This window comes from Podarcis muralis, chromosome 9, assembly GCF_964188315.1.
Source record: "Podarcis muralis chromosome 9, rPodMur119.hap1.1, whole genome shotgun sequence".
NCBI classification, from domain to species: domain Eukaryota; kingdom Metazoa; phylum Chordata; class Lepidosauria; order Squamata; family Lacertidae; genus Podarcis; species Podarcis muralis.
The window spans coordinates 53,441,957-53,503,708 of record NC_135663.1 but is presented as its reverse complement, the minus strand read 5'-3'; the positions used below and the strand labels follow the sequence as shown (position 1 = coordinate 53,503,708).

The 61,752-nt window shown below is 42.6% G+C and overlaps 2 protein-coding genes across 6 annotated transcripts; both read right to left on the bottom strand.

Annotated features, from left to right (window-relative positions):
• Positions 1-2,330: 2,330 nt before the first annotated feature.
• SPATA18 (spermatogenesis associated 18) lies at positions 2,331-28,018 on the bottom strand. Of its 5 annotated transcripts, none has more exons than XM_028744261.2 (13): positions 27,873-28,018; positions 27,243-27,335; positions 24,486-24,591; positions 24,258-24,358; positions 23,346-23,464; positions 21,094-21,189; positions 18,408-18,542; positions 16,953-17,190; positions 15,325-15,483; positions 14,349-14,524; positions 12,243-12,366; positions 10,454-10,552; positions 2,331-7,402 (listed from the first exon to the last, which is right to left on the bottom strand). In XM_028744261.2, the coding sequence occupies exons 2-13, from the start codon at positions 27,327-27,329 to the stop codon at positions 7,316-7,318; spliced, it is 1,527 nt and encodes a 508-aa protein (XP_028600094.2). In that variant the 5' UTR covers positions 27,330-27,335; positions 27,873-28,018; the 3' UTR covers positions 2,331-7,315. The 5 variants fall into 5 exon arrangements, with proteins under 5 accessions (XP_028600094.2, XP_028600095.2, XP_028600098.2 ...); XM_028744262.2 differs by lacking the exon at positions 27,873-28,018 and having other exon boundaries at positions 2,331-6,401; positions 7,357-7,402; positions 27,243-27,767; XM_028744265.2 differs by lacking the exons at positions 10,454-10,552; positions 27,873-28,018 and having other exon boundaries at positions 2,331-6,401; positions 7,357-7,402; positions 27,243-27,760.
• A 3,863-nt stretch (positions 28,019-31,881) lies between these two features.
• On the bottom strand, positions 31,882-40,416 carry FRG1 (FSHD region gene 1). Its single transcript, XM_028744684.2, has 9 exons — positions 40,292-40,416; positions 39,321-39,388; positions 37,558-37,680; positions 36,880-36,934; positions 35,776-35,890; positions 35,224-35,328; positions 34,408-34,499; positions 33,176-33,286; positions 31,882-32,024 (listed from the first exon to the last, which is right to left on the bottom strand). The coding sequence occupies exons 1-9, from the start codon at positions 40,351-40,353 to the stop codon at positions 31,988-31,990; spliced, it is 768 nt and encodes a 255-aa protein (XP_028600517.1). The 5' UTR covers positions 40,354-40,416; the 3' UTR covers positions 31,882-31,987.
• Between the last annotated feature and the right edge of the window lie 21,336 nt (positions 40,417-61,752).

Here is a 61,752-nt window from a genome sequence, read left to right as displayed (position 1 = left end):
TACGCTCTACTGACTGAACCATCCCTTGATGAGCACCATCAGGCCATAGTGCATATTTCCAAAAGAGTGGGGTGGGACAGGGGGCTTACCTCTAAGAATACAGCCTAGGACCCCGTAACTACAGGACTGCCTCTTCCGGTATGCTCCGCAGAGGACCTTAAGGTCCATAACTAGCAAGGTCCCGAGCCCTAAGGAAGTCAGATTAGCCTCAACCAGAGCCTTTTCAACACTGGTGGAACGCTCTGTATCATGACACCAGGGCCCTGCAGGATCTGATTTCTTTTCGCAGGGCCTGTAAGACAGAGTTGTTCTGCCTGGCCTTTGGCTTGGAGCCAATTTGATTCCCTCCCCCTCTTTCTTTTTTCTTTCTCCTTCTGTGATGGAACTCCTATTTGGGGACTTCCTTGGCTTTTTTTCTGGCCCATGTAGGACCAGTCTGGATAGTTGGCCTTGGTGAAGGTTTGACGTTTTCATCCCCAAAAAGTTTTTGATTTGAGTTTCTACTGAAATGAGGCTGCATTTTAATGTTGTATTTTAATCTTGTTTTTAAGTTGTGTTTTAATCAATTGTTTTTATACCTGGTGTTAGCCGCCCTGAGCCTGGTCTTGGCTGGGGAGGGCGGGGTATAAATAAAATTTATTATTATTATTTATTATATTTCAACAGGAGATACAAGCAGTTGGATCCTGCTGCATAAGCAGAAGGTGCTTCTTCGCATGCAGGAAGGAGGGGAAAGCATTATTATTATTATTATTATTATTATTATTATTATTATTCCCTACCTTTTCCCCCTGACAGAACTCAAGGCTGCTTCCAGGTAAAAATAAGATTTGCTACTGAATCTTATAGTATACCTGCTCACCGTAGATAATAATATGACTCAAAGCAGATCTGAAGATAATAGATTTGGCACCCTGGCACAAAAATTAATGGGACACTTGATTGCGACTTATTATCTGTAATTGTGACAATTCTTAGCAATGAAAAACAGCAACATTTTCCATAACCTTGCATTTTTTGCAATTTACGAAGTGACCTGCCTTTTAAAGGGTGGAGAGAGCATTCAACGTGACGGTTCCAAAGCTTTGCCACTTTTTCAAATGTTCCACTTGTGAGATAACCAGTCTCATGTAACCTACGTGCTGAAGTCTAATTAACGCATGAAGGGGTTAAGACCATAGAGTAAGCAGTCCTGCAAGCCTTAATTAGGTCACTCCTGCTCACCTTGGGAGAAAGGCAATGAAGCCTATTGTTCACCTTCAGTGTACCTGAGAAGCTCAGCATGTAAAGAGGTCTGAGCTGGTTGCTCAAAGCTCAGACCCCATGGCTCTAACAAGCCTTTCTTGTACTCCTGAACCAATAATTCCTAAACTTCCACCACTGAAACAAAGCCAAGTTTTACTGTTATGTTTTCTGACTGATGTATGGAAAAGCACATAAATCTGAGATTTGGAGAGTTTGTAAATCCATTTTTAACTTACCAAACGTGGTCTTTTCCTACGCTGGGAGAAGAAGGGAGTTTTGGAACTCACAAGGTCATATTTTTAAATCTCTGCTGGGATTCTCACCAAAGAGCACTTGTTCCAAACCTGGACCTTGGCATCCAGGAATTCTCCTTTTATACCTATTTTTTTCTTACCACCAACACTACTTCCATTTGAAAACACTGCAAAGCCTTACCCATTAGTGGCCAATCCTGAGCTAATTTTCCTTTATTTCACTGCGGTTAGAACAGTATCTGTGTGTGGCATGGGACTGCAGCCACTTAAACCTCTGACATTTATGACTTTTATCTAAAAACGTTTTACTAGCCTCTGACATTTTGGGAGCTGAACATGGATATATATTGGTTGGAAAGTTCATTTTATTGATGTGTTAAACAAGAGTGCCATCTAGTGGGAAATGTTATTTCTCCCCACCCCTTTCCTCCCAATTAATTTTTATTAGCTTTCCTAATTTTAAACAAATTAACAACAAATTAATACAGATGTAACGCAAATTTAAAAATTGACTTTCTGCCCCTCTTCAAAATGCTTCTATTCCCTCCCTCCTTCACTGCTTACAGTAAAATAACTTTTCTTAATTTCTAATACTTTCCCATCAATTCTTATTTCCATCAGCTGTGCATGTTCAATTCCTGTTTAAACATCCACTTGACTATTTTCCCAATTAATCAAGCAGAATTTTCCTTTATCAATCCGTATAACTCACAATTCTAAATTATATTTCATCCAATACAACTTAATCTTCAACAAATGATGCATTCTCAAAAGTCAAGTACATGTCCATTCATCCCTAACTGTTCATAATTTATTTCAGTATTGTCCCACTACATATTTGAAAATTTTTATTGCATATCGTTTGATTATAAAACATTGTACAGGCACCTTATCCACAAGATAGTTCATGAAACATGGTACAATGTAAACATACAGCATCAGCACTGTATTCAAATGATGTATGGTAAGATATTTGCTACGAAATATTGGTTTTCCAGTGGACTTCATATATGAACACAAATTAAGAAAAAAATTCTGCAATTAAACAGCAGTTCAAAATATATGACATATAAAAAGATCACCAAAAAATGTAAATAGACAAACAAGATTATTTCTGACTTTACAGCAATGTGGTTCTGAAAGATATTGCAAAGTCTTCTAAAATATTACTGATGTGATGGCATCTTCAGATCAGTAGATCCAAAATAATGGATGTCTATTATTAAGTGTATGTATAATTTCCCTAACAGTTGGGAAACTGCCAGACTGAGAGTTGGTGACTTGCCCATGGGTCACCCAAAGATCTTCATGGCTGAAGTGCTCTCTTGCAGTTCCAGGTTTTTAAAAATACAGGCATGATCTCTGGGTTGACACTTAGCCATTTTACTACAGTGGTACCTTGGTTCTCAAATGCCTTGGTTCTCAAACGCTTTGGTTCTCAAACTCTGAAAACCCAGAAGTGTTCCAGTTTTTGAATGTTTTCTGGAAGCTGAACATCTGATGCGGCTGTCGGCTATTGTTTCCAGGGCACCTGCACCAATTAGAAGCTGTGCCTTGGTTTTTGAACATTTCAGAAGTCAAATGGACTTCCGGAACTGATTAAGTTTGGCGCTTTTGTTTTCGCTATTTATTTTGTGTTTTTGTTTTTGAGGCTTTTTCAATTAATGTGTGTTTGTGGAATCCAGTTCAGCTAGAATACTGTCTTATTTATTTTATAGTACAGTACATTGATTATTGCTTTCATTTTATGGATCAATGGTCTCGTTAGATAGTAAAATTGATGTTAAATTGCTGTTTTAGGGGATGCTTTTAAAAGTCTGGAACGGATTAATTCGTTTTGCATTACTTTCTATGGGAAAGTGTGCCTTGGTTTTGGAACACTTTGGTTTTGGAACGGACTTCCAGAACGGATTAAGTTTGAGAACCAAGGTACCACTGTACATGGTTATACACGACCCATTATTCATTTCAAACCTAGATCTCTGACAAGGCCACTCCATACATTAGTACCACAGAGATCTGGGAGCCACTTTCCTATGGCTTCTTTCCATGCTTCTTTGGTAACATCCTAATAAGGAGCTGTGCTCAGGGAGAGCAATATTCACATGCAAATGTTGCCTGTTCCAAACTGCTTGGTGAAGTTTGCATGGGAAGGAAGCACATTCACCACAGGTTGCCTACCAAAAAGCACAATGGAGTGAATAAGGGGACCTAACGTCATACACCTTATTGTGGGAATGGCCACAAAACAGAGCATATTCAGATCAGCGCTGAACATTGATTTTATGCATTTGTATGGAGAATCTCTACATAATTGGTGGGGTAACGGCCACCTGGAAGGAACCAGGAATGTAAAATCTGAATGTGCCCTCATTTAATCCAGGAGAAGTGAAAAATTGCTTCAGATACACACCCACACTAGTTTTGAAAGCTCTAATGTACTGCGTCTATTTAATCTTTCATTTTTTATATACCTTTCCACGACATATCACACGCAAAATCATTGGTATGCATGAGGAGCAAATTTACGTCACTTGCATTCTCCATAAGTTTGGGCAGAGCATACATCTGCTCTGAGTGTAGGTCTATGTAACAGCATTATCACCGATCACAAATAACACTGTATTGGAAAATCACACAGCATTAGCAATGCTAATCATATTCATTTCCACTGCCTAATGATTATTTTAGTAAACATTATGAACCTGTGTCAGGTACAATGCCTTACTAACACCTGGAACAGAATTTTGATTGGATGTCTTGGTATAATGTTTGGAATACCATCCTTCATGTATATGCTATTGAATTGTTTGTTAGAGTTCCTTTAATCTAATCACTTGGATATGTGATGAAAGATAGTATATTCTCTTTACAGAGCTCAGATAGAAACATAATAAAAATTCACAAGGCTATGCATTGGCCTTGGTATGTAGATGAGCTTCACTTCATACCAAGGTCAAGTCCCAAGAATGGGAAACAGTGTTTTTTGCTACATGAAAAAACTGACAAATCTTGGGTCTGCATGCTTCCCCCCTGCTCCCCCTTTTATATGCTACAGGAGAAGGCAGGAAGTTTCCGCTTCCAGTGTTAAACAAACCACAGTTCCCTGACACATTCAAATTCGGAAACTGTGGCTTGCTTAGCCATGATTAGTGAGAACAGGACACTATGAAATCACCATTTGAGATCCTGGCTTGTTCTTACACCATACACTTCCCATTATCCCTGACCACTGCTCCTGTTAGCTAGGGATGATGGGAGTTGTAGTCCCAAAACAGCTGGAGGGCCGAGTTTGGGGATGCCTGCTTTAACTAAACCACGGTTCTCCACATTCAGGTGTAGAACAATGGTGAGCTTACAGCTAGGAGTGGGAGAATTTGATTGCCTCCGTATGGTAATGAAACAGGTCTGAACCAATCCAGTATCCTTTATAAAGTGGGTTTTTTGGAGGGGGTTAGCTCCCCCAGGTTTTCTAATTTAAGTGTCAAAAATATGTGAATAAGCAAACAAGTGCTTTGAAACACATATCAGGCATAGGCAAACTTAGCCCTCCAGAGGTTTTGGGACTACAACTCCCATCATCCCTGGCTAACAGGACCAGTGGTCAGGGATGATGGGAACTGTAGTCTCAAAACAGCTGGAGGGCCATGTTTGCCTATGCCTGACATATATCATACAACATGATTGCAACTCTCTATTAAATTTATCTTGGTGTAAAAATTTCAATGTTTACATTGCCATAATCAAAGGCGAGTGCTTCTTATACTTAGACTGGTTGCCAGTTCATTTCTTCAATGAGCTTTATTGGATGGAGAGCTTCAAAGGTCTGCCCAGGTCATGTAAAGCAGTGGTGGAATTTCAGTTGGTCTACATGACCATCACTTATTTGAAGCAGGCAATGGGGGATTTGCAACATTGCTGTAAACTTTGCACTACTCAGCAAAATTACAAAGTACATTAAACTGGGAAGGCCTACACTCCCTATGGAAACCAGAGGACTAAATAATTTTATTTCCAGAGGGCAAAATAATTTCAGTGAAGAAAACCATGCAAAACTCATTTTGTTTTCTAGTAACAAAAGGAAATTCCACAATTTTGCTCAAGCACCATGTCCGGGATCAGAAATAAGAGACTGGTCTCATTAGAATAATGTTCTGACCCATGCAGACCTTAGCTACATGTAAAAGGACAAGGACTCAAACAGTTATTGTGTTCCACTTGGGGTATAGAAGAGAAAAACACTCAATCTCTTGGAAGAAAAACACTGTTATCAGCACCAAATGTTACAACTGGACAACAGAGCAGCCGGAATATAATCTTCAAAATACAAATGTTATTTTTTCTGTAATTTCAAAATCAAACACTTTAACCAGATTTTATGCTTTTATGACTGTGCTTTGCCCCAACAGCTTTTATTGGCATGACCCAGCATGTCTACATCCCATTGATTTTTCTGGGACTTTAATGACCTTAACTTCACATCAGCTGAGCCCTAAATAAGCACCAGGTACTGTATCTCAAGTGTATCTCAATGTATCATAGTACTGAATACTTAACAGTCTTGTGACAGTAACTATTTTCCTGAAAGCGTTGCTAGAAGAATGGTGTAAACAAGTTTTAAAAATCAAACAATTTTTTTAAAACGCCTATGCAAGTTTTAATCAGATTTGTTGCATTCATTCCCTTCAAAAAAGGGTTACAAAAAAACCAACACAAAAAACAAAACCACCCATACTAATAATCACCAGTCCCCATTCACTCCCCTTTTGGAGTGATTCAAAGCTGCTGTTCACATTATTTTAAGTGAGGTTTGAGGTACTCTCGGAACTGGAAGCGGCACCACAGAAGCAGATTGATCCAGATGTACAGAATCAAAAAATCATATCCAGTTAACCTAAATTCCTATTGGAGAAAAATACATATTTCAGTACGTAACTTTTTTGGGGGGTAAACTTCTGCAATCGAAGGACTTCAAGATAGGACTGTATCGGCAATCCAGACATTCTTTGTGTAAGTTGATCCAATAACACCCTCTCTTTGAGGGTAGCTGCTCGGCCAACAGGGCAAGCATGTCCACCCCAGAAATCCAGATGCGCACACAAAAAGCCCTGCAGGCCTAGAGCAATTAGCAGCAAACAGATTGTGTTGGGACAGCCTTGTATCTGCTGGATTAAAAGCTCCCTTGCTTCCCCAACACAGCTATGGAATGTGATTGGACCCCAAGCATACATATTTCCCTCTCCCTCCACCCCATTGGTGTCAATCTGGCAGACAACAGTAAAGGAAAACTGTTCCGGGGTGGAGAAATTTACCCAACCCTAGCAGGCCTATGAATGTGGATTGGCTCCTCTCTACATCTATGTACACATGGTGTGTGCATGAACACAAGCACTTTGGGTTAATCTGCGGTCAATCAAAGGGCTAGCAGCAGTAGTAATGGCAATGGAACTGGCTTTTATCCTAGAGGTTTAGCCAATTATATTAAGTATGATATTAAGTGTTGTTTAGTTCTGTGTTTAGATCTGTGCTGGATTGCGGCTTTGAGAGACTAGTCTCCAGAAAGGCAGCTCTAAAAGACACCACCAGAGATTTTGTATAATTACAACAAATACGAAGAAGGCGTCATGGTTTGGGACAATTTGGATGAAATGTGAATTATATAAACAAAGACCAGAAGTCTGTCTACAACATCAACAAAAAAATGAAAATCCCATAAATGAAGACCAATGTGTTCTGTTTTTTTTTATATATGTATATATGTAAAAGAACACCCTGCAGATTGTTACATTATCTCTTTACTTGATTGCTCAAGCATTTCAAAGCCATGATCGTCTAAGTTCTGCACAGGCCCACTTACTTGGGCTTCCGCTCCTTAACGGGGAAGAGCTGCGGCTTCGGGATCGCTAAAAGACACACAAAACAGGAAAAATTAACATAGTCGGATTCCTCCCAACTCATTCTAAAAAGGCATTATGTTGTAGAAGCTAAATAAGCTAATACCACTGGGGAATTTAGACTCTTCTTATACTGCAGTGTGGCTCCTTCCCACGTTTGAAGGGTAATCTGGGACCTGTTTGGTCACACTGAAGGAGGAGAAAATCTCTATACATACTGCAGTTCTTTCCCAGATCAACATTACTCGGGTAAAAGAAGAGTGTGCTTTGAAAAATCTGGACCGGATGAGGGATTATGAGCAGCAGCTTCAAAGATGGCATGGAGGCCATTTTTGAATTGGGCAAGACTCAAAAATGGCCTCCACTTACTTAAAATTTTGTGCAATTCTCCTTCACTTTATGATACGTGTAACAACCAATATTCCCCTTATATGGTCCCTTATTTTGGCTTGCAGGCCAAAAACTAGAATGGTGCTCCTGCACATGAAGCAGCCTTCAGGCATGGGTCTCACAAGGGAAACCTGAACTGTAAGTAAACATGCTAGTTTTTCCTGCTGTCCTTGCCTCCCCACAAAAGGAAACAAGAGGGGTGGGGAAGAGAGGCTTAGCTGTGCTCACTTTCCTGCCAAGCCTGCCATGGAAAAAGTGAAGGGAGGAACACGGATTAAATAAATGACAACTCATATATAGTAAGAGAAATGACCAGATTAACATTACTTAAAATGAGAGCTAATCCAATTTACAAATTAAGGAGAACAACAAATCGGCTTGAATCCTGCTGAACTGGTTTGTTTTTGGGTTCTGTGCTAATGTGGCTTTATTACTTAAGGAGATGGGATATCTACAAGGTCCACAAACCTGTATATAACTCATTTGCTCCTCCCTTTACTGAAGCAGGAAAACAATCCAGGAAGATAAGCAAAACTTCCTGTTATGTATAGATTAGGAACTATGGATAATGGCTTCCAAACAAACCAGAATATGAAGCCATGAGTTAAAGAAGATGGCATGTGAATCCTGGATTGTTTGGAAGTCAATACCCATAGATCCCAGTTCACACATAAGAAAAAATGATGGCTAATTGCAGCTTCCCAGTTAATTCCCCCACTTGTGGGAACAAAGGGGTAAAGAGGTTGTGGGCGGGTGCACAGAGATTGTACATATTATGGTTTATTAAACCAGGATATGACTGGTTAAACCAGGCCATAGATTAACGTTGCTGAAGAATATCCATTTTTTATTCCCTCACATTGTGCCTTCATTGCCACAGACAAGTACATTCAGCTTGTTAATAGCGGTGATTGAGTCACAAGGATTTAGCAGTGCGCTATTTATACATACTGTATACTGTTAAAATTTAATTCAGAGAGTACTGAGAAGCTTCTGAAGGAATAGAGGGCTCCCTATTTCATATGTGCATATAGTATGCACATCATCAATGGTAAATTACAGAATGGCAAATCCATTAACCTAAACAGCCATGAGGTCGAAACACATGCTGTGAACACACCCAGTGTTTTTATTCATGGATTAATTCACGAATGCTGATCTTTTACTTATTTATTTTCTTACTTTTCTTACCCGCCCTTCACTAGATGGTGCCAGAACAAGTTACAAGAATATTACAACACAATATTAAAATCAGTTAAAACAATTTGCAACTAGAAGAATAGGGTGGGTCCTAAAAATCTCTCTCTCACGGGCCAAAAACCACAGCAAAAATATGCATCTTCAGCATATGACAAAAGCTATACAATGATGATTTGAGATGATCTTCTGTGGGGAGAGAATTCCACAGCATGGGGGCTGCCACAGAGAATGCCCTCACCCACATGAACCTTTGAGGGCAGAACTACCAAAAGGACCCCCTCTTCCAAACTAACACCTGAGAGGATCTGTAGGAAAGGGGGTGGCCTTTCAGATATTTTAGTCTTAAATCACTAATGAGAGCAGCTTGAATTGGGCCTGGAAACAAACAGGTAACTATTGCAGCTCTGTTAAAACATCTAGTCTGGAGGTCACCAGAGCATGGAGTACAGTGACCAATTAATCTGTATCCAAAAGCTAGTGAACCAGCCATAACTGGAAATAAGCACTCCTAACCACTGAGGACACCTGTGCAATGTTGAATCCAGTAGCAATCCCAAGCTATGTTATCTGCTTCTTCCAGAAGAGTGAAACCCTGCCTGGAACAAGAAATCTCCCCATCCCTTGGACCTAAGAACTCAGAACTTTCTTATCAGGATTCAGTTTCATTTCATTGGCTCACATCCAGCCCATGCAAGCATCCCAGGACCAGTCCAGCAACTGAACCACATTTCCTGATTACAGGTGGAATGGAGAGACAGAGCTGGGCATCATTCACATATTGAGGAAACCTCACTCACGATGTCAACCCCCATCTGTTTCAAACAGATGTTAAATGATGTGGGGAGCAAGATGGAACCCCACAGGGATACTCCCATGGCACCAAAAAATGGGCCTCCATAATTATTTTATGGAAACAGCCCCAAAAAGAAGGAGTGGGACCACTGTAATACAGTACCTCCCACAAACCACACCTCCCAGAGGTGCTGCAAAAGGATACTGGTCCAATGATATCAAAAGCCATAGAAAGATAAAGGAGAACATAAAGGCCTGTACTTCCCTCTCTCTTTCCAGACACATGTCATCAGCCAGAATAAACAAGGCAGATTTGGTATTATGACCATGCTTGAAATTGGACTGAAATTGGTCTACTTTCCTCCAAATATACCCGAAACTGAGTCACCACCTAGTCCAAAAAGATATTCTCAGGCATTCACAGACAGATGTTAAGGGATAGGCTTGTGCCCATCCTGTATAGATTGGTAAACACATCTGTCTATACTCCCCTCCTTCACAAGTAAATCTCCAAGCTTTTACCATGCTAAACCTGCCCTCATCATTCAATGCTCAAATTACAAAGGGGCATAAGCGCCCCCCCCCCCCAGCCCCCTTTCCTTTTTGCAATACCTCTCATTTACCACTGGCTTTGTTTTTATCTTGGATTATTACGTTGATCAGGCTATTCTACTTTACCAAATGTCGGGAGTGGCCTGCACTAGGAGAGAGGGGCCTCAAGCTACAGCTGCGGCTGCGGCTTCGGCTGCGGCTTCTGCTTCTACCCCTTTGAGACCACTGAAACAAAATATAGAATATGAGAAAAGGTATATTAAGCAAGCAGCAGTCACTGTGGTTACATTATGTGAGAGGAAGGCTGCTCTCCGAAAGAATAGGCTGGATTCGCATGACTCTAACGTGCTTCCCAGTTAAAGCCTCATGTGCGGGCAGAGGGCCTTCTCAGTAGTGGCACCCGCCCTGTGGAATGTCCTCCCATCAGATGTCAAGGAAATAAACAACTATTTGACTTTTAGGAGACATATGAAGGAAGCCCTGTTTAGGGAAGTTTTTAATGTTTGGTGCTTTATTGTATTTTTAATATTTTGTTGGGAGCCGCCCAGAGAGGCTGGGGAAACCCAGCCAGATGGGTGTGGTATAAATAAATTATATTCTTGGGAGTTGTCCCATACACAAGCCCCTTTGAAATCTCAGCTCCTCCTGGAAACGCCACTGGAACTACAGGTTGTGCAAAGCAGTATAACAGCCTACATTGGTGGAAGGGACTACTTCTTGATAACTGCTCCAAGCATATTCTCAGCTCAGTCATGAAAGGGACTGACTAATAAGAAACCTATCAATGTCAGTGTCATAATCTAAACCACTGTTGGTGTAATTCACAACATGCTGGGTTGATGGGTGCTGGGAGTTCAATTAACAGCTGGAGGGCCATAGGTTGCCCATATGTTAATGGGTAAGGTTCACGGTTCTTGTATTAACTTACAAGTTGCAGGATATCTTAGAGACTACCTTATACCCCAGCCCAATCACTCAGATCTTTGAGGGAGGCTCTGCTGATGGTCCTCCACAGCTTAGATGCACGGCTTGTAACTACTAGAAACAATGTGTTTGGTGTAGAGGCTCCAAGCCTGTGGAACTCTATTCCAACTGACATTAATCAGGCCCCCTCCTTGCTTTCTGTGGATGTTTTTTATGTACACAACTAGAAATGCAAATATAGCATCCCGAACGCCTTGGTACTCGGACGTTTTGGCTCCCAAATGCCACAAACCCGGAAGTGGGTGTTCTGGTTTGTGAACTTTCTTTGGAACCTGAACATCCAACGGGGCTTCTGATAGGCTGCAGGAGCTTCCTGCAGCCAATCAGAAGCCGTGCTTTGGTTTCCAAATGATTTGAAAGTCGAATGGACTTCCGGAATGGATTCTGTTCGACTTCCAAGGTACAACTGTAACTAGGTGGTATATAAATGCCTCAAATGCCTTAAATAAATAAAGACGTCTCCAACATAAATCAGCCAAACTTGGTGGGACAGATTAGCAAACAGAAACAGATCTCTGCTCATGGATTCACCCTTCTGTCCACCACACAGAAGGGTGTCGCATAGGGGCAAGAATACTACTCATGGGAAGGAGCTGGTGCTCCAGAATACCAGCCAGTTTGTGAATTGCTTCATTCACACATTTCTGGGATGGAATCTATGACCTGGACCCAAACTTTGCTTCTGTAAATAAAGCAAAGCTATGTTCACAGAGCAGGGCTTTTTCAGCCTCCTTCTCCCCTCTGCAGAGCCCTGTGCCCTGCCCCAAATCTACTCCTGGAGGTCAGAAGCCTTTGGGAATGGCTTGGGATATGTCGCAGGGCCTGTAGATGAAAGAGGAGTTGGCAGTAATCACCAACTCGTTACTGGGAAGCAACTTAGGATCCAAGTCTTTGAGTTTAAATCTTTACCAGAGTAATGAAGAATACTTACCACAGCACCTCTTCTTGTGACTGCCTCTCCTTTCACCAGGACAGTATCTTCTTCCATAAGAGCAGGCCATACATGATAGGCCACCAAGGGAGCTGTAAATTCAGAGTCGTAGCTGCGACGATATCTGGTGAGGTGCAAAGAGGTTTAGCTTACAACAGTTAGCAGTCCACATGCTCCTCTTGCAGTTACTTTATTCCATCTTCTTTCAAGTAATTCAGAACAAGGGCACATGGAGCTATACCAATTAACTTTTTTAAAAAATCAGGTGAATACACAATAAAACAAAAATAATAACACTCCCTCCTACAAACAGAGAGCCATTGCAGAAAACACCTGTCCCATTCTCATGTTGCTACCCTCCAGACCTCTTGCAGAGGAGACCCATGAAGAAGGGCCTCAGGTGATGATCTCAGGGTCTGGGTCAGTTTGTATGGCGAGAGGCGGTCCTTGAGACACTGTGGTCCTGAGCGGCAATGTACGTACACAATGTGGCTCAGGCCACCTCTGATCATATGCGTACAAAGTGGCTAACAATAGAATGCACCTTGCCAAGTTTCTAATTACTTATTATAACTACCTTGTTATTATTATTACCTTGGAAGTCAAACAGAATCCATTCCTGAAGTCCGTTCAACTTCCAAAACGTTCGTAAACCAAAGCATGGATTCTGATTGGCTGCAGGAAACTCCTGCAGCCAATCGGAAGCCCTGCTGGACATTCGACTTCCAAAAATAGTTTGAAAACTGAAACACTCACTTCCAGGTTTGCAACGTTCAGGAGCCAAAATGTTCAGGAACTAAGCTGTTTGACTTCCAAGGTATGACTGTATTAAATAACATCCACAATAACCAGGCAAATGGCCTTCTTGGTAGTGGTGCCCTCCCTGTGGATCGCCTTCCCTTCAGATGTCAAGGAGATAAAGAGCTGCACAAATTTTAGAAGACCCCTGAATGCAGCCCTGATGCAGGAAGTTTTTAATGTCTGATGTTTTACTATGTTTTTATATATGCTGTAAGCTGCCCAAAGTGGCTAGGGCAGGGGTCTGCAACCTTTAAGACAAAAAGAGCCACTTGGACCCATTTCCGAAAAAAAAGAAAAAACTGGGAGCCACAAAACCATTGAGACATTTAAAACAAATATAACACTGCATATATTGTTTCTTACCTTAATGTCCAATCTGACAGCGGGCGGGAAGGTGACGTCGGGACGGTGCGTGACTAACGCACGCACCGCCCCCATGTGACGTCACAGCCAGTATAGTGCCCGCCACAGTGGGGAGTGTCGGGGCACACAATGCGCCTCCTCCCCTCGCTAGTATCTGCCCCGGAGCCACGGCAAAGGTGTAAAAGAGCCACATGCGGCTCCGGAGCCTCGGGTTGCAGACCCCTGGGCTAGGGAAACCCAACCAGATGGGTGGGATGTAAATAATAAAGTTATTTTATTAATTATTAATTATTTTTATTGAAATTAGCTCTAATTCAGCATGTGCAAACAGAATTGACATATGATTGGAGGCAGTAAGCTTTGAATATGCTTTTGGAAACCACAAGAGGGGAGAGGTTGTTCCTGTGCTCAAATCCTGTTTGGGGGTTTCCTTTCTTTGTTTGTTTGTTTGTTTCGTAAGAGCTTTTCTTTTATATATGTGTATACACACACACACACACACACACACACATATATAATTTTAAAACATATTAATTGTCCTACATTCCACAAAATTTCACATCTTATACAATCTTTTGGACTTCCATCAGCACCTCTGATGATCTCCCATTTTTATGATTTCTTCTGCATTTCTTACATTCATATTGCCTTTAATTATCTTAACTAACATCTTGCTTTTCATCCAATAGTGCAATAATTCAAATTATTCCCCTTACAAAACTTCCTGCAACCCTACAAATCTGATAATCACAATTACTTTTCAAAATGTTTGGGGGTTTCCCATAGGCATTGTGGCTGGCCACTGTGAGAACAGGATATGCAAGTCGATGGGCCACTGGGCTGATCCAGAAGGCTCTTCTTCTATCCTTATGCACTGCCATGACTTTGGCACACTATTTTCCCCACTGGAAACACAAGACCGCATACTTTCATTGCACTCACTTGTACTCGCTGAAAAGTTCTCCATCCGTACCAAAAGAAATGTCAAGCGGAGGATCCAAAGTCTGCATTGAAAAGGCGACGCGACACAACTCACGTATTAAGCCGCTGATCATGATAAAATCAGTTTCCGGTGGGAAGGAAATTTTAGGGTTGATATTCATTGCACGAATGACCTCCTGAAAGGAAAGGGACAGAAACGGTTCATTTTCTAGAAAATACACAAAACTGAACTGACGGAAATTTTTGTAAGCGAGAGAGAATACAATTACGGTAATGTATCCAAAGTGTCAATTGCCCTACTCATGCAAGTTGTCATATGTACATGGTGTTCAGTGGTGGTTTCTTGGGAGCAGGGGGGCAGGAAGGTATCATCTACACATTTTTCAAGTTTCATTAACCTAAGCAGAGCATTGGTAGGATAGAATGTTTTGAATGAATGAATCTTTATTTGCATCAGCCATTGGCCATAGCAATAAAACAACAAAACGATATACAAAGAATAGAAATAAAAAGTCACGTTATATAAAATACATTTTAGGGTTTTGAATCAATAGTCAAACAGTGGATCTTATACTGATTGCCCCAGCTAAAAACCTTGCAACCTTTGCTGTCATCTGCTCATCTTGATCTGCTAAGAGAAAGGACACTGTGGCAGTGGCTGGGCGACCCAGAATGGACAATAAAAGAGGTGATAACCTCATTCCTCAAGTCTCTATAAAGAGTGCAAGCCAGAAGGTCATGTGCCACCGATTCGGTACTGCCATCTCCACAGGGACATAAGCGTTTTTCGTGTGGAATCTGTTGTAATAGTCCCTCAAGTACAGCCAGGGCCAATACATTCAATCTTGAGAGAGTAAAAGCGTGTCTATATTTTAGAATTGCTAGGTTATGCAGATAGGGTGCCAGAGAGTTGAAATGGGAAGGTGGAAAATAGTCATACCATGGGCAAAGGGATAGAATGTTCTCACAGACTTACGCAGACGCTGGCTTGAACATCATACAGATCCTCCTGGCGAACAATGTAGTCCATGACCATGTCTTCAAGCGATTCAGGCCCTGAGTAACTTAGGGACAGGGTCTTCCGAACACGCATTTTGAACTGCCTGAAGGCCATCTTTGCGGCACGGAAAGACTCCTGCAAATGATAAAACAGTTACATCTAAAAGCCCAAGAAAACAGAGGGCATTTGCCGTATTGGCCCGAATATAAGCTGCACCCGCAAATAAGCCGCGCCTTTAAAACTGAAGGGGGTTCAAAAAGGGAAAAAAAGACAATACCTGGGCTGCTTCCTGGGGGCGGGTGGAGCAGCGCTGCTTTGCTGGTGGCGTAAGGTTGCAAATATAAGCCACATTTTAACTTTTCACGGTTGGAATTTGGGGGTGAAAAGTGAGGTTTATATTTGGGCCAATACGGTAAATTTTCTGAATCCTAACTTCACAGGTAGAGTAAGTGCTCCTCAATGCGATAATTCATCTTATATAGTAACCCTGCTCCAGCTCCGAAGCTTGCATCTGGACATCCAATAATAGTGTTTGAGTCCTTGCAACACAAAAAGTTATGCCACCATATCTTTCTGTGATGGCGACACAAATTTATAGCAAAACTAGCGAAGTATTCTACCACTTCAAAGAAGGAAGGAAGGAAGGAAGGAAGGAAGGAAGGAAGGAAGGAAGGAAACTGAACATGGTCAGGTAAGGAGATGAAGAAAAGCTGAAAGAAACTTGTACAAAAGAGGCAATTCAGCAATATTCCAAGACAAGGCATAAGCAGCAGATCAAAAACACCTATAATCAAAAACAGCACCAGACAAAATCATATTTGGATGGAATTTACCATCTGTGTGACTGTTGGGTTTTTAAATAACAAAAAATAACCAGACAGTCACAAAGTGAGTTGGGTCTGCCTCCCCTCTGAGAACCCAGAGTTGGTTGGTCAATCTCTATGATATGGCTATGAAGAAAGCTTTTTAAAACCAGTTTGTAAGAGTATATGTGGAAGCATTCTACCAGCCTTGAGCCACAATTCCACTCTGTTTTATCTTCAAATGTGATCCCATTCAGTTCTAAGCTCCTCTACATCAGTACAGTGGTACCTCGGGTTACATACGCTTCAAGTTACAGACTCCGCTAACCCAGAAATAGTGCTTCAGGTTAAGAACTTTGCTTCAGGATGAGAACAGAAGTTGTGCTCTGGCAGCGCGACAGCAGCAGGAGGCCCCATTAGCTAAAGTGGTGCTTCAGGTTAAGAACAGTTTCAGGTTAAGTACGGAATTCCGGAACGAATTAAGTACTTAACCCGAGGTGCCACTGTACAAGTTTTTAAAATGAGACTGCTTGCCATATTAGAGGTTTACAATAACTTTCCATTTCAGCAGTGAGACCAGGCGCCAGAAACTCCAGCAATGAAAGAGAAGCTAATGAACTGACAGTGCAACCCTGTATATGTCTGCTCAGACCACAGCGAGTTAAACAGAGCTCCCTCCCAGGTGTGTTTAGGATTGCCAACTGATTGTTGTCGACTCCAGTTGATGTAAGAATAAGGTTTGTCTACCGCTAGGTTATGTGAGTGAGTGATTCTGAAAAGAAATATTGTTAAACTTCCTACCACAACTGCAGTATAGATTATTCTCTGAACCATCTCCAGATCGTCGACATAACTTCTCAAGAGGCTTTGAGCATCCAAGCGTTCCTGAGCATAAATGTCACTGAAGCGTTCCACAAGGCGAGCATGTCGGGAGGCGTTTGTAAGTCTCGCTCGTCCGGGTGAGGAACTTCTCTTGGGAAGCGGACTAGGTGATCTGCTTCGGATAGATCTCGGGGAAGGAGATCGGCTTAGTGCAAGTCTGTAACAAAATTGAAAAATCACATTAATGGAAGATCTTTATCCTTACAAATGTATGTTCTAGACCAGCGGTTCTCAACCTGTGGGTCCCCAGATGTTGTTGGACTACAACTCACATCATTCCTGAGCTCTGGCCTTGCTAGCTAGGGGTGATGGGAGTTGTAGTTCAACAACATCTGGGGACCCACAGGTTGAGAAAGGCTGTTCTAGACCAAGGGTAAGGAACCTGTGGGCCTCTCCCATCAGCCCCAGAAAGCATGGCCTATGGTCAGGGATAATGGAAGTTGTAAAGGTAAAGGGTAAAGGGACCCCTGACCATTAGGTCCAGTCGTGACCGACTCTGGGGTTGCAGTGCTCATCTCACTTTATTGGCTAAGGGAGCCTGCATACAGCTTACAGGTCATGTGGCCAGCATGACTAAGCCGCTTCTGGCAAACCAGAGCAGCGCACGGAAACACCGTTTACCTTCCCGCCGGAGTGGTACCTATTTATCTACTTGCACTTTGATGTGCTTTCAAACTGCTAGGTTGGCAGGAGCTGGGACTGAGCAACGGGAGCTCACCACATTGTAGGGATTCGAACCGCCGACCTTCTGATTGGCAAGTCCTAGGCTCTGTGGTTTAACCCACAGCGCCACCCGCGTCCCTAATGGAAGTTGTAGCCCAGCAATAACTAGAGGGCCATAGGTTCTCCATCTCTGGTTTAGACTATTATCTCAAGAAGCAGAATTTAAAGAAAGAGAACTTTCAAAACCAGTTTATTCATTAAAGATGATTGTTGTTATGCCTGGAGAGAGACCTGTATTTTTCTTTGCTTACATTACTCTATAAAGCATTCTGCAAACTGATGCTATCATCATGAAATAATGAGCTACAATGTGTGAGCTACAACTTTTTTCAGTCTCAACAATAGAGTTGAGATATCTAAAGTCCCCCTTAGATAACTTGAAGCGTAGCATCTCTGGAGCCAAACCATAACAGGACAACAGACAACAAAGCAGTTCACATAATGCAACTTATCCCCTTCCTTCTTTCCCCAAGGGGCCCATGTCTTACCCAAATCTGCTCTGGAGGGCTGGGGGAAACCCCAAAAACAGATTTAGAAGGCGCACAGAAGGTGCATGAGGAGAGGGAGGGAAGTTCATCTTCTGGTGCAAATGGTACTACTCTGTTGGTTTTAGTGTTTTAGTGGCTACTTAAATCAGATGAAAACCCTTACCTGTTTTGGAGAAGAGATTTTTGAGCACCAAGGATGGCAATCTCATCCTTCAGTGTTTGAAGCTGCTGCTCATAATCACTCATCCGGTCCAGATTTTTCAAAGCACACTCTTCTTTTACCCGAGAAGCCTTTAGCCTTTAGCACACACACACAAAATAATTCTGATCAAAAGAGGTGTTTCTACAGCAATCAATATCCAGCTTTTAAACTATGATAGTTTATCTATTTGAAAGAGCTTCTAAAACCAGGAAGAATTTCAGAGTGATCACTATGCAGCAAGGGGAATGCAAAATGAAGTCTGTCGTATGTACATTTTAGATATAAACCAACCATTTTTGCCCACCAAAAGCAACGCGAAATTTCTCAAATCTCTTTTCAAGTTGTAATGCCACAAAAATAGGTTTAGGTATGTAATTATGCAGTAGATTTGCTTAGCCAAGAACCTCCTCATCCTGCCTCCTTCTGCTTCTCAATCTCTCTTTGGGGTTTGATACCAGAGACCATGGCATCCTTCTGGACCAGTTCTGGGTGATGGGTATTTAGGGCACTGTTTTACAATGGTTCCATTCCTACCTAGAAGGTCATACTCAGATAGTAGCACTGGGAAGACTATGTTTCAGCTCCATGATCTTTGTGCTGTGGTATCTCACAAGGAACAACCTTGCCCCCAGTGCTGTTTAACACCTGTGTGAAGCCACTGTATGCACTAATTCTAAGTCAAAGTGTCATCAACATGCCGATGACACACAGCTCTACTTCTCCATAACATCTGAGTCAGGGGAGGCTGTGCACAAGTGGGACTGTTGTCTGGGTGCAGAGGGGGGACTGGGTGATCACCAATAATCTGAGCTTGTGCAATCTTATTTTATGATATTGTATTTTTAACCTTTTATGACAATATATTTATGAAGGGAAGGCTTAAAAAAATTAAGTAAATAAATAACCCTTTAGCAAGAGACAGCTTTCAAACACACACACACACACACACACACACACACACACTAAAATATCAAAACACAAAGTTATACATTTTGTGTAGTCAGTGTATGGCAAAAACATGTGCTGCATATGTACAAATGCAATACATTTATATCACATGATCTTTCATCATTCAGTTATTCTACACTTGATGTCTCCCCTGTAAAGGGGGAAGCCAACTCTGAAGACTGATATTAGAGAACAGGCAGCATTTTCAACAAGTTATAGTTATAGAAAAACAGGCTCACCTGAATCACAAGAACAGTGTCGTGTGTTTGACATAGCTTAGATAAGCTAATTTTAGATCATCAATGAAAGTAACTTGAACAGACTTTCATTTGGATTTGAGGAGTAACAAGACCCAAACCATTCACAGTACACAAGGCATGGCTAACTGATTTTCTATGCACATTGGCACCACAACCAAAGAGTCATGCATCTGACCTCAAACTGCCTCCGATTTGTTAGATGGGCACACTCATGCTTCAAGAAGAACAGAAACAAAATTCATCATAGACTTGAGTTTTCTCTACACAGATTACTGCAGATATAAAAAATGTGCCTAAGCTGCAATTTGCCAGGCAAAGACATGCTGAAAACCAGAGGAAACTATATATAAATGCTTGATGTGCTTAAAGACCATGGGGGCACATCTGCACCACCCATGAAATAGTTTAAGAAGAATTCAGAGAAATGCAGATTTGCACTGAGAAGTTATGGCCGATATTCAATGGGGGAAAACTATGGCAGCTCAACAAATTGAAAGTTGCAGCGTCAACATATATTGTTAACCACACGTGGCTAACTTGTGGCCTTCCAAATGTTGTACTATAAGTCCCATAATCCCTGACAACTGGCCAAGGAGGCCAGGGCTGATGGAAGTTGGGGTTCAATGATTTCCAGAGGGCAACAAGTTAGCCCCCTTACCGTAAACCAACTAAACATGGCCAGCCACAAATGATTATATTTTGCTCACATTATAACCAAAGCTCTTCTTTTCAGAGATTGGTACTGGGAGGAAGATTCATCAGCATTTGCCTAGAGCAAACTCGGGTCTTCAGCTGTTTTTGGACTACAATTCCCACCACCCCTTACCACTGGTCCTGCTAGCTAGGGATGATGTCCAAAAGCAGCTGGAGACCAAAGTTTGGGAAACCCTGGCCTAGAGCAACAGAAAATGAGGCAGAGGGAATCAACATTACACAATGGCTGTGTTTGTACATCCCACTAAACCATGGTTTAGCACAACATGCAGAAGTTGCAACACGCCTTAGCAACCATGGTTTAGCACAACATGCACAAGTCGCAACACGCCTTAGCAACCATGATTTAGCACAACATGCACAAGTCGCAACACGCCTTAGCAAGCCCTGGGCTCCCATGGTGTTTCTCCTGCACAGCCAGAAGGAAGAATTTAGAAGCCTTTCCCCCCCCCACTCTTTCAGTTTCCATTGAATTTGGCTTATTATTTCATCCAAACGCAGTGTTGCTGTTTATTGCTAACTACAGTAAATTTCAAAACAAGCCAGCTTCAAATCTTGGGTTATGAAGCCGGCTTGTTTAAATAAACTGTGTCTTATTCCTTGTTCAGATGCAACAACAAGCCACATTCATTTCACAGCACTGTGATGTTACAAATGTAACCAATATGACCAACCACACAAAGTTAATCCAAAACCAACTTTGCCAACCACCGTGTTTTCCTTACTCTGCTTTTAGCTGAACAATTTCATCCTCTGCTGCCAAAAGAGTGGTGGCGGATTTGGCCTTTGTGTCTTCAAGAGCCACCTGGGCTTCTGCTAAACTGCAAGAGAAATCAACACCCAGAGATACGCCTTTAATACAAATGGCACAAATTCTGCTAACACATTCAACAAAACAGGAAATAAAATCCTAGAAGGGTATTTGCATTGGAAAAACAAGTACACTGCAGAGCCAGTCCGTCAACACATAAGCACATCAGCTATAACAACTGCAGCAGTAAACATCAACACCAATTCCAAACTCAGGGCAATTTTTTATGCCTAGTACCCTATTTCAAAGTTCGAATGGCATAGACAGATTAGGACAGCCAAACATAAACTGTGAAAGCCAAATCCTTTATAGGCCTACTTACATGGATTTTGCTTACAAAAGCCAGTATTTGTACACCTGCTGCAAGCATGTATTTCAGGTCACTTCTCTCATAAACCAGCATTTGAACCTGTCTTACGCCATTGGCCCATTGACTCCAGGAGCAATCTTACCCAGGTTTGATCCCTGAGATCCTTTAACTGGACATGGCTGGAAAGTGAACATTTGACCATCTATACAGTACAAAGCATAGGCTCTGGATTCATCCTAGGATATGAATTGATCGTTAAATCTGTGTCCATTCTTCTCACAGATTGGCAAACACCATCTAACAACACTGCTTATTCATTCCGCTGCCCACACACACACACACACAAAAGCAATCATATACACACTCCCTCCTCAAATCCCAATTCAATACATTAACTCTGTATCAATTCCTCATGTCTTCTTTCATATACAGGCTGTACAGAGAAAGGGAACCAATTCTTTCATACTGCCATGATAAACCATTGATGTTTTTTTGTGAGTGATCAGTGCTTTTTTCCCAGGGGGACGCATACCCCTAAACATTTTGTGAATCTAAGTTTGACCTCATGGTGGGGCAGTATTTCAAAATGAGTAGGAAAACGAGAGTACCCCTAAACATTTTTTTTAGAAAAAAAACACTGTGCATGATTATTAGAACAAAGGTGAAAGGACAGAGATACAACAAAGGTTGTTGAAGTAATTGATCTGAACGCGTCACACTATCAAGAAACAGATTACACATCTAAAAGCAACTGCAATTTCACTCCCTACATTGAAGTTCATTCTGAACGTGTGTCAATAGATTAAACCGAAAAGCTGTCTATATAGATGAACTTTCAGAAACTGACTGGTTGCAAAAGTGAAAATAAGCTTTAGGGGACTCATTTCCAGCGTTGTGAAAGAAGCCAATTCCATTCAGCTTTTAAAAAAGAATGCTATAGATAACGTATAACAGATATATTGCTTTATTCACCTGAGATTAGCTAAAATGTCACTGAAGAGCACATTACTGGTATATTCTGAAATAAAAGACTTGGTCGTATGTCTTTTGATCTAAGGCATGCTCACACAATACTATTCAAGCTCTTGAGTCAACATTATAGCTTGTTACCAGAAGTACAATAAATAAAGAAGTACCCTTTCGTCTGGGAAACTTCTGCACCAAAAACAGGAACCTGTCCATGTAGCACCAACCTGTATCCTGTACCCAGAAACAACCTTCTGAGCTGCATTGACAGAAGGGGACTGGACCGGTTGAATTATCCTATAAATATGAACTGTTGGGGGGTCCAGTATGCTTTATAAGTTCATGTGGTCCACCTACATAAGCAGTTTACAGGCATGCTCCTATTCTACATCTGTGGGATCATCACAGCCATTACAGTGGTACCTCGGAAGTCGAACAGAATCTGTTCTGGATGTCCGTTCAACTTCCAAAATGTTTGGAAACCAAGGTGCGGCTTCTGATTGGCTACAGGAAGCTCCTGCAGCCAATCGGAAGCCGCAGAAGCTCCGTTGGATGTTTGGGTTTCAAAGAACGTTCGCAAACCGGAACGCTCACTTCTGGGTTTGCGGTATTCGGGAGCCAAAACATTCAAGTCGCAAGGCGTTCGTGAACCAAGGTACTACTGTACTTAGATAAAGATGCAATTAACAAAGTCCAGTTAGGAAAAGGTGGGTTGGAAATGTCATTGTGGATATTATTATTATTATTATTATTAGCAGCAGCTTTTCACCACCATGTGGTGGCTTAAAAGGCTTTCACTACAGCCACGAAACTGCAATTCTACTTATCCTTATAGTTCGACACCTTAGTGCACGAAAAATGTATGAAAGGAAAATAGTTAATTGTCCTACTCTTGTTGTACAAAACTGAGCTGTAAACGAGTGCTGCTCAGCTCTTTCTCCAGCTGATGTATTTCCTGGTCCCGGGTGCAGGCCAATTCCTTCATCCATCTGTCTCTTTCACGTGATTCCTACAGTGAAGTAGAAATACAGTGTGTAAAAGCTAGAAATGAATGTATGTCGGGGGGGGGGGCAGGGAGTTCTGTTGTTCTGTTAATGTTTCAGAAATATTGTGATATATCTTCCATATATCTTAAACTGATTTTAAATAAAGTGCTTGCATTTTATTCAGTAAAAGGAAACACAAGCCTCCGGAGAAATTAGCTTCTATCAACAATGTTTGTTACACAGCAAAGTCTACTTGAATGTGGAGACAAGCCCCTCACCAATAAGAAATTTCACCTCTGAAGCATGCTTGATCTCCACCCCCATCGTTCAGCTCGGACACTGAGGTCCAGCACCGAGGGCCTTCTGGCGATTCCCTCATTGAGAGAAGTGAGGTTACAGGGAACCAGGCAGAGGGCCTTCTCGGTAGTGGCACCCACTCTGTGGAACGCCTTCCATCAGATGTCACGGAAATCAGCAACTATCTGATTTTTAGAAGACATCTGAAGGCAGCCCTGTTTAGGGAAGTTTTTAATGTTTCATGTTTTATCACTTTTTTATTCGGTTGGGAGCCACCCAGAGTGGCTGGGGAAACCCAGCCAGATGAGTGGGGTATAAATATTATTAGGCTAATATTTCCATTATACAAAAATATAAAACAGCCACAGTTCTCAACTATGGAAGACTTCCACAAAGCAGCTATAGATTAGAAAAGTAACAATAAGACATTACAGGAAAGTCACCTTCCACCTTCCTATGGGTGCATCTCTGCATCCAACCTATTCTAGAAAAAAGGGGGAAATTACAAGTTTATTGTACCTGCAAGTGAGAAGAGCTTCCACAAGTGTGGCTAGAAAAACAAGTGCCCAGCCATGGCAACAGACGAGACTTTATTGTATCCACACCGGCATAATGTCCACCTAGGTCAATGAGCGAAAGAGAAAGGAAGGGCAATAAATGTTGATAAATATCTGGGCACAAGCTTACCATCACCTGTAATAAATACATGCACATAAACCATACATGCAGAGCTTGGAACAACCTCACCTTCTTGGCTTGTTTTATTCAAGATTGTGAAGAGCTGCCCCTGAATCATGGAGTTCAGTTCCATGATTTCACAGCATCGGGTCAGATTCTGATCACATGAGTTAATCTGAAAATTAGAATTACTTTGGTTACTCCAATTCTGCCAATATATTGCACCTTCATTATTCCTTCCACCAATGGAACTCAGTTCAATAAAAGCTATAATGCATCACATTCCCTGTGACCAACAAGATAATAATATTGCATACTGACCAATGGATCAGAGGTCAAAATGTCATGGAATATTAAATCCCACAGCAGAAAGTAAAGAACTTAGGTATGCATATTAATCAGAACAAAGAAGTTACCTCCAGAATGTATCATATCTGTGGCCACAGTCTATCACTGGAATCCTCAGAGTAATTCCCAGCAAGCTATAATATTCTTTAGGCTATTGCTTTACAAAGGAAATTATATGGTGCATATCTACAATACCAGCTGAACAGCATTACCCTGGGAATTGTAGTTCCATGATCTAGAGATCTCTAACCACAGAATCAAGAAAAACTAATGACACACAGCTTGTACTTATAAAATGGAATTTGAAGTCTTCTTTGACTCTGCACACAGATGGGTTGTCACTCCCCACCATAGCTGTTAACTTTCCCCTTTTCTTGCGAGGAATCCTATTCAGAATAAGGGAATTTCCCTTAAAAAAGGGAAAAGTTGACAGCTATGCTCCCCACCACACCCCCAGTATTTCTACATACTATTCCTGTTTGATTGTCAATCACAGTGAAGATCACATTCGGTTTAGATCTGGATGTGGCACTTAGGATATCACAGAAACCTTTTTCTGTAACAGAATTCTTAGCACCTTTGCTATGTGCCTACAGATCTGTACTAACATGCTTTACCCCTGCAAATGTCCATGCCTAACGTGGACATTCATGCTCACTTTACTTTTAGTGTGACTTCTCTCAAGAATAAAAATCAAGTTCAGAGCTGTCTTGTTGCAGCCAATATTTTTCTTTTTGAAAGAAACTCTAAACACACTTCTGTCCAGACAAATCATGGGATGGATTTTGACTCCTTTACTGAACTACCACGTCTTGCATGAGAACTCAAGGAATAATAGCATTAGCCACCACAGCTCAGGGGTTACGGTTTGAAGTGACCACAGTGGAAGGGGGAAAAGCTGGTCTGAATGTACACTTAATATGCCACACAGATCCTTAGCAGAGGAAGCTGTTCATAGTTTAAACCTTATTTTATATGCTTACATTTAATTTTTCTAATTCCTGCGTAGTACAATATAAAAAGTCCTACTGCCAGGCATGTTTGTGTTTTGGTTGAAGATCTTACCAGGTGCCGCATTTTGCATTGATAGATAGCTTTTGGAAAGCATGTGATCTATACAATCTGATGCCAGCCTTTATTCACACACACATGCTAGTTCCTTCATGGCTTATGGCATCAGGTGATAATCTGCATATGTAAACAGACCGCCATGGGTACACCACCAGAAACAGAACTGAAATATCACATCATATAGCACAATGCTTTTTTCCCTTGAACCAGTTCACATATTCTGCTGTCTGCCATCCATGGTAATCAGGTGGCATACATTCACAGGCAAACCATCCCCAAAACTCCTGTTAGATCCAGCTCATATAAAGTCAAACACTGTGCTGGACACATCATGCATCCAAAAGCCACTACTCTGGAACACAAAATGTGGACACAGAAGTTGGAGGAGAGAGAGCCAGTAGAGGAATGTAGGCTGGAAGGTGCTGGTAATAATCATTGGTTTCTACTGGTGAGAAAGCAGGGAAATGCACCATGGTGATGTCAGGTTAAAGTTGAAGTTACAGGGAGAACCAGTACTGGGCTGCTGTTTTTGGCAACGGCCGCATGTGTACCATTATCATTTAGTTCCAGCCTTTGCCTGGAAAGATCAGGGTTCAAATCTCAGCCATTAAATCCACTGGGTGACCGTGGGAAGCTGCTGTTCCTCAGTTTGACCTATCTCACAGGGTTGCTGTGAGGATAAAATGGGAGTCGCCATTTACGCTGGCCTGAGCTGCTTGGAGGTAATAGGAGGATTAAAAATTAAATGTAGAGAAGTACCGTAGTTCCAATCTTAAAACAAACAGTTAAGGGTGTTAAATGTATAAAGGAAAAATAACGTGTTCGGGCGAGGGGGAGCTGTGATTAAGTGTAACCGAATCAAAAGACTCAATCACAGCTCAGCAGAGGAGGAGGAGGGAGACTTGAGCAATCCCTCGCTGCAAATCATTGCTGTTCTTACTACGTTTCCCGGGTAGAGTATCGTGGCGTTCTATAACCATGGCAACCACAACAGTGTCTGCTTGGCGCTGAAAACCGGCGTCCTTAGTTACTACTTTCCCGGGAAATGGCTGGAGGTTTCCAACACACCACGAGCTCTGCCCTAATCTCCCGCCATAAAGCGACCTCTCCGCGCAACAAGCTCAAACTCACAAAGCTGCGTTTGGTTGCAATGCTAATCGTCTCCATCTTTCCTAAAGATGTTCAGATCATTGTAGTTAAGGTTAGTTTCTGAAACGACCTCGCCGTTTCCTGCAGTTTCCACCTCGCCAGCTCCGTTTTTAGCAAGGGCCGGGCGGGTGGGAAGATGAGTTAATATTTTGCCTGGTACAGATTCAAAGGGGACAACATCGCAAATGCATCTAGCTGCCTCCCCTTCGTTATTAGTCAGAGCGCCGATTTCCAAAACACGCGTTCGCGCACACTCACGTGATAATCTTTATACCAGTTCTCCAACTTCTCCTGTAAAATCCTGCAGGTCTCGTTGTTGATCAGTCTTCTCAGGCTATCAGCCATGGCTCCCTTTCAAAGGTGAGAGAGATCAGGGGTGAATGGAGGATGGATCTAGAAGCTTTGGGGGAAAGAGGCTTCCCTTCCTACAAAACAGCTAGCATCGATGTGCCTGCTTCCCGGGTATTTTCTTTTTAGCTGCCCTAGAGTATCAAAGGTGGGAAGATCGGCGAAGGGAGATCCGCTGCTGCTTGTTGGCTTTGCGCTGACCTCAGCCTTATTTCCCCCCTCCGCGAGTCTCCTCTATGATTGGAGCATTTTATACTCGGCGATTGTTAAACAAACTGACGTTTGCTTTGCTCGGCTGCCAGGGACGCGGCGGCTGCGCGAAGGGAGCCTTTTGGTTGTAGCAACGCCGAGAACCCCACCTCCCTCCTCGGCCCTGCCCTCCCGGTCCTCCGGGTCTGAACTCGAGGAGCCGAGGGAAATGATCCCGCTGGGTCTCTGCTGGAAGCCAAGAGGGGAAATCCTAGGAAAAGGAGCGCGCGTGTTTGTGTGGGTCTCCCTCCGCTAAATCAAATGGCCCGAGTTCGAGGGGGGTTTCCTTACGCATCAGGAGACCCCCCACATGGTCTTCGTCTCTGCGGCCGCCTCTTCTCTTCCTGGCTTGCCGGCCCACCTCTCGCCAAGCTTGCAACTCGCGTGTGAGGCACAGCGAGGCCACAAAACGGCCTTTATTACGCTCACCGGAGATGCAATTTCAAATAATAATAATGGGGGAAGAAATCAACCCCGCGAGGGCTTTGCGCATAGCTGTCAACTCTTCCCTTTTCTTGCGAGGAATCCAGTTCGGAATAAGGGAATTTCCCTTTAAAAAAAAGGGAAACGTTGACAGCTATGGCTTTGCGTAATGGGCACTTTTGAATTATGGTGCTGGATGAGACTCTTGAGAGTCCCATGAACTGCAAGAAGATCAAACCTATCCATTATTAAGGAAATCAACCCTGAGTGCTCACTGGAAGGACAGATCTTGAAGCTGAGGCTCCAATACTTTGGCCACCTCATGAGAAGAGAAGACTCCCTGGAAAAGATCCTGATGTTGGGAAAGATGGAGGGCACAAGGAGAAGGGGACGACAGAGGATGAGATGGTTGGATAGTGTTCTCGAAGCTACCAGCATGAGTTTGACTAAACTGTGGTAGGCAGTGGAAGCCAGAAGTGTCTGGCGTGCTCTGGTCCAAGAATCGGACACGACTAAACGACTAAACAACAACAACAACAATGGGCATTTAAAAGACCAATATAAGCCCACGACCCCTCCCTCCAGGGACTGTCCCCTCTCTTGGGAATCTCCATCATGCAAGGAAGCAGGTCGTCAGTGCAGAGCTGATAGCCGATTTGCCGTCCCTCTCTCGATGGGTCGCACATGGAGTAGTTCAAAAATAATGCTAGATCACATTTAGGCACTAAATGAACCAAACCTAGTTGCTCATGCGCTTCTTCATCTTCTCCACTCTCGATTTCACCTCCCACATCAGATTTAGCAGCAAAATATAGGTTGCGGTTACATTCAGATGAGGCAAAGCGTAGTTTTGCTGCTGAACCTCAACTGAGACGGGAAAGTAGAGCACAGTTCGTGTGGTATACTCATGAAAAAATCCAGTGTCAACTGTATCAATATGCTAACTTTTAAAAACAAAAGCCAGTCACTTCACTAGCAAAATGCAACTCTGGGTAGGTCTACACTCACGCCCCAATTTTGGGGGTGGGGTGGGTTTAAGCCTTTTCCCAATCCAAATCCATACCCCCTTGCTTCCCGTGAAATGGAATAATAAGGCTTTCCATGTGGCTGACTTGGAAGATTGGATATCCTTGATGCCACAAATACTTTGCCATGTGCCACAATGTGCTACTGTTCAAGAAACACATCTTGGTTTTAAATCTTCGTTTGAAACTGGTTTGGAAGAATAAAGAGACTTTTGCACAACTTGTGGAGGGGTGGTGGAGCTTTGTGTTTGTGTAGCCAGTTACACAACACTGCTAAGCTTCATTCTCGAAGGGGACTTCTATCTAAAGATAGAACTTTTAAGTGGCAGGCACGACTGCCCCACTTTAGATTTTGTGCTTGTGCCATGTGCTTGAATGCTGGTTTTTACCCTCGCCACAAACAGAAAGCTTTCACCAACAGGCAGAAGTTTCTTAGCTCTGCTATGCTGGTTTTCCATTTTCAGGGAGTTTCAAAGACATGGAGTTTTTTTAAAAAATGATGCAACTTTCAGCAGCCACTTTCAGCAGTGTATTATATACCAGCTCCCCCCCCCCCCCGCCCCCTAGGTTGCCTGACCAGGACTGACTTAGTCTAAAGAGAATGGGGCCCTCTGGTGGCACAATGCAGTATGTGCCCACTTGATCTTCAGATAAATACTGTATTTATTTTATTTTTAGTTTAAATATATTGAGCCAACAGGTGCATTAGGCATAAGGCAATATAAGATATATTGATTTCTGAGTAAAACCTGGTATAGACAAGTATTTATACATATATAGATGCATATATACATATATATTTAATATATATAGACATATATATTTACATATATATTTAAGGAAATATACATTTATTTCCTTAAAGGGTTTTAGAACATTTTTTTTGGGGGGGGGGGAGTGTGAATACCAGGCTCCCACTCTCAGCTTTGGCCACTAAAATTTGTAAGAAGGAATTTCATATTGAGGGGAAAATATGTCTTTTACTTGTTTACTTCACATGTTCCACCCAATGTAATTTTTTGTTGATTGTAGGTTACTTGCACGGGTCTGAAATGTATGACCTCACTCCCAACTTCTGAGTAAAGATTTACTACTACTACTACTACTAAATTATTTATACCCCGCCCATCTGGCTGAATTTCCCCAGCCACTCTGGGCGGCTCCCAATCGAGTGTTAAAAACAATACAGCATTAAATATTAAAAACTTCCCTAAACAGGGATGCCTTCAGATGTCATTTAAAAATAGGATAGCTGCTTATTTCCTTGACATCTGATGGGAGGGCGTTCCACAGGGTGGGTGCCACTACCGAGAAGGCCCTCTGTCTGGTTCCCTGTAACCTCACTTCTCGCAATGAGGGAACCGCCAGAAGGCCCTCGGTGCCGGATCTCAGTGTCCGGGCTGAACGATGGGGGTGGAGTCGCTCCTTCAGGTATACAGGACCGAGGCTGTTTAGGGCTTTAAAGGTCAGCGCCAACACTTTGAATTGTGCTCGGAAATGTACTGGGAGCCCATGCAGATCTCTCAGGACTGGTGTTATGTGGTCCCAGCGGCCACTCCCAGTCACCAGTCTAGCTGCCGCATTCTGGATTAATTGCAGTTTCCGGGTCACCTTCAAAGGTAGCCCCACATAGAGCGCATTGCAGTAGTCCAAGCAGGAGATAACCAGAGCATGCACCACTCTGGCGAGAAAGTCCACTCTGCATTCCAGCGGGCCACCAGATGAAAGGCCATCAGCATGGGATAAAACATCCCCTACCACTCTCTGGAAGCCAACTGGATCCATTAAGTGGTGGGGGCAGACCATCAGAATCGGTCCCACCTCCCTGCAGAGGGGAAGGGTCGCAGAGAAGTCCAGTTGCACCAGGAAGTGATCTGATAATGGCACTTCTTTAGTTTCGCTTTTACTTCGTGTCAGATCACCAACTTCTGTAGAGGTAAACACCAGGTCTAAGGCATGTCCGTGGCTATGAGTTGGGCCAAACCTATTCAGGGACAGCCCCATGGAAGCCATGCTTTCCACGAAGTCCTGAGTGGTCCCTTGTAAGTTCGTGTCAGCATGGATGTTAAAATCCTCCAGGGCAACCAACCTAGGTGTCTCCAGGAGCACATTCGCCACAACCTGAAGCAGCTCGGGCAGGGAATTCTTGGTGCAGCGGGGAGGTTGGTATACCAAAAGGAATCCTGCACTGCCCCTATTGCCCAATTTCCAGAACATGCACTCAGAAAACTGGGTCTTCCCAACAGGACAACTGGTGCAAACTAATCACTTCCTAAAAATCACTGCAATCCCTCCTCCCCGACCACAAGAGAAACCTGGTGGACAAGCAGTGGCAAGGACAGGCCCATCTGCTTCATCCAAGCAAGTCCCTGTCACACATGCCAGGTCAAATCCTCCATCCACAATCAGATCATGGATGGCAGTGGTTTTATTCACCACTGATCTGGCATTGCACAGCAACACTTTCAGGTCATGTGGGTTTCTCCTGCTGATTCCAGCATCCTTCCGGTCAGGATCAGACCTGGAGGCAGGGATAGTCCTCAAACAATGACTAAGCCTGCCTCCTCGGTAATGATATGGTCTGGTCTTAGTGTGACTCCTCCTCCTGCCCGTGATCATGTGAATGATGGCACCAGCAGATTTTATGTCTATGTTGTAGAAATAAGGTGAACTGAGAAAGATGTTTTCCATCACAGATTAAAATTGAGGGAATTTGTCCAAATTTATGCATGATTATAGTTCACAGTAAATATCCAGGAGTGATGACAACATGGCACCAATTAAAATCATGAGCTATACTCCATTTTAACATGAACACTTTACTTCCAAAAGAAGAGACGAAGTCAGTGTAATTAAAATCTACTTTAACAACAACAGCAAAAGTTTTATTAAAAAGAAAAGAATTAACACACCGAATAAAGGAAGTGAAAATATATGGAAGGCCAGCTTCTGTTTTGACTATTTGCAGTATCTGTCAGCTTTCAATTTTGATCTCCTGCAAGACAAAGTGGGGTAGGGAAAAGGCAAGGTAAAATGATTGGTACATCTAAGTAATACAACTGTCAATAAAGTGGAATTAGTACTGGCACACTTTTAAAAGCCAGAGGTGCTTCATTATTAATTTCTACTTAGGGCAGGAGTGGCAAATTTATTTTGGCTCAAGCGCCATATTCCCCTTTGGCCAACTCTCCAGGGGCTGCATGCCATCGGTACGTGATGCCAGAAGTGGATGTGGCCAACTCACACCTTCGCATACAAACTTATACAAAGCTACAGTCCAGTTAGCTTACCATCTCTTTGCCATGTAAACTGATGGAAAGCATGATCAAAGTTAATCAAAGACTGAAGCACATTCTTTCTACAGTGCTAAATAGCTCTGTTAACAGTCACCTTAAGTCCGATAACGCCATTATCGAGATTGCACCGGATATGGACAAAGAATAAAAACAGCGATGTGTATGTATGTTTCAGTATTGAAGTTCATCATACACAGGCACTACTCATTATAAGAGTTTACTTTTAAGAAGGCAATCAGCCACCATGGGTTGTAATGCTCAATGGCACCCAACAAAATGTTTTTTAAAATCCTTCTTGGAAGAGCTTTGAATAAGTGACAATTGCAGTAGCAGCTGCATGTAAGTATTAGCTGCATGAAATCTGCCAGTATACATTAGTACCTTTTGTAGAATACGTCAGACTAAGGACAAGTTCATATCCACATGCCCACCACCTGACAACTGCAACGTCAAGGGATGGATGTGCACACGTGAAGCAGCCAGAGCTCAAAACAATCCAGAGCTTTTCCATCACTGGAGGCCACCATCCAATATCAATGCTTTACATTCAGCTGAGCCCTTGTCTACACAACATCCAGTTAAATGGTTGAACTGTTGCATTGCTTCACAGTGGAAGTAGCAGCAGCTGCAGACATGAACACTCCCCTATAGGAAATTAGGAACACCTCATGTAGAAAAGTCGCACAGCACAGAGAGAGCAAGCCATACTTCCTGATAAGCTCATTTTTGGCGTACAGGGCATTTTTGTAAAACAGCTCTTATAATACTGTGTTTGCATATTTGTGGGGTTTGCTAGCACAGCTGCTCAGCTCGTCTGACAACTGCCATCCCATTGCAACAGAAAGAGTACCTGTCCAACAGTGCCTCGTGAAAGGTGCCTTCTTTCCTAGCTTTTTTCAGAGCTTTGCTATCTTCTTGGCTTACTTTTAGTTTACGGTCTTGAAAACTCTGAAACTTCTTCCTGGAAAGAAAAATGCAGAAGGTAAATATCTTTAGCCTGTACGAAATACAGTGGCTGAGTGTCGATAGGACTGCAGTCAAAACAAGCCCACTGAGAAATAAAAAAATGCAGGGTATCAGTGAACTCCAAGGGATCTAAGAAGTATACAAAGTAAAGGAGAGAGCCTTGGGGACTGAGCATGCTCAGTTGTCTCCAAGAACCATATAATGTGGAATGCCAGCTGGAAAACTGTTGGGTGTGGTGGGGTAGGGCAGTGAATTGGTGAATTTGAGTTCCTTCCAGTTATCTTGGAGGAGGACACATTCCTGTTAGGGGTGAGGATAACCTTCAGCAAGCTGTTGCAAATCACACTTGCAAACATTAATAAGCCTATAGTAAGGTAAAGGGACACCTGACCATTAGGTCCAGTCTTGGCTGACTCTGGGGTTGCAGTGCTCATCTTGCTTTATTGGCCGAGGGAGCCGGCGTACAGCTTCCGGGTCATGTGGCCAGCATGACTAAGCCGCTTCTGGCGAACCAGAGCAGCACACGGAAATTCCGTTTACCTTCTCGCCGGAGTGGTACCCATTTATCTACTTGCACTTTGACGTGCTTTCAAACTGCTAGGTTGGCAGGAGCTGGGACTGAACAACAGGAGCTCACTCCGTCGTGGGGATTCGAACTGCCGACCTGATCGGCAAGTCCTAGGCTCTGTGGTTTAACCCACAGAGCCACCAGCATCCCAATAAGCCTATACCATGCATTTAAAAGCCCCACTAAGCAATTAAAGAGGTATTGTGGGTGGGGGAAGAAAGGGTGTTGCATTTGTTATAAAACAAATATCCAAAAAATTCATAAAAGTAATAAAGTTCCATTTATGGATTATACTAGGGATAAACAGAAAGACAAGTGGTGGCATGTATCAGGCTTGCATCTGAAAACAAAAGCACATCTCCTTGTCCTGTGAAATAAAGTTGGTCCTTTGAACAAAACCCACCAGATCCTCATGATAATAAACATTCTTCAGCTTTTAACATGTTTACACAAGGATCGGGACCCGAAGGTTTTCGATCAAGGAAACTAGGGGTTATTTGCACTCCAATACAACTTGCTTTTGTTTTATTTTTAGCCTTGTTACGTACACGTAATTGATTTCACATTGCTTAACATTTCCTTGGTCTTCTTCCGGAATGTCATCTTTTTGCTTGGCTTCTCTTTCAGCACACGTCCTGATCTAAAAAGAAGCATGGGGAAAGACAGTGCTGTTTTACAGTTGGTTTAACTGAAAAAGTTCAAAGGCCAAAATATTCTGTCCTCTCTCTTGATGTTATTCTCCCCTGATTTGCTTTTCAGTTTCACTGGACACTGAATGCAACGGTCACACATCAGTATGCAAAGGAGCTGCTCTGACAAAATCTTCTTGTAATGCCTCTGCAAATGCATTTACACATATATACAAACTTAAGAAATATCATATTGTTATATCACATTAGAAACAGTGGTCAATATGGGGAGACAGGACGTGCATACTGTAAGGACTACTGGGGAAGCAGGAAGAAATGGAGTATACTGTGTAAGAAGGTTAGAGCACATGTCTAGTTTCCCCTGGGCAGGGTAGAGCACTCTGCTATGCAAATTGAAGCCCCATCTACCTTCTGAAGCAATGTAGTCTAAAACCCAGTTTGACTCCCCACCAGCTCTTTCAGCTAAAATCAGTGAGACTCCTCCCTTCCAGTAAAAAAAAGAGAGAAAAAGTTCAGAACAGAGATGCATTCCAGTTAAAATGGATGCTCCAAGTCATCTGACCAGGCAACATACGCTTGGGTTAAACAATTATTTTGCCTGTGACAGCCAATGAAGAAGTTCCACATTGAAATGTTTCGCCTGTTTCTGCATTTTTCCTTTAAACAGTCACACAGACAAATATAAGAACTGCACATACAGGCCATTTGAATTACCTTAATCATTTCCTCGTTATCTGCAGTTTTACTTTTGGCTACAATATCACCTTCTTCATTACAGCTGATAAAGCAGCTGTTTGCTGCTAACAGTGCCATTTTCCCCTGAAGGGAAAAAATAAAATCAAGACAAATTAGGAAGACTATTATTATGTTCCTACAAGAACGTCTCACAATTTTATCCGATATTACTTCAATAGCGCTGAAACAATCCACTTAAACTCATTCTGCATGTTGATTTTAAAACTCATAATTAGCCCTCTTGTCATTTTATAACAATTACAACATTGGCATTTGAGAATGCAATTCAGAATTCAAACTTGGTATTTGTGGATCAGTTTCAATGCCGCATTTGCCAAGCTAAACATTATTTTCAAGGATATAAAACTATTTCAGGATGATAGAACGAAACAGCCACTTCTGAAATTTTGATATGGCCTCTTAGTTAATGTTGCATCACTGCCATCTGATATCAATAAAAGCAGCTATAATCTAAAACCATTGCATTATGTATTAAGACATTATGTATTAAGAATGACTGCTGACACTTGCCTCTTGAAACACTGGCTCCCACTGCTCCCTTGAACCTATTGCATCAGAACGTCCAATAACCAGCCCATCTGAGTTAATGCCAAGGTATTTACCATAGCCAGATTTCAATGCAATTCTTAGAAAAAAGAAACAAATAAGCAAGTTATGACATTGGAAATTGATTAGTTCATTATCAAGAGCTATGGTTTTCAAATTATGTTCCAGGATCTTTTGAAAGTTTGTTTGTTTTAATAACTTTTATTTTCCAAATTTCAGTTTTATAACAATCATGCAAATTACACAAACTTTCCAATAAATACACCATTTGACTCTCTCCCTTCTGTGGTTTCTTCTGTTATATTTTCTTGCTGCATCTTCAAATTAAGTCCAATTATTATTTGATCCCTAATATTTCTTTGACAAATATGCTTAACTGCTTGTTGAGTTAATCCTGCTAATGAATTCAATTGTTTACAATAGTTTTTCAGAAAGTCCACGTATTTTGCCCATTTTTTATTAAAATTTTCTTCTTCTTGGTTTCTTATTCTTCCATTAAGTTTTGCCATTTCAGCATAGTCCATTAATTTTGTTTGATACTCCTCCTTGGATGGTGAAAGCTTGTAATCATAAGAGCAGCGCTTACTGAAATCTCAGAAGCCAGGAGTATTGAATAAGATTTCAGGTAGCTGTATAGGTATATTGTCCCCACCCTCAACTCTACCAGAAACAGAACAAATTACCCAAAATAAGAACAAACAACACAAATAAGCTTACTTTAGGCAAGTTACAGAACCTTGGAACAACTTTATTTTCCTCTGTAGAGAACAATTCTGCCTAATAATCTAAAGATCACAAATGCATGCTTTAGCAACTGCAGGAGTGTCACGACCCAACTCTGAGTCAGAAATTTTTAATCCATGTGTCCATGGACATGCACAAGATGTACTCTACCACATTCCTTTATTTAGGTCTCACATCTAGTTTATCAAAGGGGCAAAACACTGTTTCTAAGCTAGGATTAGAAAGTAAATCTAAGGAAAGGCAGTTTCACACACTCTTGTGTCCAGTAACCTAAGAAAGCCTGGTTAATTTAATGGTTAATATAAAGCCAAGGTGAGTAACTACCTTGAATCTGAAAGCTTGACAGCAGTAAATTGTTCAGGAGGGTATGGCCCTTCATCTGGAAGTATTAAAAAGAAATTAGACACACACAGGCCAGAGAATCCTGTTATGAACTGCTGATGCAAGAGAAGATACCAAAGGCTCAGGGGACGTTGAGTTGTATCCAATTTTAGCCATACTCAGAACAGACCCATTTAAATGAATGCATGTGACTAATTTAAGGGCAAAAATATTAATGGTTCTACTGCAAGTTGTTTTGTTTTCCTATTCTCAATGCACACACTTCTCTGTTTTCCATACTGAAATAAATAACAATCCACTTATATAGCAGTAGGTTGGTTTTCTGATAAACATTTTGCACTCAGCTACTAGAGCACAAGAGGCAAATTTGTACAGGATAAAGGCTACACTGGTCTATTTTCAAAAACTGACAGCTAAATAATATGGTCAGCATAGTTTACAAAAAATTCATCACTACAAATAAATAACATAGATATGTGTGGGAAGGTTAAATATGTGCACAGTCTGGAAACTCTTTTGGAATTATTTGGAAAGCTGGGTCATAGTACAGTTGGTGCCACAGGGCAATACAGAATCATCAAAATAAGTGAGCCTTACCTACCCATGCCAAAAATGAGACAGGGAGGGAGAAAATTCCCCTCCACTTTTGCCCATACCAACCTTTATGTGGTGCTCCAAGGGTAAAAAGGCCATTGTCAAGAGCACTGATATAGGTTCCAAGACCCATTTCTATCGCTACGGTTCCTGTGATTTCACCAAAATTTGATACAGTCCACCACCCTTCTAATAAGAGAGGAAACAAAAAAGAAACAAGAACACATTTGTTGTTTTCTTCACAATTGCTTGCTGGAAATGTCTTGAAGAGACCAAGCAACAAAGCAGCTCTTCCATCTTAACCAAGCATAATGCATAATGACAATTCACTTAATAAACTTAAAAACTGTTAGTGACAAGAAACAAATAGCTCAAAAGATCTTTTTATAATCTTTGGTTTGGGAAGAAACAAGTTCTGCAGTCTTGAAAGCTACTAAGAACGAATGCTTCCGGCCAGGTATACAAGAAAGCTGCAGGACTCCTTATTTGATCATAATGCAAGCACTCATAGTTTGGACACCAAAATCACAATAGGAATGTTGAATACACTACAGATATGGCAATTCAAATAAGTACAAATAAGACATTCTGGATGCTTCCATCTACTTCCTTCATGCTCCTCTGAAGATCAGAGGCTGCTTAGAGGACATCTTGTAATGAATAGTCCATGTCTTTCGACATGCTGACTGAGCATGAGAGTCAGCATGAAAGCATGATGCAGTGGCTAGAGGCTTTGACCAGGATTGGAGAAATCGAGGTTGAAATCCCCACTCAGCCAAGAAGCCTACTATGAACTTTGGGCCAGTCACTATCTCTCAGCCAACCTTCCTTACAATGTTGCTGTGAGGATAAAAGAACTATGTATGACACCATGGACCTATTGGTGGAAGGGGGGCATACAAGAATAATTAATACACAATAAAGTATGCTGCTTTTTAAAAGCAAAATTCTCAGTCTGATAGCCAACTTAGGCTCAGCTTACATGTAAAGCTAAGCTAACCCATAGCTTAGTGCAAATGATTGGGCTCCTGAAGAGGAGGTCACAGCTGCTTTGCTCCTCCTCCAGTCATTTTACTGCTATGCTGAGCTAAACTGTGGTTTGGCTTACTGTGTCATCTGAACTAGGGCTTGCGGTTTACCTCTTTCCAAGCAAACCACAAGCTGTAGCAAAGGTTTGTCTCATTCTTTACAGCTTATAGGTTGTTTGGAAGCTTTAAGCCACGAGACTGGATTCAGACGACACACTAAACCAGAGGTTCTCAACCTTTTTGAGTACACAGCTCCCTTGACATTATTTCTGCGGCACCTCTGTGGGGCTCAGGAGCCCAGTTACATCACCCCATGCCTGCAGAGCTGGCAGCCTCTCACTCTTTTTCAAACACCCTCGCTTGTGGAATGTTCCCTCAGCCTCCTCTCCTCTCCACTCCCTTGGGAGTCTTCTGGGCAGCCGCCACAGCCATCCCTGGTCTCTGAGCTGCCTCAGCTCCTGACAACCAGCATCCGCTGGCCAGCCCCAGAGGCACCATTTGTCTGGGGAGCTTGTAGCCAGGGCTGCTGCAACAAACAGCTGTGCAAGCCTTTGGGAGGCAGAGGCATGAGAGGGCATCAGAGGAGGGAGGGAAGGAAAGAGGGACACAGACCAGTGTTGCCCGCGGCATCCCTGGCCATCATTTAAGGCACCCCAGGGTGCCACTGCACACTGGTTGAAAACCACTGCACTAAGCCGAGCCGTGGCTCAGCTCAGGGCAGGGCAGCAGGAAAACAACTAGGGAGAAGCAAAGGACTACCAGTGTTCTTCTTCATGCCCCTTCGTGGCAAAATGAGCTTACCAACAATATCAAGTTTATCCTCGGCATCTTCATCTCTTTTCCGTTTTTTATCTTTGTTTTTCTTCTTACTGCAAAATGACACAGAAGGGAAATACAATCAATTGCATGCTTTGTGTATGATACACAATCCCCAAACAGGCACTACCAAGAGACACAAATATGTTTCGTGTAGGGAAAGATGTGCATACCAGAGAAGCCAAAATTTATCACAAAGGCTGCAAGTGAACGTGAACGACTATTTTGATTCAGACAATGCACATGTTTTACTCCAGGGCTGCAGATGGCATCAGTGGTAGGACCTCCTCAGCCCAACAGAGAAAAGAGTCTGGGAGAAGTGTGTATGCGTGTGGGAATACTGGGTTGTTGTTTTTATTTTTATTATATATTTTGTGGTTATATATTTTGATTTTATTCTGTGAACCGCCCTGAGACCCCCAGGTATAGGGCGGTATATAAATTCAATATAATAATAATAATGTGCAACTGCGGTCTTTCGCCTTAATCAGGAGACAGGCTACTTACATAAAACCCCGAACACCTAAGTTTCTGCATATAGAGAAAGGCAGCACAGAAGGAGGGAAGCGCACAATCCCCCTTAGCCTCGACCAAGCGCTTCCAGCAGGGCTCCTCTTTCGCCCTTAAAAAGCACGACACGGTTTTTCCGCAAGGAAGAGACGCCGGGGTTCAAAGCTCCCCCGGGGAAATCGTTATTTCCTGACGCCGAAACTGCAGCCGCCCGAAATCACCACCGTCGTGGTGAAATGCCTCTGATCGTGTGCAGAGCGCCTCCCCCCCCCCCCCGCTACGCGCAGAGAATAGAGAATGCGCTCTGTACAGGCTCAGAGGCATTTCACCACGACGGTGGTGATTTTCGGACCCGGCAACCGAGGCCCGGACTCGAAGGAAGGAGGCAGGATCCCACCTCCTCTTCCCAGCACCTGGGGAAACCCGACCCGGAGGAAGAGCCTCACCTTTTCGATTTCGTCCCCTTCAGAACCAGCTTGGTTCTTCTGACAGCAGAATACTCCGCCATGTTTGGTCGCTTCTACGGAAGCCGCGGAGGCACAAGCTCCGCCCCTTCTCGGTCTTTCTTCCCACTGCCGTACGGCGGCCCTTGAGGGACACGTCGCGCTTTTCTCCTCCGGAGGCACTAGGGACCTTTGAGGGCTGCTTGGCTCGTTTGCCAGCAAGGCAGTGAGGGGCAGGAGGAGGGCGAAAGGGCAACCCCCGGGCTCGGGCTTCTCTTCCTGCCGCCGCCTCGCTCGCCCTCCTGGGCCAGAGGGAGAAGGAGAAGCCGGCAAGCGTTGAGTCAAAGCAACAGTGGGGGCGGTGGGGCTCTTGGGGTTTTGATCATGTATTTCTTAGGAACCACAAAGCGGCTTACAAACGACATGCCCTCCAACAATTCTCCGATGAAAATAGGGACGTCCCAGTCTATAATGATTATTTTACTATTTCTACCCCACACATCTTACTGGGTTGCCCCAGCCACTCTGGGCAGCTTCCAACATATATAAAAACATAATAAAACATTATTATTATTTTTTAAAAAAACCACCTTCCCTATGCAGGATTGCCTTCAGACAGCTCAGGGGTCGGATAATTTCATACCCTCCAACATTTCTCCAGTGAAAATAGATACATCCTACCATACTCTCCAATATTTCTCCAGTGAAATTAGGGATGTCCTAAGGAAAAGCAGGACATTCTGGGATCAAATCAGAAATCAGGATGGCTTCTTTAAATCAGGGATAGTTCTTGAAAATAGGGACACTTGGAGGGTCTGAAATGATGAGTAACAGTAAGATAATGAAACATAACAGAACCTCACAAAAACATACCCCCCAACATTTCTCCAGTGAAATAAGGACGTCCTATTAAACAACAACAACAACAGTATTATTTATACCATGCCCATCAGATGGGGTTGCCCCAGACATTCTGGGCAGCTTTCAACATATGTAAAAACAATCAGACTTTAAACATTTAAACACTTCCCTATACAGGGCTGCCTTCAGTCAGATGGCTTGGGGGGTCGGGTAACTCCATACCCTCCAACATTTTCCATTTCTTTCTGTCTTGAGAGGCAACAGAGTATGTCTCTGGGGCTGAAGTCAAAGTGCTGGAGAATCACAGGGGCTGCTGTGGCTGCAGTGACTGGTAACTCATCACTGCTGCCTCCAACTTTGCCGAGTTAGCAGCACTGGGCACAAGCCTGGGTGGTGTGTATGTATGGAGGTATTGGGCTCCCCAGACAACAAGACCCCCCTCTCAGCCTCGATGATGTGGTGCAAAGGAAAGCAGAGCAAGATGTTTGGCACCAGCGTGGCTGCAGGAGTTGCTGGGAGGAGGCATCCAAGCGTCTTAGGGACTCCGCTCTGGATTGGTGTAGGATTTACTCCTTAGCCTTTTCTTCTCCATAAGATGTCCTGCAAGGCATTGAGCATAAAACTCAATAAAAGCTGGTTATTAGCAATCTCCTTTCTACACACTGGAATAAATCTACTTTGGATATATTATCTACTGAGTTGAATAGGATCCAAACTGCAGCAGTCTGATTGGTCCTAGAACAATAGGATCCAAAATGCAGCAGTCTGATTGGTCCTAGAACAATAGGATTCAGAATGCAGCAGTCTGATTGGTCCTAGCAGTATGATTGGTTGGCAGGAACCACCCAATCATGCTCCAGATAGAAGTGAATCCACAACCTGATTGGCTTACAGTAGAATTCCGGAATTAGCCAATCATGTGCAGCCCATTGTGTAAATAATGTATATAAAGCAGATACTTTGAGGGGACATTCATTCATTCCTCCTCACCACTATGAGCTGAATAAAGCATGAAATCACTTTGCGACTCTGAGTATATTTCAGGATATTTCCCACTATTTCCACCAGGTGTTGCTGGCACTACAAAAATAACTCTACATCCAGTAAAGGAACAAGTCTTGTCAGAAATTCACAGTACACTATAGTGGACTCTGCTGGCATTCTGCCGTTGAAAGGAAGAAAGTGGGGGTTATATGTTGGCCCTCAAAGTCAGGGTTAACACTTAGCTATTATACTCAGTGTGAGCAACCCAAAATCACAAAGCTTTTCAGAGAGCTTTGCCGTATAACAAATTCTATAATTTAGTACAGTGGTCTTCAGACTGTGTTTCATGGCCCTCTGAGGTTTCTTGGGAAATTAGTTAAGGTTGCCTGATCTGTAATGGTGGATAATCACTCCTGAAAGAGAGTTTGCCCACCATTGCATGGGTGTTCGGTGTGGGTACAGTCTTACACCTCACTGCATAATGGTTGTGTCCTAGAGACCGGACCAGCACTCAGTGTGAACTGACTTGCACCCTAGAACTAATGTCAGAAGTATTTTGCAGCCCACAGGAGCTCCTCCTGAGACACATCATGAAAAGTGTTCCCTTAGGCATAACTGTTGAAAGTCACTCGGTATAAGATGGCTATTCTGACAAATCTCACAAGAATGAAAAACAGATTGTAGTGTTTATATGCCTCTCTTTGAGAGCCAGGAGATATATTCTCTTTCAAGCTCAAGAATCCTTTCCGAATTTTCTTTGAACTAAACCCTGTGGATATGCTGTATTATGAGTAATCCCTATATCTTTCTGAAAATATACACTCTGTGTTAGCTTGTGCGTAACCAAATTATTCTGAAAAGGCTTCTATATATAAGCTTATTTGCATTTATGCAAAATTCTGATGGCTGTTTGGCTAAATGAAGGTAAGATAAAGGGAAAATACTAGGAACAGCCAATTAACAATCTTAACACTCAAGTTCCATTTTTAAAAAAGTAAGTGTGCCTGTTGAAAGCCAACCATGCAATGATTTTAATAGTGTCATTTGTTACAGTCTTATATCCAATTTAGCAAGTGAGATCTGCACTTGAAAACAGGCTTCCACAAGTGCAGCCCATATAAATTTACATTTGGATGAACATATGCATAGCATACCCACGCGGGTGGCGTTGTGGGTAAAACTTCAGTGCCTAGGACTTGCTATCAGCAAGGTAAGGTCGGTGGTTCGAATCCCCGCGGCGGGGTGAGCTCCCGTCGTTTGGTCCCAGCTCCTGCCCACATAGCAGTTCGAAAGCACCCTTAAGTGCAAGTAGATAAATAGGTACCGCTTTATAGCGGGAAGGTAACGGCGTTTCCGTGTGCGGTGCTGGTGCTGGCTTGCCAGCTGCAGCTTCGTCACGCTGGCCACGTGACCCGGAAGTGTCTTCGGACGGCGCCGGCTCCTGGCCTCTTAAGCGAGATGAGCACGCAACCCTAGAGTCGGACACGACTGGCCCGTACGGGCAGGGGTACCTTTACCTTTACCTTTTATGCATAGCAATGCCTACTAGCTCCTTGTTGAACTGGCTTGATGTGTTTTGAGGTGAATATAATTAGAGCTAGATTGGGACTTTAATTTTTTCCATGACATTCAAGAACTCAGCAAAAAGCATGATTGTGAAAAGCAGAGAAATAAATGGAACCCTTATACGGTTTGGGTGTCAATATTCTATTTATTATTTCTAATTTTTAAATCAGCACTTATTTCAACATTATTTCCCCCCTCTTTTTAGTGATATACTTATGGCAAAATCCATCATTATAGTATCAGCTTGTGTTAGCAAGATTGGTCTCAGTTATGTTTTCTTACCAGCTAGTAAGCAGTGACTAAAATGGGCCTTTTTAAAGACAGCCATTTAGGTGCAATTTGCCAGCTAGCATTTTTAAGAAAAATAAAAACATTGTATCCAATGTACTAGTTATGATTATTTAAACAATGAAAATGATTCAGTTTCTTGGTGGTGAAGGAAAGAAATGGAGCTTCATGTTTGTAGATGTAGAAAATGAATCAGCAAAACTGTAGTTGAGTTTTCCTGCAGGTGGGTGGATCTGCATTTCCTCACATTACAAATGCCTTTCTTAGAACTTCCCTCCTCCAATGTTTTTCTTCCTGATCTAGACCTTGAAAGGAAGGAGGAGATAGGGGTGAAAGGATACTTGAGCAAAGCTTTGTAACACTAGGAGTTTTTCCTCCTTGGCTTCTAAAGTGTTCCATTCTCTCATTGTCCATGTAGAATTATGTTTCGAAATTTGGTAGTCTATATATTACTATTGAAGGACGACAAATCACGTCCTCCCCCTTTTGCCTCGTTGGCACTGGACTGTTGATTCTCTGTAATTTATTCCCCAACCTCAACTCTCAGGAGACATTGCCTGATGTCCTTTATAGTCTCCCTTGGTGCCTGCCCTGGCAGAGCTTAAAAGAAAATGAATCCTTGGCAGCATGTCCGTGTGCACTGCTGCTGCACTTCTTGGTGATAAAACTGTAAGCTTTTTTCCTTTGAAAATTGTATTTACTGCCCCAGAGGAGCGCTGTATCATTTGCTTATACAAATGCTTCTCTAACTGGCTTGAGGTGGCTGGTCTCCATCTCAACGTTCTTTGCTTTGCCCACATGGATTTGGGCCTAAGTGACTTTGCTGTGTTTTCTCTCCTGTAGCATGGATTATACTGGGTCATTTGTCCTGAATCCAGGCATTACTTCACAAGAGACTGAAGTTTTTGAATTAAAACATAAAGCATGTTTTATTATGTTTTTATATATGTTGGAAGCTGTCCAGAGTATGGCAACCCAATGAGATGTGTGGGGTATAAATAGTAAAATAATCATTATGGAATGGGACGTCCCTATTTTTATCGGAGAAATGTTGGAGGGTATGTCCTCCACAAGAGGTCTGGAGGACAGCAACATGTGAACAGGCCTTTTCTGTAGTGGCTCCCCACTTGTGAAATGCTCTCCCCAGGGAAATTCGGCTGGCACCTGTGGCACTGTGGTCTAAACCACTGAGCCTCTTGGGCTTGCTGATCGGAAGTTCAGTGGTTCGAATCACCGGGACGGGGTGAGCTCCCATTGCTTTTCCCAGCTCCTGCCAATCTAGCAGTTCGAAAGCATGCCAGTGCAAGTAGATAAATAGGTACTGCTTCGGTGGGAAGGTAAACGGCGTTTCTGTGCACTCTGGCTTCCGTAACAGTGTCCTGTTGTCCCAGTAGTGGTTTAGTCATTCTGGCCACATGACCCGGAAAGCTGTCTGTGGACAAACGCCGGCTCCCTCGGCTTGAAGAGAGATGAGCACAGCAACCCCATAGTCACCTTTGACTGGACTTAACCATCCAGGGATCTTTACTTTGACTTTTTTTATATACACCTTTAGGCACCAGGCAAAGACATTGCTCTTTAACCAGGCGTTTGGCTGATTGACACCCAATGCCCTGTTAAAATGTGTTAGGGTGGAGTTCATTGAGTTGTTTTTGTTTTTATTATGTATTGTGTGTTTTGATATTGTGATTTTATGTTGTCACTGTCCTGAGACCTGTGGGTATATGGCGGTAAATAATAATAATAATAATAATAATAATAATAATAATAATAATAATAATAGAAGAGATGGATCTTTGGTCAGATCCAGCAGGGCTCTCCTTTTGTTTTTTAAAAAAGGCTAAGTCTCATCCCTGTGATTCAGACCACATGTAATTATTCTATAGGGGCAATTTGCAAATGGAACCAGTTACCTAAAGCGATGGTGGTGGGCCCTCCCTCACTGGAGGTCTTCAGGGTAGGCCAGACAGCCAGCTGCTGAATATTTGTTTATTTAATAAAGTTTATACAGTACTCAATTGTAAACAAAAAACAAAAAACCCTCAAAGATAAAGCAGTAAAATTAAGAAAAAAAATTGCAACCCTACTTTAAAATATACAAAAGTTAAAATACCAAAAGAAATTAAGATGACCTTAGCTTTCTAGGCATCTGGGTGAAAAGGTAAAGGTACCCCTGCCCGTACGGGCCAGTCTTGACAGACTCTGGGGTTGTGCGCCCATCTCACTCTAGAGGCCGGGAGCCAGCGCTGTCCGGAGACACTTCCGGGTCACGTGGCCAGTGTGACAAAGCTGCATCTGGCGAGCCAGCGCAGCACACGGAAATGCTGTTTACCTTCCCGCTAGTAAGCGGTCCCTATTTATCTACTTGCACCCGGGGGTGCTTTCGAACTGCTAGGTTGGCAGGCGCTGGGACCGAGCAGCGGGAGCGCACCCCGCTGCGGGGATTTGAACCGCCGACCTTTCGATCGGCAAGCCCTAGGCGCTGAGGCTTTTACCCACAGCGCCACCCGCATCCCAAGGCATCTGGGTAGGCTTGTCTAAACAGGAATGCTCTGCCTCTGGATTTCCTGCATCTAGCAGATACAGATTTTTAGCTGTATTACTGAATTTTATGAAGTAGCCACGGCAAATCCTCTTGCATTATGCTACTTTGTTGTTCCATTTTATCCATGGCTGTATCATAAACCAAGCATTTCAGCCTTGCCGTGGATCTTACTTCTGCCTCTAAAAAGAAGAAATAACACTCTTTGGATCTAAACTGGTTTAAATCAAAGTATGCAGTCTTATCCAGTTAATGGTTCTGGGTCTCTGCAGCAGTATACTCAAGATCACTTAATATCCACAGTCAATGCTCTAAAAATATTTCTGACTCAGTGTGCCAGCTTCTTCTGTTCCCAGCTTCCAAGCATCTTGAAAAGATTAGACCCTCTTGACTCTTCCCTTTCTTTACAAATCCCCTCAGTTTTGAGAGATTTCCTTTTCTGTGGTGAAATGTTATCTCTTGGTTCTAGGTTCATATATGTTGACTTTGATTGTGGTGACAGTTTTCAAGTGGTTTAATGGCAGCTCTTGTAATCATTTGGGGACCTCTCAGGTTGTATTCCATAGTCACCTTCACTACTGTTCCAAGGCACTGTTGTTTCATTTATAGAAATTCTGTCTCTTTGTGACTGAATGTACATTGTGCCCAGTCAGTGTGAAGGGTACTAGAAGTTCCCCATCATTACATTTTCTTTTGGCTGCCTCTAATTTTCCTCTGCTTCAAGATCACCCTCTGAGCTTTGGTGCTATAGTATTGTTATAGAATTGGGGGGGGGGAGGACCCCCTAAACACTAGGAATACGAGGATTTTCATTGGGATACGGGTTAAAAAAACCCCTAACTGCAGAGCTGTGCCAGACAAGGAATTCCTGGACTGCCTTACGCAAAACAGCTTTGCTGGCTCTTGGAAGAGCAGACCTGTTAGATTACAATAGAGAGCCATGGAGGGTCATCAACAAGGTAAGTGAACTTCTTGCCCCAGGTGCGCCCAGAGACTGGAGATTTGAAAGGTTGCCAGGATAACTGCTCTGTTGGGAGAACAAGGTGCTTCTGGGAAGAAGAAGGAGGAAGTAGGGCTGAGAACCATCTTGGAGAGGGAGACAAAAGGGTTTTCTGCACTGCTGTAAGATCCAGACTCCCTCCATGCAGACTGAAGGTGTAAATAGGAGAATAAACCCTATTTCTTAAACCATCACAGTCTCCACTGTCTTTTATTCTCCAAAGGGACGTAGACCCTGTGTATGTGCCTTTGACCCCTTTCACTCTTGCCACTGCTTGGCAGAGAGAGGGGCAGGCACCGGGCATTTGTAACAGTATACTACCTTTGTATCTGATTTTTTCAGACACAGTGCTTCTGCACTGTTTGTTCCTGTTCAGGTCACTGTATTCTGTTGTTCCCTAGATCTTCTCTAGAAGGTTGGGGGACCTCCGAGAGCAGATTTAAGGGGAACCTGGGTAGACTACAGGGGGAGTCACTGAAGATTGTTTCCTTCCCTATTCTGCTGTTGCCTTATGTTGCATAAAGGTACAGGTAAAGGGACTCCTGACTGTTAGGTCCAGTCGTGGACGACTCTGGAGTTGCGGTGCTCATCTCACTTTACTGGCTGAGGGAGCCGGTGTACAGCTTCCGGGTCATGTGGCCAGCATGACTAAGCTGCTTCTGGCGAACCAGAGCAGTGCACGGAAACGCTGTTTACCTTCCCGCGGGAGTGGTACCTATTTATCTACTTGCACTGGTGTGCTTTCGAACTGCTAGGTTGAGAGGAGCAGGAACCGAGCAACGGGAGCTCACCCCGTCATGGGGATTCAAACCGCCGACCAAATCTGTTTAACTTCAGTGACCAGCCCAGACCCTAGCCCCTAGCTGCTCAGGTTTACCAATCTAAGACCACTTGGTCAATCAACTGTTTTAAAATTTTCACAGAAAAAGCATTCAGCATTGTAGCTGTTGATACCTGGACTCTTCATAATATATTTTCTGTAACTTTTGCTTCTTTCTTTTCTGTGCATAAGGCAAAAAAGGGTATCCTCCTGATTAGAGCACTCAGTCCTTGTGATACAACAACAGAGCTTTGATATACACATTTTAAATTGCAGACAAAGATCAAAACCTCATTAACAGTTACAGGTTGATCTGGCCATGATCGTCATGTGTTGATTGATTCAGGTGGGTCTGGGTGTTATAGAGCAGTTTGGGAAGGTCTTGAATTTCAGAGCGACAGACATGGAGGTGCCAAATTTGGCTCTAGACTTGAAAGGGCTTTAATAGTTTCCTCTCAGGACAGGCCACACTCAGAATAAAGGTTTAATAGCTTCCAAGTGGGTCAGTGAATCATAGCTGCTGATTTTAAAAACCAAACAGGATTTGGTCTCCCAAATGGACCTTAATGCCCAACTACATGGAAGATGGTCACAGCTACACCATATATAGAGTCCTGGAAACTGTAGATTCTTCAGGGTGCTGGTAATTGTAGCTCTGTGAGGAGTGAACTTTGGTTCCCAGGATTTTTGAGGGGAAGCTATGCACTATAAATAAATGGTGTGGATGTGGAATATATTTGTTCTCTCAACGCAACACATGTGTGAATTTGAAAACAGCCTGGTGCTGGAGGAAGGGGTTCTTAAGTCTTTTGCAGGCTATTTTGTGATCAAGATTCCCTGCCCAAGCAATTGCAGCTAGGATTCTTTATGCACAAAAATGGAAGGAACAAGAAGTTCCCTCCATAGAAGAATGGATAAATAAGGTGATGGAGCATGCAGAACTGGCAAACTTAACAACCAAAATAAGAGAACCTAATGATGAAGGTTTTGTGGAATAACGAAAGCCTTTTTTGGACTATTTAAAGAAATATTATTATATGATGAATATGTGAGCAGGATTTGAACTATGAGCAACAGGAGAACTTAGAGATTATAGTAGTGTTGTTAAGATACAAGCTAGGATGCAGCAGAGGGAGAGAAACAAAAAGAAAAAGAAAAAATGTTTTATGATGTATTGAAATCTATGTGTTAAATTTTTGGAAAATTTGATAAAAAAACCAAAATTCCCTGCCAAAGCTACTTTTCTATTGACAGGGAAATACAGTTGAGTTCCCATGTGTTCCCACCCCATGGGCTGGCAGTTGGGAGGAGGATTTTGCTTGCAAAAAGAGACCTGTGGGGAAAGGGTTAAGTACGCCTTCCTCAACCACCGCTGCTGTTTTCAGACCCTTTGCAGATCTCCCATGCAATGTGTAATTTGGTCTTGTGGGCCAGCGGGCCTAATGTCTACAAGTGCAGAGCTGTTATCTAAATTGAAAACTTGCACTTCAAGCATGTTGAACATCAGCTCACTCTCTCTCTCTCTATATATATATATTTGGTAGCATTTTATGTTTTCCCATCAATGACTTAACAAGGTGATACGTATCTGAGGACCACAGCCAGCTGTCTTTTGTCACCGTTTCCTCCATCGATTGCAAAGTGATGGGTTGTGTTGTGGAAACCGTAGTTTGAAAGCCTCTTCTGAAGCCTGGTGGAATCCAGCTTTGCCATTTGTCAATAGCCCAGCAATTCCCCTCAGATCCTATAGACGGATGATATGGGAGGCTGATTGGTTTGTGGCTCCCCCCGCCCATCTAGCTTTATCTCTCTCAGAAGACTAATAACATTATTCCAGTCTGCTAGCATTTTGCAAAGGAGAGGAATGTGTGTTGAATCAATAAAGCAATCCTCTGTTTTAGAGCCAAAGGCACACGAAAACGCCGCGATTTAAATCTTTTAAGTTATTTATCCCTCTTATAACACCTCCAAAGTGCCATCCTTTTGATCTATGTGTTGCTTGATTTATTTGGATTCCTCTGACGTGAAGCACGCTCCATTTGAAGCTTTTCCAGGGTTGTTAAATTAATAGATTAGTTTTAGTTGCAAACCAGTAGGAGTTAATCAATTGAGTACAACGGGAGAGATGCTGTCTGAGCTAGGCTGGATTTTGAAGGGTTTAATGCTAATCACAGCTGGAGAGCTACAGCTGCTTTTTGCTTGTTTAGTAATAAGAGTTGATGAGGAGCTAATTTAAAAAGAAAGCCCAAGCACAGGTGTAGAGTTCTTCCGGATTGTCAGATTATTCTAAGCTTCGCTGCATTAATGGAAAGGATTTTCTATTGTCAACATGTACAGGAATTGGACTTATTCTTTCCTTTATTCAGGATTTCTACAATAAAAGCAAGACGCGCCCCCTCTGGTGGCCAGGTGAAAAAGGGAGCAGGGCTCCTGCAGCTTTTTAGAGTTGTGTAGATGAGGGGAGTTCAACAGGTGTAGCTTACATGACATGTACGCCTACTAAAAGCCCCTCTTCTACATGACTATTAAAGGTGCAGGTGCCCTCTTGGACTCTGTCTGGTGCTCATGTGAATGCCTGGATTGCCAGGCTGCCTGTTTAACCACCCAGCAACTGCTAAAGGAACATGAGGGACGCAGTTGACATTGTGGTCTAAACCGCTGAGTCTCTTGGGTTTGCTGATCAGAAGGTCGCCGGTTCGAATCCGTGTGATGGGGTGAGCTTCCTGTTGCTCTGTCCCAGCTCCTGCCAACCTAGCAGTTCGAAAGCACACCAGTGCAAGTAGATAAATAGGCAGGAAGGTAAATGGCGTTTCCATGCACTCTGGTTTCCATCATGGTATCCTGTTGTGCCAGAAGCGGTTTAGTCATGCTGGCCGCATGATCCAGAAAGTTGTCTGCAGACAAGCTCTGGCTCCTTTGGCCTGAAAGCGGGATGAGCGCTGCAACCCCATTGCCACCTTTGACTGGACTTAACTGTCCAGGAGATCTTTACCTTTCTTTTTACCAAAGGAACATGCTGGTACAGATTATCCAACTCATCTCCTCCCATTATAGGCTTGCTGTCTTGCCACTTGGACCCCTTTTGCTTTCCTTTAACCCCTCCAGCATGGCTGGAAACAAGGCAGTTTCAGCTTCTCCAGTGGCTCTCTCCCAGGAGTCTGTTTTATGGCCTGCTTGCCACAGCAGGCAGAGGAAGGGCACAGAAAATAAGGGGAATGGGTAAGGAAAGGGACTGTGCCAGGGGATTGAAAGGCATGGGAGTGGTTTCCAGGTGGCCATGGTGCTGGTTCCTTTCCCTTCTGCTTCTTGAAGAAGAAGAATCTCATTCACTATAGAAGATGGATGGGTGATGGATGTGGAGGAGGGAAAACTTGGATGTATTCTCATTTGCAGCTGTAAGGTTGTTAAAGAGTCAGGAACTGTTTGGTTTCTGGCTTGGTAATCCTAAATGTTATAGATGGAATGCTGAAGGTTGAAAGGAGTAATTTTTTTCAGAATCAAATTCACTGTTAAAATCAAATGCTCACCTCTCAGAATTTCACAAACACACTCTCTCGTAAGTAAATGCAGCATCCCTTGCTTCGTGGACAATTAATGGGGGAGAGGTACAAGTGCAAGAGGACAAGGTGGTTTAGTCCATATGCAGCATCCATTGTGGTACAGTCAAAGTCATTTGAGATTCTGTACTCACATACTTGTTATTTGCTTAAAAGTCATAGGGAAATTTTGCCCATGAAAGGGGATTTGTCAGGACCATATTGGTGCATGTTGCTCCTGCCTGTACATACTTTGCTGGGAAAAGGTAATGGATAGGAGCTGGAATTCTCTGTCATAGTGAAGCACCAACATAACTTCAAGAATAAACAAGTGTGCCTTTCCATAAACATATGCCCTACAGATTAGAATTTGCTCTTCACTGATTTAAGTTAACATCGTATGCATTCTGGAGAAGGAACAGTTTCAGTTCAGTTGTTTGCATTTTTTTTAAACCCCCCCCCCCCCCCGAAGGTGCTCTTCCAGCTTTTTGTGGGCATCTATTCAAACTGAAATAATGCATTTTCATATCAGCAAAAAGAGTACAGTGTGGTGTGAAAACACCTGTTCTCTTACAATTTCTCTTTGTGTATGGTTGGGATTTTGAGTGATAGGTTCCTCTGGGACTTTGTGCTCTCCAGCATTTGGAAGAAAAGAAGAGGACTACTTTTGTGACAGCCTCTTGGTATTTCTGGCTGTTCTGGCTATTTTGTTTTGAGACGGCCAATTTCATTTAATGCCCAGGAGCGAAAAAATGGTGTGTTCTGACCCATCCGCATCAGGTACCCATTGGATCAAGGCAGGTGGGTAGTTGCAGCACCATGGATAGCTCTGACCGAGCAACTTGCTTCAACAAAAGCTGGTGGTAGCTTTATGTTTCTCTTCCTCCTGTCCACCTTTCTCAGTCTCCACCTCATTGACACGAGGGAGACTGGGCTTCTTCAAGGGCCAACCCCTTGTCTTGAAGTCAAGTACTTCTTTGCATTTTTTGTGATCTTGTACCTGGCACATTCTCTACATCATTCAGCAGGTGTGGAGGTGCAGGCATCACTTTCCTCCTCTAGTGACTCAGCCTGGGAGAAGGGCATCCATGAGAATCACAGCTCAGGCCCTGCAGCTTCCATAACACCACCTGTAGGTTAATTGATCTGTGAAGCATCAACAGGAGCCTGGCCCAATCCCCAGGTGGTTGTGTAACAACCCTGAATTAGGCCTGTTCTTCCTCTTCTAACTCTGAGGTTAAGACGGGGAGCATGACCTCATGTTGGTCACATGGATTTTAATTGGTTGTGGAAAACCACTGTGCGAAGAAGTGATTTAGCCTAGTGGGTGAAAATATGAAATGTGAAGTTCGTTGTTCAAATCCTCCCCCTGCCGTGTAAATAATTATTTTGCTTATCATGGATATATAGGCTTACAGGACTGTTGTAAGCATGGTTAATAAGAACATAAGAAGGGGCTGCTGCATCAGGCCAATGACCAGCATCCTATGGGAAGCCCAAAAGCAGGACATAAGGGCAACAATGTTCTACCCAGGGCTTTTTTTAGCCGGAACTCACCAGAACTCACCAGTGCTCTCAGTTGGGCACCACTGCCATTCTAAGAGTTCATGGTGAGTTCATGGTGAGTTCCGGCACCTCTTTTTCTAGAAAAAAAAGCACTTGTTCTATCTACTTGTGATTCTCAACAATTGGCATTCTGAGGCAGATTGCCTCCAACAGTGGAGATAAAACTATGAATTTAACTATGGATACAAATGGAAAGCATTGTTATAGCAAAAGACATTTCGTTCTTTCTGTAAATGTCAATTGGTCTTTCTGGCATCAGGAACCACCTACGATTGATTGAAGAGCCTTATCTCACCCAAGGAAACAATCAAAATGAAGCCTGTTTATCTAAAGCAGGTTAGACATGGAACATAATGCTTGACTGTTCCTTGGTGATGACAACAGCCCTTTCTCACCAACCCTTAGATCTCTGCTAAACCTGTAAGGTGCAATTTGGTTTTGCACTCCTCTCTTATTTCCTCTGAATCCAATATCTTCTGAAGAGGGAGAGGACATACTGTGTAAACCTCCAGCTATAATGTAGAGGGTAGTGTGAGAAGCACTTACTATGATGATGTTACCATCGGAAGGAGGCATAAATAATAAGAGCACATGTTTTGCATGCACAAAATCCCCAGATCAATTCCAGGCATCTTCAGTTAGAAGATTAGTTGCCGTTGGCAATCTGTACTCTGAAAACACAATTTCTGCAAGAGAGATGCATTGTTCAGGCCAAAGTGCTAGGTCTGAGTTAGCGCAGCTTTATATTGCCAGATGCCACCTTTTTGTGACCGTGCCTTGTAGAAATCCAATGTTACCTGCTGAATCAGATCTCATCAGATGCACAGAAAATCTGAAAAGTGGGTTTTGCTTAACCAAGCTTCAGTCCAGCAGGTAAGATAGGATTTTCACAAGGCACAGCCATGGAAGAAAAGGAAAAGCTCTTGGACCTGGGGGAAAGCCATGGTTTTCCCAGTAGTGATGTATGGAAGTGAGAGCTGGACCATAAAGAAGGCTGATCGCCGAAGAATTGATGCTTTTGAATTATGGTGCTGGAGGAGACTCTTGAGAGTCCCATGGACTGCAAGAAGATCAAACACATCCATTCTTAAGGAAATCAGCCCTGAGTGCTCACTGGAAGGTCAGATCGTGAAGCTGAGGCTCCAGTACTTTGGCCACCTCATGAGAAGAGAAGACTCCCCGGAGAAGACACTGATGCTGGGAAAGATGGAGGGCACAAGGAGAAGGGGGCGACAGAGGACGAGATGGTTGGATAGTGTTTTCGAGGTTACCAGCATGAGTTTGACCAAACTGCGGGAGGTAGTGGAGGACAGAGGTGCCTGGCATGCTCTGGTCCATGGGGTCACGAAGAGTCGGACACGACTAAACGACTAAACAACAACAATAACACAATCAAAATATGGGTCAAGCAAAAGTGTAGATGAGCCCTTTGTTACAGGTACATCTTGGTATTGTTTGAGCATCTTGAACTGAATGATTCAGGTGTGAATGGTTGTGGCAGAACAGTTTGAGAAGGTATTAATTTTCAAAAATTATAGATAGGGTGGTGGCTTATTAATGTTCAGGAGCTGAGATGGCTTTGACAGTTTCCCCAGAGCTCCTCCTGGTAGCAAAGGATGCTCCTGGGTTATTAAAGCAGTTTGGGGCAAAAGAATCATAGCTGCAGGTGTCAAAGTGCCTTAGATCTGAGGTTCCCAAACTGTAACCCACAGAGCTTCGCAAGTGGTCTGTGAGCTTCGCTCAGGTAGTCTGCAGCATGTCTGAGGATATGCGGTTGAAGACAGGATGTGACACATCCATCACATTCACCTTTCTAATATTTTATTGTATTACAGTTTGAATTCTATGGAATTCAAATTGTGATACAATTGAGTGCAAGATAGAAGCAATAAAGGAAGCAATAAAAACACCATTAAAAATGATGCAGTATCTAGCACAGCACATTCCAATTGCTACAACGTGCAGGAAGAAATTTGCAAAGTTGACTTCCAAGGCCCTCATAAATTCTCAAGTGCTCTGCAGGAGGAAAAGGTTTGGGAATCACTGGTCTGGAGGCTCGGTGGCACCTTTCTTCAATGGATATGGTATGAGGGGACACAATGAAACTGTCTTGCTGAAGCTAAGCAGGTTCTGGCTTTGGTCAATGTCTGGATGGGAGATCAGCTGGGAACCCCATGTGTGTTATTGTAAGTTCTGCAATGGAAGAAAAGTGTGATGTAGATGTTCTGAGTCAGGAATTGCCAACCCTGGCCACATGGGCGCTATTGTACCTGTGAAGGCCTTCACTGGTGCCTATGGGCATCAGTTTGGCAGCCCCGGTGTGCTAGTCTTGAAATTCGTTTTTAAATGGCAAGGACTTTCTTCCCCTCACAGACCTACAGTTCTCTGAGTTTCCTGGGAAGAAGGATCAATTGTTAATTGTTACTTGGTACATCACTCTGGAAATTGTAGATCTGTGAGGGGAACAGGAGTCTCCTAACAACTATCAGCACCCTTATAAATTATTGCTCCCAAGATTCTTTGAGGGAAACTATGACTGTTGAAGTGGTTTAAATGTAAGGTGTGGAAGTGGCCCTGGTTTAAGGCAGCTCTTTATAAATAAAATCATTTAGGAGTTCATTAAGCATCCAAAACATATAGTCAGCGCTCAGGTTCAAATCATGCTTTGATGCCATGTTACATTGCCAGTTGGGATATATTTTTAAAATATATGAGTTGCTAATAATAATAATAATAATGCTAAGACATTCTCCTCTACCCTGCAGTGTTATCTGAGGATAGCTTCTGATAATCAGGTTCTGATAGCAAAGAGTTCATGCCCCTAGTGTTATACTTCAGTCTTTTTCTTCTGGCAGGTCTTAAAAATCATAAATGACTGTTTCAGCTTCCTCTTATCTCCAGAGGCTCAGAGGCCACCCACATGCTCAGGAAGGTGAGACGAGATTTAAAGGGTTTTGAGACTCCTCAACAGGTCACTAGGTCCATTATGTACTTCACTATAGAAGACTGAAGGCCCCTGCAGTGATGGTGACCCAATTTGTTCCTAATGCTTACAAATACAAAATGACTCTCTTGCTCAGGTGGCTCTAAAGGATGGTAAAGGGATTTGACTTTATTTTAGTCTATCATTCCTGGGTTAATATTGCTAAAAGATGAACATTTACCTAACAGTTTGGTTAACCAGGAAGATCTCACTAGTAAAAAAATCCTGCTTCCGTTAGACCAATTAATTTACTATCATTATAATATGCAGAGTTCTGTGCATTCTCTCTCTCTCTCTTTTCTATTGGTTTTCACATATTGCATTACAATACAGATGTACCAAAGCCAACACCATTTCCTCCCCATCCCCCCATACATTTACATTTCTATTTCCTCAATCCATCATATTATTCTTTTCTCCTTCCTCCCACTTCCCTCCGCCCCCACTCAATTTCCTCCACATTATATGATTTACAATAATCTTTGCATTCTACAATCTTCTCAAATCATCCATATATTATTATTATTATCTTTCCTTACTCATTTTTCTTCCATCCAGTACTTCACATTTTAATCTAGGCATATTAGCGTATCTTTTTTTGAGCAATATTTTGCCATATATTCATCAAAACATTTCCATGGAAACTAGATCACACGGAAATGCCGTTTACCTTCCTGCCACAACAGCACCTATTTATCTACTTGCACTGGTGTGCTTTCGAACTGCTAGGCTCACCCCATCTTGGGGATTTGAACCACCAACCTTCTGATCCACAAGCCCAAGAGGCTCAGTGGTTTAGACCACTTGTTTAAGAACATATAAAGCACCATCCTGGGTCCAACCAGTGTATGCCTAGTCCATTATTTTATTTTATTTGCAAGAATTCCACCAACCAGCACATATGTTGATCATGGATGTCATGGGTACTTTACCTGAGACTCCTGCATTGCAGGTGATTGTACTAGATGACTCTTGGGTCCCTTCCAATGCCATGATTCTATGATGCAATGTTAGTTTGCACAAATCAGAAGCAAATACATAGCTATTGAGTTTATTATATCACCCCAGTGATTTTCATTGGGAGGTATTTTCTCCTGTCCCAACGTTTTGTAAGTAGAACTTTGTCAGTCCTGTAGACCTTCTTCTCTTTAGCTGTATGCAATTCTTGGGCTCAGAAATGAACTGGCAGCCAATGCAAGACTGAACAACACCCAAGTAATATGCTCCAGAATGTGAATAGTATGTAAGGCAATATTCTGGCAGTTTCAGCTTGTGCCAGTTGAAGTTTCTGGGTAATTTTCAAAGGCAGCCGCACACAGAGCATGTTCCCATATCTAATCGGGATGTGATCAAGGCATGAGCATGAATAATACTGCACATATAGATACCATAAATGGATTTTATATTTGCTGGGAATGGGCAAGGTTATTTAAGAGAGGGGCTGTAATGGAACAAATATCATTCCTGCTTATTTTGCTTGTAAAAAAAGCAGTGAAAGGCTTAATAGAAAAAGAAACTGCTTTCTAAACAGCTATAATACTGGAATGATTGACACCCGTAGACTTGGCCCCCTGTACTTCTATGAAAGCTGTGATTATAACTTATTTTTTATTAGCTGTGGCACCACAGCAGTACATATGGAACTCTTAGCCATAAATTTTACAGTGAAAAATGCCTCCGTGTTCATCATTTTAAAGATCTGTGCAACCATTCTGCATTGCCAGATTTGACATTATTGTGTAGTGAACTCCATATTGCTTCATACAAGATGCTAGCACGTTTGTTTAAAAACTCTTTGCCACATTCATTCGACAGTATTCTTGCCTGGCTAAAAATATATCTATTTCCTGACCATCTTTGTGTGTGTGTGTGTGTGTGTGTTTTTAAAGCTGCAGCCTAAGCATATATAGACAAAATGTCCACCTCTGTGAAAATTATATTGGCAGGATTTGTTGCATCAAAAAAACTTGACTGTGTTAGGTCAACAGACTATGGTCTCAGCTGCACATACAGCTGCAGTTTTAAATGCCCATTCCAGCTCTAGCAACAGATAATAGGAACCCTAGGCTGGAAAACATTCATCATGTATGGATTTGGTCATGGCTGCTTACCGTGCTATCTTGGGAACGATGTAGGAAGTTTCTCTCTTCTTCTTTTTCTCCCTACCACCAAAGGATGTTCCAACCTTGCCTAGTTGTCAACATGTCTTTCTTTGCAAATGTGAATTTTAGAAACATACCTTAAAAAACCCTAGTGGTTAATACACATGCCCATTCCCCCTCACAACAACAGAGACTTTTTTTTTTAATCACAAAGTGGAGCTGGGCTGTTGTCAAGCCTGGGTGTAGCTTGTTGAGTCATTTCCATGGAGTCTTAAACTGACACAAGTAAGACTATGGCCATACAGGCCAGAGGTTGGAGGCTTAGTCATAAATGGTTAGAAATAACCATCTTAGACACTCAAAAGCAGAGGGCCAGGGTCAAGGTCACGAACAGTACAGGAAGGGCAGGGCAGCTATGAGGAGACTGCAGGTGAATATCTACATTGTTACTTGATGAGACAAGTTACTCAAGACCACCAGACCAGCCTAGAAGGAAGATCTTTATAAGACCTCGTGCCTCTCTGTTGGCTTGGGAGGTCAACTGGCCTTTGGGAGGCTGTAGGGTCAGCTATCAGCATTCAGATCAGAACTGCAGATTAGGGGACGTCCTTGCCCTTTGGCGCCTGGTCTGACTGGCAGTTAAATGGTCCAGAGCAATCATGGTGCATTAAGATGCAGGAGGCCCCAGTTTGAGACCACCCTTGTCGCCTTACCGTGCAAGAGGCAAGACTGGGAAATGATTCCAGTATGTATTGGACCCTTCCTACAGCCCAATTTCTCATTGTTTTCCAGCACATGATGGTTTTGAAAGGATGTCCCATTGTGGGGGAAATGGCTTGGCATGAATCCATACTGAGACTGTCAAAAAGCCAAAGTGTACATCTGATTCTAGAGTTCTCCCTTGTTTGGTGGCCATACATATTCATGGGGTATAAAGCCCTGCCTTGCTATTGTGTGCAATGCCATAATTAAAATGGTAAGGCATCATGAAAGCTACCGTAAACACAATCCTGATGTAGAAATGGTATTTGTACACATTGACTATACTTATCGTAGTTTTCTTATCCTAGATTCGTGTTTTTGTTAAGCCATTTCCAAAGGTGTTGTGTGAAATCATAAGCAAATGTATTTTATTGTTATAATGCTGTTGTTTGCCTCAATTTTAGTTATCTAGGCACAGTTCAGATTTTGTTGTTCTATTGATTTATAGAGCACTCATCTGCAGAAAGCAGCAGCACACACATGAATAAGAGAACTCAGACAGGATAAAATGCTCATTATCTGCTGAGATAAAACTTATCTGTTGCTTACCTGGAAAAGTGATAGTGATATTAATGATGGCTGAGCTCTTATCCATGAAGACTTCTTACTGGGACTCCAAAGTGCATTTTCTGCACTAACCTTATCCTGATTCTGAAAACATTGAACAGAAATTAGAGCTAAAACGAATGAGCAGAAGAAACCCTGTGTTACGGATCTGCTCCTAAGCCCACCTTGCAGATAGGCGGATCTGCAGAAGCTTGGGCAATATTGTGTTATATCAGCCACCTGGGGTTTGAGCCTAGTGGGTAGCAGACTACATCACAAATGCTCTGTCTAATGCAGTCTTGACTACAGCTCAAAACACAGGGAGTAACCAAGCAGATTTGTGACACAGGGAAAGCCCCAGGTAGGTCAAATCATACATGACTCCTCATGAAACAGACAGGCACCCAGTCTGATACACACAGTACAGTGCAGACAAGAAATACACTGTTTTGGGATCAGAGTTATCATTCAGAGTAAGTGCTACACATGTGTTGTGCTTTGTGTAAGCTGGTTACAACAACAACAAATAATAATAATAATGATGATGATAATAATTTTATTATTTACACCCCCACCCATCTGGCTGGGTTTCCCTAGCCATTCTGGGCGGCTTCCAACACATATAAAAACATAATAAAACATTAAACATTAAAAACCTCCCGATACAGGGCTGCCTTCAGATGTCTTTTAAAAGTTGTGTCTTGTATAAGGGGTTAGTTTAACCCCCAGTTTGCTAGGAAACTGTACTACTGTGTCGCAAAATGATGCATGCCTGAAAAGTGTGTCACACACATGAAAAGTTTGGAAAGCTCTTTTCTAACCACTACACCACACTGGTTCTGCCAGTTAGCCAGATGTCCTCATCTGCAACAGAGTGCTTCCACCTTGAAAATAATAATAATAAATATTCCTAACACATACAAGGCTAAAAACGTATAACTTTTTAAAGAGACACATTTTTTTGCCTTTCAGTTCTTGGTCACAACAACCCAAGGCAGGATTAAATATGTAAACTCATTGATTTCAATGTTAAGTGTGCATTGTGTTGTGTTGCGACACATGGTTTGTATATAGCTTTGTATATCCCTTTATGTTATTAGGAAATTTGAAGGCTTGTTCTACACATTGCTCCTTATGAGCAGATCATGAAGCTTTGGATTTCATTTAATTTTTTTCTTCTACAACCACCATTTCAGAGGGAGCTCTGGTTCTGTGCCACATTTTTCAGTGTATTCATTGTATAAACTCCGCACAGAGAAATCTTGGGCTGTATCAATAGGCTCATGATATTACATTCTACACTGTTAACTTGCCCAGAGCAGTTAACCAGGGAGGAATAATAGACCTATGAAGAAGAGCAAAAGTACTCAACCAAATTAATGTAGTCTAATTTATTCCTTTTTCTTTCTTCATTAATTCTGAGCCTTGTTTCCAGTTACTGGAAAGCAGAAGAAACCAGGTCTAACAGATTTGCTGCACTTAAACAAATTTCAACTTAATTCTATGGTCTGCAGATCACAGCGAAATGCAGATAGGATATGCTAGGACCCATGCAGTAATGAAATCACGAATTTTGAGGCTGCACCAGTGATCTGAGGCTGTGCTTGCCTGTAGATAAGAGTTCAGGGAAGTAAGGAGGAAACATTACTGGAGGCAACTGTGATCCCATGGGAAACTTTCCATCATGTTTTGCTGTACCATAAACTGAACGCGCATAAATATTATGTTGTACTATAAGTTGCTGTAGGCACTGTATAGGTGTGTTCCTTGAATAGGACATGTCTAATAGCTCTATGTACTACAGAGTTAGGGACACGGGTGGCGATGTGGGTTAAACCACAGTGCCTAGGACTTGCCGATCAGAAGGTCATGGTTTGAATCCCTATGACGGAGTGGGCTCCCGTTGCT

Excerpts from the sequence above, each read along its gene's own strand:
- SPATA18 (XM_028744261.2), bottom strand. The coding sequence starts at position 27,329 with ATGGCTGATAGCCTGAGAAGACTGATCAACAACGAGACCTGCAGGATT. Across the intron at positions 18,543-21,093 it reads ATTGTTCAGCTAAAAGCAGA|GCTAAAGGCTTCTCGGGTAA; the intron begins GTAAGGAAAACA and ends TGTGTGCTAAAG. Across the intron at positions 15,484-16,952 it reads TAATCTATACTGCAGTTGTG|GAGTCTTTCCGTGCCGCAAA; the intron begins GTAGGAAGTTTA and ends TATCATTTGCAG.
- FRG1 (XM_028744684.2), bottom strand. The coding sequence starts at position 40,353 with ATGGCGGAGTATTCTGCTGTCAGAAGAACCAAGCTGGTTCTGAAGGGG. Across the intron at positions 39,389-40,291 it reads AAGGGGACGAAATCGAAAAG|TAAGAAGAAAAACAAAGATA; the intron begins GTGAGGCTCTTC and ends GTCATTTTGCAG. Across the intron at positions 37,681-39,320 it reads GGATAAACTTGATATTGTTG|AAGGGTGGTGGACTGTATCA; the intron begins GTAAGCTCATTT and ends CTCTCTTATTAG.